The sequence below is a fragment of the Tribolium castaneum genome, chromosome 7 (genome assembly GCF_031307605.1).
Source record: "Tribolium castaneum strain GA2 chromosome 7, icTriCast1.1, whole genome shotgun sequence".
In the NCBI taxonomy this organism is placed as follows: domain Eukaryota; kingdom Metazoa; phylum Arthropoda; class Insecta; order Coleoptera; family Tenebrionidae; genus Tribolium; species Tribolium castaneum.
In genome coordinates, this window is record NC_087400.1 from 299,384 (window position 1) to 366,577 (window position 67,194).

At 36.2% G+C, this 67,194-nt stretch overlaps 10 protein-coding genes and 1 long non-coding RNA gene across 19 annotated transcripts; 5 read left to right on the top strand and 6 right to left on the bottom strand.

The window, feature by feature from the left end:
• Window positions 1-1,688: 1,688 nt before the first annotated feature.
• On the top strand, window positions 1,689-5,369 carry LOC659551 (uncharacterized protein). Its single transcript, XM_965849.5, has 9 exons — window positions 1,689-1,912; window positions 1,966-2,192; window positions 2,247-2,451; window positions 2,498-2,718; window positions 3,819-4,089; window positions 4,139-4,439; window positions 4,619-4,821; window positions 4,866-5,007; window positions 5,063-5,369. The coding sequence occupies exons 1-9, from the start codon at window positions 1,883-1,885 to the stop codon at window positions 5,323-5,325; spliced, it is 1,863 nt and encodes a 620-aa protein (XP_970942.2). The 5' UTR covers window positions 1,689-1,882; the 3' UTR covers window positions 5,326-5,369.
• LOC656993 (pyruvate kinase) lies at window positions 5,360-11,712 on the bottom strand. 3 transcript variants are annotated; one of them, XM_008202089.3, is made up of 7 exons: window positions 11,552-11,712; window positions 9,565-9,697; window positions 9,293-9,516; window positions 6,162-6,986; window positions 5,882-6,104; window positions 5,674-5,830; window positions 5,360-5,527 (listed from the first exon to the last, which is right to left on the bottom strand). In XM_008202089.3, exons 1-7 carry the CDS (start codon window positions 11,570-11,572, stop codon window positions 5,518-5,520), a joined length of 1,593 nt encoding a protein of 530 aa, XP_008200311.1. In that variant the 5' UTR covers window positions 11,573-11,712; the 3' UTR covers window positions 5,360-5,517. The 3 variants fall into 3 exon arrangements, with proteins under 3 accessions (XP_008200311.1, XP_015839693.1, XP_966698.2); XM_015984207.2 differs by lacking the exon at window positions 11,552-11,712 and adding an exon at window positions 10,143-10,247; XM_961605.4 differs by lacking the exon at window positions 11,552-11,712 and adding an exon at window positions 9,755-9,985.
• A 193-nt stretch (window positions 11,713-11,905) lies between these two features.
• On the bottom strand, window positions 11,906-15,040 carry LOC659492 (uncharacterized protein). Of its 5 annotated transcripts, none has more exons than XM_015984210.2 (2): window positions 14,865-15,040; window positions 11,906-13,207 (listed from the first exon to the last, which is right to left on the bottom strand). In XM_015984210.2, exon 2 carries the CDS (start codon window positions 13,184-13,186, stop codon window positions 12,059-12,061), a length of 1,128 nt encoding a protein of 375 aa, XP_015839696.1. In that variant the 5' UTR covers window positions 13,187-13,207; window positions 14,865-15,040; the 3' UTR covers window positions 11,906-12,058. The 5 variants fall into 5 exon arrangements, with proteins under 5 accessions (XP_015839696.1, XP_064213923.1, XP_008200310.1 ...); XM_064357853.1 differs by having other exon boundaries at window positions 11,906-13,186; window positions 14,865-15,039; XM_008202088.3 differs by lacking the exon at window positions 14,865-15,040 and adding an exon at window positions 13,349-13,692 and having other exon boundaries at window positions 11,906-13,186.
• Window positions 15,041-15,184: 144 nt separating this feature from the next.
• LOC656819 (uncharacterized protein) lies at window positions 15,185-19,152 on the top strand. Its single transcript, XM_961520.5, has 4 exons — window positions 15,185-15,903; window positions 15,949-16,233; window positions 18,473-18,749; window positions 18,798-19,152. Exons 1-4 carry the CDS (start codon window positions 15,644-15,646, stop codon window positions 18,987-18,989), a joined length of 1,014 nt encoding a protein of 337 aa, XP_966613.1. The 5' UTR covers window positions 15,185-15,643; the 3' UTR covers window positions 18,990-19,152.
• Window positions 15,473-18,532, bottom strand: CycJ (Cyclin J). The gene is made up of 5 exons (XM_008202084.3): window positions 18,394-18,532; window positions 18,236-18,343; window positions 16,960-17,131; window positions 16,462-16,900; window positions 15,473-16,315 (listed from the first exon to the last, which is right to left on the bottom strand). Exons 1-5 carry the CDS (start codon window positions 18,430-18,432, stop codon window positions 16,279-16,281), a joined length of 795 nt encoding a protein of 264 aa, XP_008200306.1. The 5' UTR covers window positions 18,433-18,532; the 3' UTR covers window positions 15,473-16,278.
• Window positions 19,153-19,238: 86 nt separating the features above from the next.
• Window positions 19,239-22,072, top strand: LOC659428 (WD and tetratricopeptide repeats protein 1). Of its 2 annotated transcripts, XM_064357852.1 has the most exons (11): window positions 19,239-19,390; window positions 19,447-19,649; window positions 19,695-19,806; window positions 19,853-20,046; window positions 20,093-20,273; window positions 20,324-20,487; window positions 20,539-20,617; window positions 20,664-20,773; window positions 20,829-21,187; window positions 21,237-21,433; window positions 21,645-22,072. In XM_064357852.1, the coding sequence occupies exons 2-11, from the start codon at window positions 19,447-19,449 to the stop codon at window positions 21,819-21,821; spliced, it is 1,776 nt and encodes a 591-aa protein (XP_064213922.1). In that variant the 5' UTR covers window positions 19,239-19,390; the 3' UTR covers window positions 21,822-22,072. The 2 variants fall into 2 exon arrangements, with proteins under 2 accessions (XP_064213922.1, XP_970829.1); XM_965736.4 differs by having other exon boundaries at window positions 20,324-20,617.
• Window positions 21,989-23,878, bottom strand: CstF64 (Cleavage stimulation factor 64 kD subunit). Of its 2 annotated transcripts, XM_015984208.2 has the most exons (8): window positions 23,624-23,878; window positions 23,495-23,573; window positions 23,026-23,449; window positions 22,793-22,976; window positions 22,607-22,736; window positions 22,529-22,558; window positions 22,385-22,473; window positions 21,989-22,335 (listed from the first exon to the last, which is right to left on the bottom strand). In XM_015984208.2, exons 1-8 carry the CDS (start codon window positions 23,673-23,675, stop codon window positions 22,085-22,087), a joined length of 1,239 nt encoding a protein of 412 aa, XP_015839694.1. In that variant the 5' UTR covers window positions 23,676-23,878; the 3' UTR covers window positions 21,989-22,084. The 2 variants fall into 2 exon arrangements, with proteins under 2 accessions (XP_015839694.1, XP_008200305.1); XM_008202083.3 differs by lacking the exon at window positions 22,529-22,558.
• An 8-nt stretch (window positions 23,879-23,886) lies between these two features.
• Window positions 23,887-27,155, top strand: APC4 (Anaphase Promoting Complex subunit 4). Its single transcript, XM_965609.5, has 5 exons — window positions 23,887-24,104; window positions 24,150-24,278; window positions 24,340-24,500; window positions 24,547-25,266; window positions 25,722-27,155. The coding sequence occupies exons 1-5, from the start codon at window positions 23,993-23,995 to the stop codon at window positions 26,796-26,798; spliced, it is 2,199 nt and encodes a 732-aa protein (XP_970702.2). The 5' UTR covers window positions 23,887-23,992; the 3' UTR covers window positions 26,799-27,155.
• LOC659212 (uncharacterized) lies at window positions 26,783-32,367 on the bottom strand. The gene is made up of 10 exons (XM_064357983.1): window positions 32,227-32,367; window positions 32,040-32,180; window positions 29,484-29,683; window positions 29,294-29,437; window positions 29,158-29,240; window positions 28,982-29,001; window positions 28,819-28,932; window positions 28,531-28,733; window positions 26,945-27,088; window positions 26,783-26,894 (listed from the first exon to the last, which is right to left on the bottom strand). The coding sequence occupies exons 1-10, from the start codon at window positions 32,231-32,233 to the stop codon at window positions 26,805-26,807; spliced, it is 1,146 nt and encodes a 381-aa protein (XP_064214053.1). The 5' UTR covers window positions 32,234-32,367; the 3' UTR covers window positions 26,783-26,804.
• Vps16A (Vacuolar protein sorting 16A) lies at window positions 32,280-39,150 on the bottom strand. The gene is made up of 10 exons (XM_008201882.3): window positions 38,969-39,150; window positions 38,725-38,914; window positions 38,402-38,678; window positions 38,233-38,354; window positions 37,754-38,185; window positions 35,922-36,047; window positions 35,741-35,868; window positions 35,083-35,674; window positions 32,520-32,971; window positions 32,280-32,470 (listed from the first exon to the last, which is right to left on the bottom strand). The coding sequence occupies exons 1-10, from the start codon at window positions 39,025-39,027 to the stop codon at window positions 32,329-32,331; spliced, it is 2,520 nt and encodes an 839-aa protein (XP_008200104.2). The 5' UTR covers window positions 39,028-39,150; the 3' UTR covers window positions 32,280-32,328.
• A 1,040-nt stretch (window positions 39,151-40,190) lies between these two features.
• Window positions 40,191-45,433, top strand: LOC103314848 (uncharacterized). The gene is made up of 3 exons (XR_010334824.1): window positions 40,191-41,137; window positions 45,251-45,321; window positions 45,368-45,433. It is a non-coding gene; the product is annotated as an uncharacterized LOC103314848 (long non-coding RNA).
• Window positions 45,434-67,194: the final 21,761 nt, after the last annotated feature.

Consider the following 67,194-nt stretch of genomic DNA (forward strand, 5'->3'; position numbering starts at 1 on the left):
TCCCGATTTCGCAAACTTTATTTTTTTTCACCCTGTTTACATCCTTCAATTTTTTTTATTTTTGCAGGAAATTAAGCCCTTCGATAGGGCCTTCGACTGTAAAAAAATCATGTTTGAACGAACACCCCTTGGGACCTTAGTGAATTTTTAAAGATTCTTTAAGATTTCCCGATTTCGCAAACTTTATTTTTTTTCACCCTCTTTATATACTTCAATTTTTTTATTTTTGCAGGAGATTAAGCCCTTCGATAGGGCCTTCGACTGTAAAAAAATCATGTTCGGACAAACACCCCTTGGGACCTTAATGAATTTTTAAAGATTCTTTAAGATTTCCAGATTTCGCAAACTTTATTTTTTTTCACCCTCTTTATATCCTTCAATTTTTTTTATTTTTGCAGAAGATTAAGCCCTTCGATAGGGCCTTCGACTGTAAAAAAATCATGTTCGGACAAACACCCCTTGGGACCTTAATGAATTTTTAAAGATTTTTTAAGATTTCCAGATTTCGCAAACTTTATTTTTTTTTCACCCTCTTTATATCCTTCAATTTTTTTTATTTTTGCAAGAAATTAAGCCCTTCGATAGGGCCTTCGACTGTAAAAAAATCATGTTTGAACGAACACCCCTTGGGACCTTAGTGAATTTTTAAAGATTCTTTAAGATTTCCCGATTTCGCAAACTTTATTTTTTTTCACCCTCTTTATATACTTCAATTTTTTTATTTTTGCAGGAGATTAAGCCCTTCGATAGGGCCTTCGACTGTAAAAAAATCATGTTCGGACAAACACCCCTTGGGACCTTAATGAATTTTTAAAGATTCTTTAAGATTTCCAGATTTCGCAAACTTTATTTTTTTTCAGCCTCTTTATACCCCTCAATTTTTTTTATTTTTGCAGAAGATTAAGCCCTTCGATAGGGCCTTCGACTGTAAAAAAATCATGTTCGGACAAATACCCCTTGGGACCTTAATGAATTTTTAAAGATTCTTTAAGATTTCCAGATTTCGCAAACTTTACTTTTTTTCACCCTCTTTATATCCTTCAATTTTTTTTATTTTTGCAGAAGATTAAGCCCTTCGATAGGGCCTTCGACTGTAAAAAAATCATGTTCGGACAAACACCCCTTGGGACCTTAATGAATTTTTAAAGATTCCTTAAGATTTCCTGATTTCGCAAACTTTATTTTTTTTTTCACCCTCTTTATATCCTTCAATTTTTTTTATTTTCGCAAGAGATTAAGCCCTTCGATAGATCCTTCCACTGTAAAAAAATCATGTTCGGACAAACACCCCTTGGGACCTTAATGAATTTTTAAATATTCCTTAAGATTTCCTGATTTCGCAAACTTTATTTTTTTTTCACCCTGTTTATATCCTTCATTTTTTTTTATTTTTGCAGGAGATTAAGCCCTTCGATAGGGCCTTCGACTGTAAAAAAATCATGTTTGGACAAACACCCCTTGGGACCTTAGTGAATTTTTAAAGATTCTTTAAGATTTCCCGATTTCGCAAACTTTATTTTTTTTCACCCTCTTTATATCCTTCAATTTTTTTTATTTTGCAAGAGATTAAGCCCTTCGACTGTTCATTTTCCAATAATCATTGTTTACCTCATCCTTATTTCCTTTTTTCCTCGCAAGAAATATTTGTCGAAATAAATTAAAAGCCAGAACCGGTATTACAGATTTCTGCTTTCGTTAATCTGTCAAAAGTCAACAACTTGTCAATTTTTTTCCATACAGAGTCCCGGCTTTAAAAACCGTAATTTCGTCTAAGTTTAACGTGGGCCGACGCATTCCACGTCCAAAAGTACTTAAATGACTTAAATAAACATGTTTTAAGTCATTAATTTAAAAAAATCCACGTAAATTTGTCCAAAACACGATGAAACATTTCAACACGATATTTTTTCTTGTAAGTATGCAAAAAAAAACCTAAATGAATTAATAATTTGATCAATATTCCAGCTTCTGGCCTTCGAAATTAACATCTATTTAACCAAGGACACAAAAAATGCTGTCGTTGATAACATTTACGATATCAAGGAGTTTAAAAAATTAATCAGGACAAAAACGAACGTTTTAGTTTGTTACACGAATTCGATCAAGCAGGCGTCCCAAGTGATCAAGGTCTTTAGGGAAGCGGCTGATGTTATCAAGGGGCAAGGCACCATGGTTGTAATGGACTGTTCAGGGTACAATTTTTCATTTTTTTGAATGTGATAAAAAAAACAATGTATTCTATTCAGGGAGGCAAAAAAAGTTTGTAAAAAGTTGAAGGTCACCCCTGATCCTTTCATTTTCAAACATTACAAAAATGGGGAATTTAACCGCGACTATGACAGAAAATTTACCGTTAGTTCAATGGTTAATTTCATGAGGGACCCCACTGGGGACTTACCTTGGGAGGAAGACGCCTCTGCTAGTGATATTGTGCACGTTCCGGACGCTGAGGTTGGTAGCATTATCACAAATCACCGATCCAGTGTTGGTGTTCCAGACTTTGGCTAAATTTATCAGACAGGAAAGCAGGCCTTTGATGGTCATGTTTTACGCCCCCTGGTGTGGTTTTTGCAAAACTTTGAAGCCGGAATATGTGGCAGCGGCTAAAGAACTGAAAGGACACTCGGTTCTGGCCGCCATTGATGTAAATAAGCCTGAAAACGCCGTCATTAGGACCTTGTACAATATTACGGGATTCCCCACACTTTTGTATTACAAGTAAGTTGGAATTATTTTCAGGCAAATGTTAGTCAAGTGTCCATGTTTTTTTTTGTTTTGTCGTTGTTCAGAGGATTGAGACGTTTGCCAGGTATTTTACTCAAGTAAAGCTTGGTCAGTAGTGAGCTTTTTACTTTTTGTGATTCTCTGGCGCTAAAGAACGTCACTTACACTTTGCTTCGCAGTTTAATTCAGCGTTTTGGCGCAAATTCACTGTTTTGTCGGGGAAGAACCGCCATTTGCACTTTTAATAATGTCACTGACGCGTTAGGTCTACCAATCGTATAAAATTAAAATGACATTTGATGCCTTTTCAGGCAATTTTTGTTCTGAATTGGAATAAATAATTAATTGAAAACACACACTTATAGCTTGTAACCTCTACTTAATCAAAAAGTAGGCGAAAAAATTAATAAATGCGAAGGCATCAACAGGTTCTAAAGTTTGGTACAACTTTTTATTTTTGTGGGTTTGGCTCACCAAATTTATACAAAATGACCGAAATCGTGTTTAAAAGCTTTTTTACTTACTTTTCCGTAGTTTGATTCAGTGTTTTTGAATAATTTCAATGTTTTAGTCGGGAAAAAACCGCCATTTTCACTTTTGGTAACGTCACTGTCGCGTCAGGTGCACCAATTGTTTAATACAAAATTGAGTTTTTTGACAATTTTTGGTTGAATCAAAGTAAAGGGGCATTTGAAAAAATTCGGACACAACCCGCGGTTTAAATATTTACATATTTGTGTAAAATTTACTGTAAAAACTGCAATTTTTGCATTAGTCAATCATCTTGGGGTACCAATCGTATAAGACTAAAATAACTTTGCGAATTTTCTCAAGAAGTTCTTGTGCTAATTTGTGATAAAACTTCAACCAATGTATTGCTATCAGTGGAACATTAACATTATTTACACAAAAAAGTGGTTTAATTAGTTAATTAGCATCGTTCGAAAAGAATCGGGTTAATTTCAGGCGTCCAGAGTGCTTTTTAGCTCAATTGTTTACGAGTCACGCTTTAGGTATGCAAAAAAGTCCGCTTTTGTTCGTTTGCTTTGTAAAAACTAATACGTCCACCACCATTCTGAGCCCAATTTCCCCAGAAACGGTGCGATGAAATTCCAATACGAAGGCGACAATAAGCGCCAAGCCATCGTCAATTTTATGAAAAACCCCTCAAAGCCGGTGAAAGTCAAGGAACAAGAATGGTCTGAAGTCGACAGCGAAGTCGTCCACTTAACCACGACCAACTTTGACCCCGTTGTTAAAGAGGAAGCGTCTTTGCTTGTAATGTTTTACGCCCCTTGGTGTGGCCATTGTAAGAAAATCAAGCCCGAATACGAAAAAGCCGCCGCTAAGCTCAAATCAGACGGGGTAAAAACACAAACTGTGGCCAACCCCACACACTAAAAATTCCTATCAGATTCCAGGTATGATGGCCGCGGTTGATGCAACGAAAGAAGTGAGTATTGCTGACCGTTTCTCGGTCAAAGGCTACCCCACGATGAAATATTTCACGTACGGGGAACACAAATTTGATATTAATTTGCGAGAAGCGACAAAAATTGTCGAGTTTATGAAAAATCCAAAAGAACCACCGCCGCCTCCACCACCGGAAAAACCATGGTCGGAGGAGGAGTCCAGTGTTGTGCATTTGAACGAAGAGAATTTTAAAAGTTTTCTTAAAAAGAAACGACACGCACTTGTTATTTTCTACGCACCTTGTAAGTCAGGTCTAGGGATATCTAAAGGTTAGGATGCGAAACGACGCACACATAGAACGTTCCGTCGCCAGTGGGCGCAGTTGTTCCAAAGATGAAAAAAACAATTTAAATTTTTACTCGTTTCGTCTCCTAAGTTCTGGTCCCCATAGTCAGGCCAAGTTAGTGGTAAAAATCCCTAGGGTGTGGCCACTGCAAGAAAGCTAAACCCGAATTCACCAAAGCAGCGGAATTTTTCAAGGACGATCCCAAGGTTGAGTTTGCAGCAGTGGACTGTACGACGTATCAGGGCGTTTGTTCGGCTCATGAAGTTAGCGGTTATCCCACCATTAAGTATTTCAGTTATTTGAATAAAGTTGTTAAAGCGTACAACTCAGGCCGGACGGTACGTTTTTTTCTAGTTAATTGGTTCGTTAAATTGTCTTTTAGGCCGATGATTTCATTGCGTTTATGTCAGATCCAGAAGGCAATGGCTCAAGTCAAAAAACAATTGTTCCACAATTGACTGATGCCAACTTTGAGGAAGAAATCTCAAGCAAGTCGGCTGTGCTTGTCATGTTTTATGCACCATGTGAGTATTGTTTTTGGGTTGGTAGCGGGGTCAGTGACCTGGGAATGTCAAATAGGGTGCAAACAGTGCAAAGAAATAAAACCAGAGTACCAGAAAGCCGCCAATGAGTTGAAACAGGACGGATTTATTGCTCAATTAGCTTCAGTTGACTGTAGTTCGAATCCTGTAGTCACTGATAAGTACGACATTGGCACATTTCCCACTTTTAAGTTGTTTTTAAACGGTAAGTTCGTGGCCGACTTTACCGGCAAAAGTACGAAAGACGATATTAAAAGTTTCGTGGTTGATGTGAAAAATCGTAAAAATAAGGAATTGTGAGATTTTTACTGCATATTTTAGAAATAAAAAACGGTTTAAATTTTTTCTGTTATTTATTCATCATCACAAAAATACTTTACCTACATACATAAGTTAACAGAATTTTTTAAAAATTCGCTAGTGAAATATCAACTACTTCTTACGTGTCGTTGACGACGACAAAGAAAATAAATAAAAATGACAATTGAACAATTAGACGTTCCTGTAAAGAAAGAAAAAAAATTGCGTGGTATAAATAAAACAAAAAAGAAAACATAAAAGCAAACAAATACTACAATTAATACCGGTATGGCTTTGGCCTTGATATTTGGACAAACACACAAGCAAGATGTGGTCTTTTATACGTACACAATGCGCATCGTGTTGGTGAATCCGGATCCTTGCTTCCACCCTGTGACGATAATCACCGGGTCACCTTGTTTTATGAAACCTCGAGCTTTGCCGAACTCGATGGACGTGTTAACACGAGCCTCGACGTCCTTCAGCCAGTCGTCCTTCCTCTCGGCTAAAAAAAAAGTTAAAAACAAAGAAAAAAAAACTGAACTGAAGACAGTACCTTCGTAATGGAGCGGCAAAATCGCCCTATACAAGTGTGCCTGTCTTGCAGTTTGCGCATTCCTTGTAACTGCAATAATGGGACACCTCGGTCTATACTTGGAGATGAGATGTGCAGAGCGTCCTGATGTTGTCACCACAACAATCGCAGCCGCCAAACACTTGGACGAAGCCTCAGCTGCTGCAATGGCCACAGTATGAGCAGCATCCATTGGAGGCACAGCCTAGAGACACAAACATTTTCAAGTCCCCCAGGTTACAAAAAAATTCCACCCCCAAACCTTGCTTGTAAGATCTTGAAACAACTGTTTCTGCCAAATCGCCGCCTCTGCCTCTTTACAAATATTCGCCATTGTGTGCACACACTCCAAGGGGTAATCCCCCTTGGCCGTCTCCCCCGACAGCATCACACAATCAGCCCCATCCAGGATGGCATTGGCAACGTCGGAGCTTTCGGCCCGAGTGGGCCGTGGCTTTTTCACCATGCTTTCCAGCATCTGGGTGGCGCAAATGACAGGTTTTCCCACTTTGTTGCACTTGGCAATCATGGCCTTTTGCGCAAGGAAGACTTTCTCCGTCGGTATTTCAATGCCTAAGTCACCTCTCGCCACCATGATGCCGTCACTAGCCTTGATTATCTCATCCAGGTGTTGCATCCCTTGCTGGTTTTCGATTTTGGAGATGATGAGGATGTTTTTGCCTTCGGGGCCGAGGATATTGCGAATCTCGCTAAGTGCACTTCCGTTTCGGATAAACGAGGCGAAAATCATGTCGACGCCTTGTTCCACGCCGAATTTCAGATCGGATTTGTCTTTTTCCGAAACGGCGGGGAGGTCGACGGGGACGCCGGGCAGGTTGACGCCTTTGCGACTGCCCAGCATTCCGCCGTTTTCGATGGTGCAGATCAAGTCGGCGCCTTTGATTTCGGTGCAAACGAGCGACATGAGGCCGTCGTCGACGTAGACGCGATTGCCGACCTTCAGCACTTTTTGGATGTTTTCGTAGTCGACGTAGACGATGCTGGCGGTGCCTTTTTCAGCGTACGCTTTGTTGGTGGTGAGGGTGATTTTTTCGCCGCGTTTCAGTTCGACTTCCGCTGAACCGCCCTGAAAAAATGTCAAGGACATGCGATTATTTTAAAAAAAAAACAAGTTGGTTTTGTTAATTGACAAGATTGTTTAATGTTTGCGAAACTAATTAATGCAAATAGCACTATTTTTGAGAGATTCAAAATTATAGTTTGGATTCAAATCAGAATAGAATATTCATGGTCACCTCAAACACCATGTTTGCTGGTGTAAATAACTTAATACGAAAGATGTACGCACATAAGATGATTTACTTGAGAAAAAAAAACACAATCTAAGAGTACCTATGTATTGTTATTTACATTCAAATTCACTTAAATATAGTTTTAAGGAAAATCTATTTATAAATCAGTCTGAAAAATGTTCGTAAATTAAACTTATCAATTTTTAATCTGATGGAAAGTTTCCGAATTAAAAAACGCATTTTTACAATAAGAGTGTCTAACAATTTTTTATTATATTGTTAGATATCAGTACAATGTGTTAATATGTCGTCATGGAATTTTCATATTTTGTTGTCACAACATTTACTGATTGCATTGTTATAAGTGATTTTGCAATGATATTTATTTTCTTTCATTTAATAAAATAAATATTGAATTCTAATAATAAACAATAAAAAAACAGTGACTAAATCTTAATCTGTGGTTTTAATTAATTAATATTTACTAGAAGAAATTGTAGAATTTTTTTCTATAAATTGGCATGCACAAGGAAAAAAAACAAGTACGTAAAAGCAGATTTCTGTATGATTATTAGTTATGATGTAATTACAGTTGAACCTCATTTATCCGAACTACGGATACATATAACTAAAACTAAAATACAACGTTCCCGTCCTCGATAGTTCCGTTTCCATTACCCTAAAGTTTTCAGAGCAATAAATTTATAAAAACTGTTGTAATTAAATAACGGTTAGCACAAGGCGAATAAAAAAAATACAGGCAGATAGAGCATCAAATTCTCAATAATCGGAGATAAAAATAGTGCAAAAATTACACCTTAAACTATATTTAAAAAAATTTCAAAGTTTTACCAATTTGTACTTTGCCCCATATTTTTCAAAACGCTGCGAATACGGTTACAGATACAAGAAAAATGTTCAGAGGAAAGTTGTAGAGAATTAAATTTCCTTTAAAAAAGTCCGCGAGACCATATCCCTATCTTCAACCATTTAGGCCCCAAAGTCATTCAAAGACGCCCAAGCGATGGATTTGCTTCATTTTGCCGGTGGTCAAGTATTGGAAAATTTATTTATTCCTAAACCGTTCAAGATAGACACATCGTGTCGCGGATTTTTTTGTAGAAAATTTAATTCTCTACAACCTTGTCTCTTTCACTTTTTTGTATCTTCAACCGTATTCGCTGCGTTTGCAAAAAGAACGGAATAATTCTAAGTGATAATTTTTTGGGCACCGTCGCCTATTTATTAAAACGCTGCGAATACGGTTGAAGATACAAAAAAGTGTAAAGCACGACGTTGTAGAGAATTAAATTTGCTACAAAAAAGTCCGCGACACCATATTTTTATCTTCAACGGTTTGGGTATAAATCCACTTCCAATACTTAACCACCGAAAAATTTAAGGAAATCTGTGGCTTGAGTGTCTTTAGGGCCTAAACCGTTGAAGATAAAGATACGGTCTCGCGGACTTTTTTAAAGGAAATTTAATTCTCTACAACTTTCTTCTGAACATTTTTTTTGTATCTTTAACCGTATTCGCAGCGTTTTAAAAAATACAGGTCGAAGCGCAAATTTTTAATTTTAAATAATTTTTTTCTCATGTTTCTCATGAAAATTTTAGTCGTCAGTTTTTCTCAGTCTGTTGAGAATGCAAAGCTCAACATTTCTGCATTTTTTTCCAAGTTATTAGTAAACTGGTTGAATTTAAATTAATTTGAAACGATTTGACGCCGAGACAGTGTAACGCTCGAAGCGCCCTCATTTTTCCACTGTCGTACTACATCTTTGGGTGCGATTTTATATCTCGTTTCGTCTCCTAAGTTATAGACCTTCGTAATCCGCACAAAAGGACCGCAAATAATTCGACTTTTAATCGTACAGATAATAATACGTCGCCGTATCTTATAACTGAAATTTTTCCCGTATTTACTGTTCATTATCAGCAACCTGCCAAATAAATTAGTCAAAACTCTAAAAAGTAAAGTCATAATCATAAAAGCGCGTTTCACAATAGAACAGTTAATCTCTTTCTTTCTAATTCGAGATATAGTGCCACAATTATCTTTAGTTATCACGCAAAAGTATTAAATTTCACTCATCTCATTAAAAAAATGATCAAATCAGCGCTGGAAATAGCTCACCCCTTCGAGCAGCCCGGTCCTGATCTCGGGCCCTTTGGTGTCGAGCGCAATGGCCAAAGGATACGACATTCCAATTTTTTTGCTATAATTCGCCACAGCCGTCCTTATATTTTTAATAGTCTCGGCGTGGTACTCGTGCGAGCCGTGCGAGAAATTCAAGCGTGCGATATTCATGCCAGTCTCCATCATTTTCTCCAACATTGCGGGGTCGCGCGAGGCCGGCCCTGCAAAAATTTTTCAAATTTTGACATTTCTCCTCGCCCATATTTTACCAATGGTGCAAATAATGCCAGAAAGGCGCACAAAGGGCGCCTTCGATTGGATGTCCAGAGCGCACATGTGGTCCAGGTGGGTGCTGGCGTCGGCCGCCTCCATCTGCAGGGGCGGAACGCTGGAAGAGGCCATCTGAAAGCACACCAAGGCGAGAATTATTTCGGGGAAAAACCGACGATTCGAATCCACCTCGCGCTCGTCATTGTCGTAAATTGTCGTGAAAACCATTTTCCGGCAAGGAAATCTTAACGCACAGCTTTCAATCAATACCACGAACGCACTTGATTTGCCCTTGCAAACGCTTCTCCCACCACCAAGGAGCAAAGCTGGCACTAGCATTTAACCAAACGCTTTATTTATAGACTTTTCGGCAAAAAACGCAGATTTCGACGACGCTCAGGTGCCCGACGATAAGCAAACGAAGCCTTACAACCGATTTTTACCACGTAAGTGCGAGAAATTACGCTTTTATTAATAGAACTGGGCGCTAGACCGAATTAGAACATGTTACGGGTGGCTAATAGAACAAAAATGCAAAAATTTTGGGTTATGTAATAGGGGAAAGCCCCGAATTTACCTTGGCCTGCGCTGCGGTGAACCCCGGCTGACAACAATCCAAAAATTGCTCTTTCAACATCTCAGCGATTTTAAATTGACACTAACTTGTCAAGTGACAGGTCACGTGACGCGGTCAAGTCTGCCGCTCCAACGCCATCTCTTGACCGAGTCAAGTCGAGAAAACAGGCCATTGACAGAACCGTGATTTATTAAAAACGAGCATCTCATATCAAAAACACACATTGACCAAAACAAATCAGAGATTTTTTTTAACCGTTCGTTTAACTGTAATAACATAAAGTTGTATTTTTTTAAAAATTTAAATAGTTACCTATGACATTTTCGAAAAGCTTATTTTTTTCTGATTTGATATGCCTATTTGTCTAAGACATAATTTTAAATATTTAAGAAAAAACAAAACATTTCGCTTTTTCTTTATAGTAGGCCATGAAAAAATTTTGGTTTTTTAATTAAAACTATGAAAATTGTATTACGCAACAGGTATTTATAATTTAATGATTTTTTAAACCCTAATTAATTCAAAAACAGCATAATAAATTTTTATTAGATCAAATTTTTGCAATTAATGAAAATTATTTGTTTTTATATTTAAAATGGCAAGCTTACGTTGTCATTCTATTTTCCAATTTTAAACATGAAATGTCGGAAGAAGAAAAATCTTATTAATTGTATGATTGCGTATCAATAAAATTTTATTTTCCAAAAAAATGTCAATCCAAACACCAAAATCAAATTCCATCTGCGGTAAAAAAATACACAACATTATCAACGTCACCTCCATTGCACTAAATCATAAAAAAGTGGCATCAAATGGTAGTGACACATCGTTTTAAATTTTTTGCACATTTTTTATGTAATTAAATCTGCTTCGCTCGTATATTTGTTCAATTGAAAATAACTTTTACATAGCTTATTTTTATAATTTCACATTTTTTACTTTAATAACCGTTCACAAAATTTCTAGATTATGCACACCTTTTATGTGAAATAATTTTTCCATGGCCAACTACTTTCAAATATTTTAAATCAAAAATATATAAAAATTTCAACTATATGACCAACTAAAATCGGAATATCTAGGAAGCCCTGATCCACTATGACAGTGCCCTCTCTTGATCAGACCTCGAATTATGAGGTTTTATCCCCTCCACCACTTTTCCGGTTTTGATCACTTCTGCCGTTGACGTTTTTGATTTTGCCCGTTTTTTGCTAGACAAACACGTTTCTGGTAATGAACTGTTCTAGCGCAATTCTCGTCTGTTTCTAAATTTGACCGATTCTACCAATGAATTTTCTGTTGATAAGGCGTAAATTTTTCAATTTTTCCAAATCCGTACGCGTCCCCGATGTTTGAATTGACAATTTCGATATTTGAGTGAAAATTTTGCCCCAAATGGGGTTACGTACCTTTTTCGGGGGGCTTGCCATCACTTGAACACTTGTTGAATGTTGAGATGCGGTAAAATTGGTCAAAATTGGAATTTGCACGGCCTACTTATTCGACCGATCTGCAAATGACAGGTAGAGGTCATGGAAGGTCACCGTGAAGACGTGGTAATGTTTTGATTGGTCGAAAGCCTCGCTTCTCGCCGGCGATTGGCGGATTCAGACCCGGGAGTGGGATTTGATTGGGCGACTGTCATTTGTTACAGTGTGATTCATTTTTTAATTATCGTGATAGTGATACAAGAATGAAGGAAGAATTTTATCAATAGGTCACACGTGTGACACGTGACCACGTTATGCCAATAAAACACAAACTATAGTAAAACTTATTTATTAATAGAAAAATGTATAAAATACATTCGAGTCGCGCTACTAAATTAATTACGAGAATTTTAAAAATGGACATTTGTTATTTACATTTTTTACACACAAAAAATCACAACAATGGGTTAGGAACACAGTTAGAGATCAGACGTCTTGTGAATCTATCGTTGTGTAATGCACTTTCCTCGTCAGGGCCTCCACCACGGGCCCAAACCTGCCCTTGACCTTGTCTTTCTTCAAATAGGCGTAGGTGGCTAGTAGGGTTAGCAAAACAATGGTTAAAACAATGAGTAAGACAGTAATGCCTTGGGAAATTTTGGCGTGTTTAGCTGCCGCCAAATTTTTCAAGTTGAGTATGTACTTGTTGCCATATTTGGCCTGGTGGCACTCCAGGTGGTCTTTATTGCGCACTTCCACCCTGGTGGTGAGCAGCCAATTGTACAAGTTCCTGATGGCTTGGTCACACCTGAAGGGGTTTCCCCGGATCTCCAGCGTGAAATGGCGGCCGGGCGTGGCCAAGCTCTCAAAATGGCTCAAATCGGCCTCACTGAACTTGCTAATGTTATTATTCTCCAAATCCAAGTAGCGCAGCTTGTTCAAGCAGCGCAAGTTGAAGTTGAGTCTGGGAATACTGTTATCGCCCAAATAAATGTCATGCAAGTCGGGTAAATCACAGAAAACGTTCTCGTCCTTGAAGAATTTGATCTCGTTTTGTTCTAAATGCAGTTTGTACAGCTTGGTCAGATTACTGTTGACGAAGATATCGTGCAAGTCGTTGGCCAAAGCGGCGTCGGTGTTGTCGGCGAAAGCGTTCGTCAAATGCAGCTCTTTCAAGTTGTAAAAGTTGGAAAAAACGCGCGGGTGGTGGAAATTGCCGTCGTCTTCGTTCGCAATCGAGATGTTGTTGTGGTTGAGGATCAGACGTTCCACACTCGGGACGTGGTGGAAGGCCTTGCCCTTGATCTCGCGAATCCCGTTATTGCTCATATCCACAACTTTCAACTCGCTCAAGTCCAGCTCCTCCCCAAAGACGTTCATTTCCAGCACCGGGACGTGGTTCCCGGTGAAGATCAGCATCTGAGTCTCCTCCGGGAGCTCCTGGAGCATGTCGGTGTTGCGGAACGCCTGATTCGTGCAATTAACTGCGAAGAAAGTCTGAGATTCGAAGTAGATTTTCCCGCAGTTGCAGCCCTTGAGCAGCTTCGAGCGGCATTGGTTCACGTTGGCGGTGGCAAGGGCGGCGAAGGCGAGCACGAAAAGGGGGCGCAACATCTAACAAAATTAACAATGACACTGTAACACACCAAATAAACCCAATTAAAATACCTTTAGCGAGGGGAAACCCACTTTGACGATCTGGTATTTCCCAAATAAGGTGGGATGGACAGGTTTTGGGTGGTGCTTCCTGGGTGTAGGTAAATGATTGGGACGTACCTTGCCGATGGGACGAAAATTGATGGGTTCTGATGGGATGTTTGTTTACAAAAGACGACTTTGTGTGCAATGTACTCCACAAAGCAACATTTTTAGGACAGGTGGGAGAGGAGTCGCTGAAGCAACAGGTGGGATAAAGGTTGCGGAAGTGTATTGTTGGTTGCATACCACCGTTTCACCATTTCTAGCCTAACGGTTTAGTTTTTCCAATTATGGGCCCAATTTTCATAGAAAATAGAGCTATTCAAGGGTGGTGATTAGGGTTAAGTTGGCGAACCTGAATTTTATTTTTAAGTGGTAGCATTGGTTATACACATTGGGTAAAACTTAATTCTACAATGTAAGTATCGCAAGATTTTGTTACAAACAGCCGCTTTAAGCTGATCTTTTTAGTGAAGAAACTACTTCACTCTGTTACTGTATAACCTCACTTTGGCAAAAATGAGTTTGCACGAGCAAACGAGAAAAGAATTTGCAGAGCTATTAGAGATGAAACGCAAATTAACTAAATACAGTACTGCACTTAATAAGGAAATAATGAAAACCGATGTTGAATGGATGAATTTGAGTGCTATAGCTAAAAAGTTGGATAAAGCAGATGAAAATCCACCCCAAAATACAGTTTTGAAGAAAAAAGAAACAGCGCTCCTTGAAGAAACTGTGTTAAATTTAAACCCTAATAAAAATCATCAAAGTGGCTATGAGGAATTTGACAGTGATAGTGAATAAAGTGTTTTGTTAGTAATTAAAACAATATGGATACTCTAGAATTTAAATACACCGGGTGGCCATAAAAGATCGCGTCAAAAAATATATTGGCAACGATTAGATTTTGGCATTTGTCACCAACTTGACGACCCGGTATATTTATTTACTAAAAAAGAACTAATCTTTGAAAAGAGAAAAAAAATTTTTCCTAAATTCAGTTCCTCTAAAATTATAGTTTTAATTTTTTTAATGACTTTTCTATAGCTTTGAAACAGCTAATAGTTATTCTTAATCACATTATACAGTACTGTAATATTCCCTGTTACTTTTTCAATGAATATTCAGTGGCCTTGACCCACTCTATAAATTTAAATAAATTCTCATACTTGAAATGTTTTTGCTATTTTATTTCAACGAATGTGTCTCTCTGAGGACAAGGCAATAAAAAATAAATAAAAGCAAATTAAGACAAATTTTATTGACCATTGTAGCATCAAACATAAAAAATCTAGATATGTATAAATAAACCTTATGTAATAAACTGTTTATTACATCCTCTTCCTTTTTGCTTCAAATGCTCTAAGAGCCTTTAGGTTACATAATTTCCTGCCTTGAGATTATTGAATGAATAAGTAAAGAAAACAAAAAAACTCCTTTATTCACATAAAGTTTCACTACAGAAAATACGCACATTATTTAAGACTTTTAGCCCCCGGCGTTGATATATCTTAGCAGTTTACGAAACTATTTGTATTCAGGGGCGCGCCTCAGGTAAGGAAACAAGTTTTAGAGTGAGGAATGTGCTCACCTGCAGCAAAACGGTTCCGTTACGCCTTCTGCAGAACCATAAACGCGTAAAACTACAAGAAACGAGCGGTTTCTTCACGGCACGTTGCCAAACGCTCTCCGAAATCTTTGCCTCAAAGAAAGAAAACCAGAAAATTTCCAGATTTTTTATGACATAGACGGAATAATTCGTAGTTTTATTATTTGTTTGAAATAAAAACAACAAAATTCGCCCTTTTCGCAAAAAAATGAAGCTATTTTTGAGAATTTTTTTACATTTTTTTCTCCACAATCCTTTACCATAAATAAGAATAAAAACTGACGCTTTTAGGGGGCATTTCTCTGTGGGGAAGCCCCGAATCTTTATTTTGTTTCTGTGTTTAGACTACTCTACAGTGCTCAGAACTTGGAATTCGCCAATTTTGAGACACCCTGTATGCAAAATTAAAAAAATGCAAAATGTCATTTTGGGATATTTGACACTTTTCTCAAATTATGTGGCACAAGACGTTTGTTTGCGCAAAATTCCAATAATTTATGGTAATAATCAAGGTTTTAACTTAAAAAATAATCACCGCCGTGTAATGGAAAACCCCGTCATTATTTTTGTTGAGTTGGCAACGCCGCCCATTTTCCTGTACAACCCAGAAATGTCACGAACGTCACAGTGCAATATGAGAACGTAGTGTTTATTAGTCATGTCATTTCAAGCATTCCATTCAAATTCAGCAATTAGTTCATCTCGTCCAAGTGCCCCCTTGTGTTCGCGGGCCAATTAATGCGCTCGCACTTAACCTCAAAATGCCCGACTCTGTGGAACTGAGCGTGGAGCGCGTCCTCGGCGGCTTGGCCCTCGAGGGCGAAGAGTCGGAAATCTGCGACTTCTCGCTCGAGGAGCAGAACGCGGCTTGCGAGAGCCAGGGGGTGCAGCCCACAGTGAGCCCCAATTTCAAGCCGGTGATTGGCGAGACGGTCACTTACGTGGTGGCCGTGGTGCTCATCAACGACCACAACGAGGTGCTGATGATGCAGGAGGCCAAGGAGTCGTGCGCGGGCAAATGGTACGCTCTGGCAGCCCCCTTGCTGGTGTCTTGACGGCTTTTTAGGTACTTGCCGGCGGGCCGCATCGAAAAGGGGGAGACCATCAGCGAGGCGGGCCAGAGAGAGGTGCTGGAGGAGACGGGGCTGCATGTGCAATGCACCACTCTGATAATGGTGGAGTGTGCAAGGGGCTCCTGGATACGGTACGTGCTCACGGGGGTGGCCACCGGGGGCAAGCTAAAGACACCGGCTGAGGCAGACAAGGAGTCACTGCAAGCCAAATGGGTCGCTAATTTGGGGGAATTAACGCTAAGGGCCACCGATATCATGGATTTGATTAACAGAGCCAGGTATTTGCCATTTTTTTATTTGGGGTTGGTAGTACACAGCATACACTAGAATGCACAGTGGGGACAACTCAGTTCTTGCTTCCTGAAAAATAGATTTCGTACAGTCAAGTAGGCCTTTAAATAAATTTGACATTTTGAAAGAAAATCTAGGTTTTTTAACTATTCGGATCGTAGAAAAAATTGTGTATTTTCCCCAATATTTTGATTTAAATAAATTCTCACACATACCCTAGCAAATTTTGTACGATTTCCTCCAAATCGTGTATTCTGTATTCGGTCAAATCCGCCAATTGTTCGGTCCATGGTGTTAGCCCGATGTCAGAACGGCCTGCTGAGACCACAGCAGCTGCTAATTTCGACGGTTGGTAGAACTGCATATAGTGCACATTTTCGATGATTGTGTTCAAATGTGCGGAAACAGCTTCCCGGAAATTATAAAATAAAGTTCGCACAGTATTGCCTTCTTTTAAATCGCCACTAGTTAGAAATTCCTGCATGAAGTAAAATACGTAATGCACAGCACTCTGAAACTTTACGTCATGTTGAAACATATGAATGTTTAAGTAATACTCCAACTTGATGTAATCAGCGATTGAGTATTTGTTGCCAACTAATAAATTTAGTTCGCTGATTCGGGGAATTTTTTGTGAATTTTCTTCCAGTTTTGCTGAAATAATTTTAGGGTTTTTTTTTTTTTTTTTTGGGGTGCAATAAGTTACGTCTTACAGGCCGTTAGAAGGCACACGTTTGCCACCAGAAGTAGTTTTTCGGGGATTATGTGGTGTTGGTCCATAAACAGGTCTAAAATATAGACGGCCACATGTAGACAGCTTTTACTCAGCAATTTTTCACTACAGATTTTGGTAATGTAGCGCACGAGAAACGGTCTATAAGTGAACTAAAACAAAAACAAAAATTATTTTTCGTATTAATAATACAAATACTTGGTAACAAAAAGCATTATTAATTAATATAATATAATAATAAAATTATAAATTGTTTTTCTCCATATCTGTGAGTTTTTTCAGAATTTTTATACAATATTTTTTATAATTAAAATTAATTAATTAATTATATTTTTTGCTGGAAAACGAAGTTTTATAATGACATCTGAAATCTTAATATTTTGATCAATACTAATATTATTAATTAATATAGCAAAAAGAACGTAATAATTCTAAGTCATAATTTTTTGGGCACCGTCGCCTATTTATTAAAACGCTGTGAATACGGTTGAAGATACAAAAAAGTGTAAGGTACGACGTTGTAGAGAATTAAATTTTCTACAAAAAAGTCCGCGACACCATATTTCTATCTCCAACGGTTTAGGTATAAATTTACTTTCCCATACTTGACCACCGACAAAATGGTGGAAATCCGTCGCTTGAGCATCTTTGAACGTTTTTAGGGCCTAAACTATTGAAGATAAAGATATGGTCCCGCTGACATTTTTAAAGGAAATTTAATTCTCTACAACTTTCTTCTGAACATTTTTCTTGTATCTTTAACCGTATTCGCAGCGTTTTGAAAAATACGGGTCGAAGCGCAAATTTTAAATCTTAAATAATTTTTTTCTCATATTTCTTATGAAAATTTTAGTCTACAGTTTTTCTCACTCTGTTGAGAATGCAAAGCTCAACATTTCTGCATTTTTTTCCAAGTTATTAGTGAATTGGTTGAATTTAAATTAATTTAAAACGATTTGGCACCGAGACGGTTAACGCTCGAGGCGCCCTCATTTTTACACTGCCGTACTACATCTTTTGGGTGCGATTCTGTATATCGTTTCGTCTCCTAACTTATAGTTCTTCGCTAAGTAGAATTATTACCACATAATTTTATTAATAAGCAAATAAAGTTACAGTCCTTTGTACCCAATTTCCACCACAATGATTTTTACGAAAGCGTAATTTTAAACTTTGTGGTAGTTTAAACATACTGGACTTAATAGCACTTAATTGTAATTTTTTTAAATGAGAGCACAATAATCTGTCTGACTTACTTGAGGTGACTTGTGGAAAAAGCTGGTTCTATTTTGCTCCCTTTCCTTAACAACGCGTTTAAAATCCTCCCTGTATTCCCTATAGCTATCGTAGACGTCTTTCCGTAACTAAAAGCAAACTTTTCACCTAAACCCACCCTCAAACACTATCACTTTACATGAAATACTGAATCTTCAGCGACTAGCGTCGTCGTCATCTTGCAATTTTTTGGCACTGTTTTTTATCGCTCTTATCAGGGCGTTCAAAGAGGCAAGAAAAGCCCGCGACCAAACCTGGCACAAAGACCAACTTCCGTGTCTTCGCCCCCATTCCAGACTCCTCCTGCGACTAGTCGTCGTAATAAAGAAAAAAGCCACGAATCGCGTCCACGTTTTAATAAGCGAGAAGACTTCGTGGCATTTACCCACTTGTGAAATCCACCCGTCGAAAAATCTGCATTCGACTTTGAAGCGCTTTATGGTGGATTTGTTCGGGGCTGACGTGGGGCCCCACAGGCCACATGGGTTGCTTTCGGTGGGTTTATTGAATTTTTAGAGTGTGGAGGTTGAAAGGGGGTTGTAGGTGGAGTATGACCCGCGCGACCGTAAAGACGGGGCTTGTTTGACGCTGCTAGTGGCGTTTAGGCCCCCTTTGGAGGAGGTCCCCATCATTGGCAAGTGTGTCTGGCATGAGGCCTCCAAGGAGCTGGGGGAGAGGCTCCTGGCCAAGGTGGCCTCCAAGAACTCCACCATTCCGATCCATGTTATTTGTTGAAGGTGCTACGAGTACTAACCGGGCAGTATTGTGGTTAAGGAACGAGTAAATTATTGTTGCGGATTAACTGTTTATTATAGTTTTGTATTTTATTATTGTTTGTGCATGTTATTGTAATAAATTATTATTTATACGACAAATCAAATAAAATCTACAAAATAAACGGTTGTCTTTTTTGTTTGAACTTTTTCGCGACTTGAATTTTGTAAAATCTGGGGATTTTCGTTTTGTGCGGTTGTGCTTCACGCTGTCCATGACCTCCATAAACAAAAACAAATGAGTGTATCTTTTGACATCTTTCAAAAAAGCAATTAAGGCCTCAATCGTCACGTAAAGCCGTAATTTTATGATGAAATTTTCGAAAAATTTGTATTTATGATGCCCGATTTGCTAAAGCAAAGGTGAGTCCTGTTGACCTTGCAGCAAACATTGATCCTGATAGCGACTCTTCAATCAGATGGAAAACAAAATAAAAGGATGGAAAAGCAACCGTAACGTGTTAAAGTTGATGCAATGCCGGGAACTGAACAGCACCGCAGCAAAAGTCCTCAAACAGCGCACCCAATTCAGCGCCAATTTCATCCAGAGGTTAGGACTCGAGGCGGAGCTTGAGGGGCACCAGGGCTGCGTCAACTGCCTGGAATGGAGCCCCAACGGACTGTAAGTGCCTTTAGCCCCTTGCAGCAACTGACCGTTCACTCGCAGGCACCTGGCGTCCGGCTCCGACGACACCAACGTCATCCTCTGGGACCCCTTCAGACACAAGCAAATAAACGTGATCCCGACCCCACACATTGGCAATATCTTTTCCGTTAAAGTAAACAACCCGATCATTTTGGCACCGAATCTGAGCGTTTTTGCAGTTTTTAGCCGACGAAAATGTCATCGCGACGGCGGCCGGGGATTGCCGAGTGGTGGTCCAGAGCGTGTCGGGGGCCCTCGACAAGAGCGCCCCCTTGCTGGACTGCGCGTGCCACATCGGCCGGGTCAAACGCCTGGCCACGGCCCCCGACCAGCCTACTCTGTTCTGGTCAGCGGGCGAAGATGGCCTAGTTGTGTAAGGCAACTGTTTTGCCCAACCAAACACCTTAACTCACTTGCAGGCAATACGACTTGCGGGAACCCCACGAGTGTCCCACGCAAAGCAAGGTCTTAGTCGACCTAAGCTTCAAATCGGAAATCAAATGCATTGCTGTGAATCCCACAAAATCGCACTATATCGCAATAGGCGCCAACGACTGCTTCGTGCGCTTGTATGACAGGAGGATGATCAAAGTATCAATGGTAAAATAGGTAAAATGTTGGGGAAAAACTTGCATTTTTTGGGTTTTCAGGCGAATTTGTCGTTTAATCCGTCGAAGAGGACGTCCCCGCAGCCCCAAAACAGCGACTGTGTGCAATACTACGCCCCCGGGCACCTGGCACGCGAAAATGCCGGCATTATGAGCATCAAACTATCAGTCACTTATATCGCGTTCAATTCCGCCGGTTCAGAAATGTTGGTAAATATCGGGGGTGAACAGATTTATTTATTTGATGTAAATAATAGCCGACACATTAACGAACTCAAAATCCCCCAAAACTTACCTAAACGGCCCCATCAACCCTACCGGAATTGTTGCCAACCGGTAATTATCCCCCCAGTCACTACTAGGAAAATGCAATTTTTTTTAGAACGTACTGTTGGCTGAACTTAACGGGGTCAGCGCCGACTTGTTTGAGAAAAACACGGACTGTGCCTGCTTTTACATGAGGCGGGCGCTACAGGCGTACCAACGCAAGTGGTATTGAGACAAATAGCCAAAAAAAAAGGCTTGTTAATTTTTTTTTTCTTGTTAGGATGGGCGATTTGTATGCGGCAGCACGTGATTATTTACACGTGATTCAGCATTGGCCGGACCATAAACAGGCTTACATTGGATTAATCAAATGCCTAATTGCCATGAAGTGGGAAGACGAAGCCAACGCTTGGTTGAAACACTTTACAAAACTTTACCCCGAATGTGAAACCTCCTCGCAGGTGAAATTCCTCGTTGAGGAGTTGCAAGCGCTCAAAAACAGCGTCAAGTTTGAGGAGACGGGAGTGAAGAAGGTGGAAGATGATGAGAAAAAGTTACGTTTGGATTCGTTCGATTTTGAGAAGATTTACATAGGGCATTGTAATACCACGACTGATATCAAGGAGGCGAATTTTTTAGGTTGTTTGTGGTGGTTGTAGAGTGTTGGTTTTTTCACGGCGGCTTTCAGGTGATTGTGATAATTATATTTGTGCAGGATCGGACGAAGGGATCATTTTTATCTGGGATAAGAAGAGTATGAATGTGGTTAGGGCTCTCTTTGGAGATAACTCGATAGTTAATTGCATTCAACCACACCCTAGTGCCTGTGTTATAGCGTCCAGCGGGATTGATACGGCCGTTAAAATATGGTCGCCTCGGCCTGAGGTAAGCACAATTGCTGGTCTCACTTTGAAATTAAGTTGGCCACTCTACATTACGGCTTTTTTTTAATTCGATAAAGGTTCCAAAAAAAAGGCTAGTATGATTTTTCGAAAACGGATAACTTAGTCACTTGATCGGAAATTTTTCTCCGAAATATAGTAACTTTTTTCTATTAATTTTATTAATGTTGGAGTTTCCGTTGTCGTTTATTTAGGACGGCAAAGTGAACAACCGAATCGTCAAATGCATCTCCACTGTAGTCGAAACAAATCAGCATCGCATGTCAATGGACCCATTCGAATCAATGTTGGCGAGCATGGGTTACCAGATCGAAGGAAGCGCTTTAGACGGATCGTCCATTCAAGAAGTACCAACGTGCCGAACTAGCTAATTTTTTAACAAAACCATTACAACCAGATTTGTAACTGAAAGTTGCAAACGAATAAATCCACCTCTTGTTTACAATTTAATCGTAAACAACCGAAGGAATCGCTCATTTATTTTGTACTTTCTAGAGGGTGCGTTTTTGTTGTTGATTTTTAAATGATATATACACAATACTGTAAATAGTGTTTATGTTAATAATTTTAAAGATTTTTTAATTATCATGTAAACTGTAAAAATTAAACTGATTTGGGGAAATGACTTAATTAATCAACGGTGTGCACTTTTGGCGATTTGTTCCTTCAAAACTAGAATACTATTACGCTGTTCAGGTGGCAGCATTGCAATCTGCTCATCTGACAATTGCAGGACTTGCATAATCAGGGCCGCCTTTTCCTGGTCTGAGGCCCCAGCTGTACCTATACTTGAAGCAACATTGGCAGCTTGGCGAACTTGGGGGGTACTGGGGGGCCCCTGCGGGGCTCTGACCGGCTGCGGAGGCATCGCGTTTTGCTGAGGGGCTAAAATCAGACTTTCAACAACCAATTCAATTACGTACTTCACACATACGCATATTTTTCTGTCTTGGGTCAGCTCGCTGTTGTTGTCTCGGATCAGATGGGAAGTTGGCCGGACCTCCACGTGGGTCCCTATTAAAGCTAAGAAAAAGTATCAGTAAATTGTATTTCTAATCAATTGTAAATGGTTATTTACCTTTCCAATTTCTGATCCTGCTTAGTGAAACTGTTTAAATTTGAGTAAAAGGGCTCAAGGTTGAATTATTTTACTTACTTTTCGACAAGTGGCGGCGGAAGGGGGTTGGGGAGTTGTCCGGGCAAAGTGCGCATGTCCTGGTCGCCCAGGCGGCTGAGGCGAGGATCAGCCCCTCGGGGGTCCAGTGATCTTAGATCAACGTCTTGACCTGCAATAACGCAAACATTATTATTATTTATAATCAATTGTGATAAAAAAAATCACCTGTGAAGACCGGATTGGAATTATTATGAATCGCGGGGGCTGGCACCGGCTGAAAGTCCTGTCTTGGGGGCTGCACAGGCGTGGGATTCGAGACATAATTACTGTTAATCGGAATGGGGCCTGGATTAGTCTTTTCCTTGGGCGTCAAAGACGAAGGAACGGGATTTTGCGGATGCAACATTGTCTAAAACCCCCCAATAAAATATAAATACGCCCCCAAACCCCCAACTCACAGCCGCCGTATGCGGGTCAATAATCCTCATAACCACCTGCGCCTGCAGCAGAGCGTACGCCAACTGGGGGTTCTGCAGCAGCATCTGCCTGGCCTCAGTGGGGTTGTTCTGAATGCAGAGCTTCATCTGCTTCATCAACTCGAACATCTGCTCGGGGGGCAACGAGGCCACGGCTTTGCTGATGGCCTCGGGGGCCTTCTCGGCCTGAATCGGCTCGCCGTAGGGGTTCTCGACCGGGGGCTGGTTCAGCAAGTTTTGCATCTCCATGCGCGATTTCTCGGTACAGGCGTTGTCGACCCGGAGGTTGCGCCCCCCGATCTCGTACCCGTTGAGGTTGCGCATGGCGCTGAGCGCCGTCTCCTGGTCGCGGTACTCGCAGAAGCCGTAGCCTTTGGGCTTGCCTGTCTCGCGGTCGAAAACCAACCTAAAATTCAGGCGTTAGGGGGCTTCAGGGGGCAGGGCAACGTACTTGAATGACAGGACCTGGCCTACTTCGCCGAAAATGTCTTTGAGCTTCTCTTCGGTGGCTTCGTAGGGGATGTTGCCCACTGGAAGCAATGGGGTTATAATTATCACTTAAAATTTAAATAATTTGTACCAAAGACCGAACGCATTGACTTGTCCATGATATTTGCTTCTAAATTATCCATGGTGATTGTTTAATTCCAACTTGGAACGAAGTAATCAAGACACCTGGGACACCAATTTCAACAAACGGTCAGCGTTACCAACCCTCTACCTTTTAAAAAAGTACAAAATTATGCATTTTAAAGCCAACAATAACAAAAATGTTGGTTTATCTATTGTGGTTACAACCCTAAAGTGAATCGTAACGCCTGACTAGGCCTGTTTGTGCACATTTGGCTAAATAAAGCAAATCGGGTCCAGACGCACAGTTGGTACCCATGACAGAATTAAACGTAACCTTACAATTTGAAAATTGTTTTTTGTTACTAATTGTTGGAAAATGAGCACAGTTCAGGCGATTAAACAGCTCGAAGAGCGCAATGTGGCCAGTGAGATTGTTCAAATGGTGTGGAGCGACCGTATGGACCTTGTCGCTCTTGCCAATATCAAAGGTAACCCCCATTTGCAGTAACCGGCATTTTTGGGTGTCTTTGTAGGAGAGGTGGCTCTTCATCGACTCACTTGGACCAAAGCGTGGAGTCTCAGTGCCCCCAAGGATGGGTTAAAGGTCACAAGTATTGCCTGGAGGCCTGACGGCAAAATCATAGCAATTGCGTACAGTTCTGGTAAAATATTGTAAAAAAAGTATTGGAAATAATTTAAATCCATTGTTTTGTGCAATTTCAGGCCAAATACTGCTTGTGAAGGTCGAGAATAAGTCGGTGTTGCACACTATTGACATCAAGGGCGAAGTTTCATGTCTCAATTGGTTGCAAGACCGGACTGTTAAAGGGAAACTGCCTTCAGTTGACGAAGACAGTAAACAGAATCAGTACATGAAACACATTGTAAAAAAACCCGAATGTTAGTGCTCGTTTAATTTCCCAGTTGTAGGACTTATCGGGTAATTTTTTGCCCGAACCGGTGCTACAACAGTTCGATTCCCCCAACAACGACGATGGTCAGAAAACCAACATTTTGCAAGAGCAAACCGACTTTAATTTGCTCCTGATTGGGACAAGTGAGGGCACCGTGCACGTGCGAGTTTTCGGTTGTTTCCCGTGCGCTTCCCTTGACTTGAAGCAAACTCTCAACTGTCTTTGCTCCATCCAGAACATGCATTTGAACGAGGACCTGAACCGCATGTTTTTCACAGTGCGAGACAACGAAAACAACGTTAAATTGATTTGTTTCGATTCGGAAATTTTCAAAACGCACACAAACGAACTGTTCGCTTTGGCCCTCAAACACATAAAATTGACCTCACTGGTGACCTATCTCTCCAACACTATTACCACCATCACCGAGTCCTGGGAGAGCATTTTGCTGGAGATGGACAACAAGTTGTCGAAATATGCGAGCAAGGTGCCAGAAGGGGGCGTCACGGCTGATTTTTTGGATTTGCTGACGTTTGGAATTTGCTCGGATGAGATGAAGACCTTTCTCATACACGATTTAACGAAGAAAGGGTTGGAGAAGTTCGGGCAGACGATTGAGATGAGTTATTCCAACATTCAGAAGTTGATGCTGAAGTATGTGATGAAGTTTGGGCAGAATGTTACCTATCACTTGGCCGAAATGAGGGGGATGGCAAGACTGGAACACCGCTATAAGGTTGGTACAAGTGTGTGGTGGCTGCCAACTCAACAAAAAAATTAAAATTTAATTTTGTGTGAACTTGGCAAGAAAAACCATCAAAAATGCACAAAAATGGAAAAATCACATTTAGTTCGATAATTTCAAAGTCTGAGAAATAGTTAAAAAACAGGCGTATTTTAGACGAAATTTTACGCAACAAGCTACATTGAGTGAAACAAACAAATATCAATCAGGTTTGCTTTGAAACGAATATAGTGTCTGATTTTTTAAACGAACAAAATACTATCTGGCAAAATAAATAAATATTTAGTTTAAAATCGAGCAAATACTACGTGAAAAAAGTCCAAAATATTCGGGGAAACCCCTGACGGCTTTAAAACGCCTTTTTCGGCTTTTCGCTCCCACGTTTAGGACGCGTTTCAATTGAAAAGAAGTTATTAGTGTAAAAAATGGTGATTGGGTGATTGTAGGTTTTGGGTTTGGACGCGGCCGCCATTACCGGCGCCATTTCCTCGAACGGCGCCTTCTTGATCAAAGGCAGCGAAATGCAGCAAATCATCAATCACTCCATCATCAATTACAAGGCCTTCTTCCGCTGGCTCTACACGGCAATAATGCACGTTCTGGATGAGCCAATACCGAACGAAATCCCCAAAATGACTCAGCAAGACCTGGCTTACATCACCGAATTTTTGCAAAACTTTGACCACATCAGTCGGAATAACAAACAAAAGGGGTTCATTATGGAGCGGTTGGGGCAATATTTAAGCGATGGCAATTTGACGATCCAACCAGACATGTCCGGGAACGAATGGACTGATTTTTTGGCCCAGAACCAATGCATCGAAAAAAATAGTTCCATTTTGAGGCACTTCAAAGAGATGTCGCTGATACAACAGTACAAGCATTTGAAGCAAAGCGTCGATGCGATTTTCGCGACACCTAGAGAGCAAATTAGTAGGCAGTTCAGTCATTTGAATGACTTCAATTGTTTCCAATTTTGCGGCGATTCGTTACGGACGTCCCAAGTCAACTTAAACAAAGAATCGATTCTTTTTTGTTACTTGCAGCCGCCTGAGACCGTTCTAGGCCTGCAGGTGTATCTAGACGATGGCAATTGTTTCATAAAGTGTGCGCGTCTGTACTTCCCCCGTGACAATTCCGAGGATAATTATCACGTGATCGATATTAAACTATATTCGAGTGCAGTATTGTCGGTTTTATTGCAAGAAAACACCGTTTCTAAAGCTACAGTTTTAAGTCAGATACCGATAGGTGGCGTTTTGGACAAGTTTGTGGATGGGGGGGAGACAGATCGTGTTTTTAGTGGTGCGGTTAACGTGGTTAGTTTGAACGGTTCGTGTTTGGTTCCGAAGCTGTTTAAGTGTGTGGAGGGGATGGTGGGGGCGGAGTTTGCAGTGTCGGGGAGTCGACGTGTCGGTATCGTATTGGCGGAAAATCGGAGGAAGGTGCGCTTGTATGAAATGGAGGGGGAGGAAGAGGAGGAGGAAGATGCGGAGATGAACAATAGTGGGGTACAAGAATGACTTTATTTACATTCTAAGGACTAAAGTTTCGTATTCGGGACAAGCGATTTCTTCGCCGCCGTATGCTATGTAGCAGACACCATGGCTGGGGTGTATCTGGAAAATAAATGATCAAGGGTTAAAATTTATAAGGGTGAGTTAAGTACTTTGCCAATTGTTTGGGAGCCTTCGTGGTAGGCGCGGCCTATGTAAAGGGGCTCCCCTTCGCTGGTGTGCCCCCCTTGGACCGCCCCTGGTGGCAAGTGGCCGGCGTGCGATTGTACCCACTCGAAGTATTGTTTACATAAAACCTGAAAATTTTAAAAAATAAATAAATTCGTTTTCCTTATTAATTAACCTTGCAAGGTGGAAGAAAAATTGTTTTCTTTTAGTTTTTGTACAGATACAAAAAATTAAATAACGAGATTATAAAACAAAATATAAAAGGGCTTTATTTTCCCATATTCAACAAAAAAAATTCATAGCTCAAAAACTAAATGTCGTAGAGCAAAACGGTTTGTTCCAATGAACTCAGCGGCTCATTTTCTGAATTATACCAACGTTTAACGAGATCTAAAGTTTTAAAATTTTTTGCTAAAAATTAAGATAGTTGTTTCTTATAGTGGAAAATTTTATTCAACCAAAAAATTTATAACTCGAAAACTAAAAGTCGTAGAGCAAAACCGTTTGTTGCAGTGAATTCTGCTGCTTAAATTGCTTAGAATACTAGCCTTTTCACAACACTAGCTTACTCGAGAAATTTAAAAAAATATATATTTTAATTTTAAAATTGGTGGATGCGCCGGGTTATTTATTAAAAAATTCATAACTCGAAAACTAAAAGTCGAGGAGCAATGCGGTTTGTTCCATTGAATTCAGCGGCTCATTTTCTGTATTATACCAACTTTTCACGAGATCTAAAATTTTCAATTTTTTTGCTAAAATTACCTTCAAAGTGGTGAAAAAAAATTTTTTTTAAACTCACTCCAGTAAATTTTTATGGACTTTTACATGTCTTAACAACCCACAAAAGTTGTTAAAAGTCCACAAAAAGTCCATATGTTCGATTTTTTGATGTTTGATTTTTTCAATTTTCGTCGCAAATTTTGTCGATTTTCGGTACCCGGAACTTTTGTCAAGCAATAGCTCCGGAACTTTTAGAGATAACCCTACGAAGTGTATTATCGTTGGAAAGCTCTTTATATTATCTATTTTTTTCAAAAAAAATTATTGTTCTCCGACTAATAGTTTTCGAGCAAATTGGAGATAAATGCAAAAATTAGTAAAATTTTAAAAAATTCATAACTAAAAAACTATTGGGAATTTGGCAATTTTCTCGATGCCAATCGATTCCCCGGATCATTTTGTATAGGTATGGAACAAAATAGTTCCACTTTCTGGAATAGTTTAGCCGTGAATGAGAATTTTTGCTAAAATTTTCTGAGTAATAATAATACACTTTCTTCCAAAAACGTGAAAAAAATATTTTTTTTACAAACCCATTCTAGCATAGTTTTATGGACTTTTCTATGCCTTTACATCCCTCTGGAGTTGTTAAAAGTCCAAAAAAAGTCCATATGTTCGAAAAAAAAATCTCAAGAATATGCATATGCATATAATGGCCGAAAAATAGAACTGTTGCCTGTGACATTTAGTCACAATATTTGTCACTTTTGCGGATAAAAATGCTTGTTTTACTTTAAAAAAAAGTTACAAGGGGATAAATATCAAATAGAAACACCCAGTATATTACTTGGAAATTTTCAACGAGGTGTTCCTGTCCGTTGTGAGAGACATAGGCGGCGTTTTTGCCGGGAATCACTTTGGCAGGGATCAAGTCACCTTCATGGTAGGCTCTACCAACGTAAATGGGATGCCCATCCCCATCCATGCCCCCTTGGAGGGCCGTCGGTGGCACTGACCCATAGGCGATGGAACTGTCAACCCAACGAAACGCTGGAAGTGAATTTCATAGTAAGTGTTATATTTATTGCTCCGTCTTGGTAATAAAGTCCGGTAAACCCCCCAAACTGGTCCTTACCTTGATTATGAAAACTGGTATTTTGAGATTGAGGGTAAAAATTTTGATTCGGGGGATATTGAGGGTAATTAAAGGGTGCGGAAAGGGAAAATTCCGGTCTAAAACCATAGCCTCCTACAACCCATTTTCCGAAAACAAGGAAAATCAGAAAAACGGTACTCACCTTCCATTGTGTTAAACTGTTACCAGTTCGCAGAACGCTAATAAATCTCATTATCTTATCATTAATAAATATCACGAGATTTGTTAGAGCTAAAAGAACAACAAACTCTTGAAGTCTAGAAGGTTTTTATTTACTTATAAAACAAATAATACGAGGTGCAAACACACAATTAAGGCCGCAGTATCAAAATCTCGTACTCCGTAAATCTCAACTCTTTCCCATCAAACGGAATCAAACAACATTTGTAACTGGGGTGCACCTAAAAACCCAAATATTTATTTTTGCTCCAAGTAAACAAAAATAGACACCTACTTTACCGACAGTATGCGAGCCCTCATGTTCCACTCTGCCAATATACAGGGGTTCCCCATCGACGGTTCTCCCACCTTCAACTGCCCCTTCGGGGATTTTGTCTTCGGTGGTTTTCACCCAATCGAAACGTTGCTCGCATAAAACCTATCAAAAAATTAATTTAAATTGACAATGTCGCCAACTTAAATACTTGAAAACGGTCCACGGTGTATTCCTTGCCGTTGTAAGCCACATAAGCCTTTCTTCGGCCCGGAATCACTTTTGCCGGAATCCAGTCGTTTTTGAAGTAGGCTCTGCCCACGTAAATTTGGTGGCCGTCGATGTCTTCACCGCCCCACAAAGCTGTCGAGGGGACTCCCCCGTTTGTGAAAGTGTCCACCCAATAGTAGGCTAGGGAAATTTTATTATATGAATTCCGTCGTTTCAGATGTTTATCAAATTTCTGCCTCCAAGGCTGACTTGATTCTATTTTAGAGCAATAAATTATAAAAATTGTAATTAAATAACGGTTAGCACAAGGCGAATAAAAAAATACACGCAGATAGAGCATCAAATTCTCAATAATCGGAGATAAAAATAGTGTAAAAATCATGACTTAAACTATATTTAAAAAAATTTCAAAGTTTTACCAATTTGCACTCTGCCCCATATTTTTCAAAACGCTGCGAATACAGTTACAGATACAAGAAAAATGTTCAGAGGAAAGTTGTAGAGAATTAAATTTCCTTTAATAAAGTCCCCGAGACCATATCCTTATCTTCAACCATTTAGGCCCCAAAGACATTCAAAGACGCTCAAGTGTCGGATTTCCTTCATTTTGCCGGTGGTCAAATATTTATTCAACAAAAAAATTCATTACTCGAAAACTAAAAGTCGTAGAGCAATGCGGTTTGTTCGGTTGAATTCTACGGCTCATTTTACATAATATATAAATTTTTCACAAGAATTACAAATTTAAAAATTTTTGCCTAAATTTAGGGTAGCCATTTGTCAAATAAAGAAAGAAAATAAAAAAAATAAAAAAAAGTTAACACCCCCCCCTTAAAATCGGTCAATTTTTAAAGTGTCTCTAAATCAAATAAAACCGATTCTATCTTATAGATTTTGATGTGCTCTTTCCGATCTAAAAAAGCGTTTTTTCCTAACTCTTTTAGTTTGGCCGTAATCGGCGTTTGAAAATTGAAAAATTTTTTGCGAGATATAGCCTTGAGTCCTATGCCATTTTGTAGAGTTTTTTATTCCGGTTGTCCTCCATTTTTCCGTTTCTCGATAACTCTAATAGTTTCGCCGTAATTGGCGGTTGAAAATTGAAAAAAAGTGAAAATGGAAACCTTTTTTGCGTTTTTCTCGGAAACTGTAAGACTTAGAGCAACAAACAAAAAAATATCTGATAGCGCTTAATTTTAGCTATTTTTTCGACCAAACCCGGAGCCGCTCCGGGCAACGGTTCCGGCTACAGAGGCGATCAAAGTTTTTCACTAAAAAAATTCATAAAAAAAAAACTAAAAGTCGTAGAGCAATGCGGTTTGTTCGGTTGAATTCTACGGCTCATTTTACATAATATATCAATTTTTCACAAGAATTAAAAATTTAAAAATTTTTGCCTAAATTTAGGGTTGCCATTTGTCATAGTGACAAATTTTATTCATTAAAAAAATTCATAACTCGAAAACTAAAAGTCGTAGAGCAATGCGGTTTGTTCCATTGAATTCAGCGGCTCATTTTCTGTATTATACCAACTTTTCACGAGATTTAAAATTTTCAATTTTTTGCTAAAATTTCACCTTCAAAGAGGTGAAAAAAATTTTTTTTAAACTCACTCCAGTAAATTTTTATGGACTTCTACATGTCTTAACAACCCACAAATGTTGTTAAAAGTCCACAAAAAGTCCATATGTTCGATTTTTTGATGTTTGATTTTTCAATTTTCCTCGCAAATTTTGTCGATTTTGGGTACCCGGAACATTTCTCGAGCAATAGCTCCGGAACTATTAGAGATAACCCCATAAAGTGTATTATCGTTGGAAAGCTCTTTAAATTAAAAAAATTATTGTTCTCCGACTAATAGTTTTCGAGCAAATTGCTGATAAATGCAAAAATTGGGAAAATTTTAAAAAATTCATAACTAAAAAACTATTGGGAATTTGGCAATTTTCTCGATGCCAATCGATTCCCCGGATCATTTTGCATAGGCATGAATCAAAATAGTTCCACTTTTTAGAATAGTTTAGACGTAAATTAGAAAACAAAAAAAAAAATATTAAAAAGTTAACAGAATTAAATTTTTGAATATTTATTTTTTTACCTTTTAATAAAAATAAAGGTGACCATATGTTACATCACTGACCCTTCTTGCCATTAAAAAAATCAAGTTACCCTTGTATTTTCAAAACAAATGACGATAGAAAATTAAACACTGTCTGTGGAACCGTCCTGAAAATATTTACTCGTAACTGTATCCAGACTTTTTAGGGACACTATATATTTTCTTATTTATGTTGTCTTGAATTCGAGAATAATCCCAAAAAAATAAATTTGCACCCGCTGTTCACGTGGGTTTGGCAAACTATGAATCAAAATAGGCGTTCTCAAGTGGTAATTTACTACAATTTATCAAAGTACATATGTGTACAATAATTTGCGCAACATTTTTGGTTGATTTTAATCTTATCTTGGGTGACTAACAGTAAAACAAATGCATTAAACAACGTGCAAATTTGTTGATTTTTGCGACTTGTCCACTTACCTTTTCTGACACCGTCATTTAACGGATGTATGGGTCGAAAAGCACAATGGGGGGAGGATTCAGGAGGTAATGTAATGGGAAATGGTCTTCGGTAAGGATGCGTACGGAGGCGTTCTTCATTTTTTGCCGATTTAGGCAACTCTAGAAAAATCGTTGCCAAAAACACAAAATTGTAGGAAAAACTTACCAGCCATTGTGAACGTAAACTCTGAACAAGGTTGATTTATCTAATCAAAAAAATGAGACTCAAGTTGTCGATTTATTATTTATCTAAGTGTTTATATCACAATTATTTCCTATTATCTAACTGCATAATGAACGAATTCACTTTCTCCGATAAACTCGAGTTGGAGGGACACTTGGTTTGGACATAAAGCAGGCTCTGGATGTCCTTCTGCTCGAACGCTATCTTGGCCGCGTCCTCCAAACACCTGTAGGGAAATTTATTTATCACCAACCTAAGCCAACTCGCACTCTTACTCCGCCTTGATGTAGTATTTCACTTTCAAATCGTCGCCAACTCTCGGCAAATACTTCAAAGCTTCGTGTCGGTTATTTTTCTCGAGACAAATATCAACGAACGGCGCGTAACCAATGGGCGATTTTTTCGCCTTTGAGAATTTTTCCAACTCGGTCCAGTCCTCCAGATGGGCCAAACTTTGAATTCTCAACCACCAGAACCTCTTATCGGGGATTTTGTAATCGTTGCGGAACTTTTCCGCCAATTTCACTTCGTTACTCTTAAGGAGCAACAAACACGTTTCGTGAACAGACTTTCCGGTGTATTTTTGGTGGCCGCTTTTTTCATCAAGTTGCCGCTGGAAGCGCGATAATTTCAAATAATCGTCACAGAGGGAGGCGTTTAGGTCCTTTCGCCCTTTTCGATACGCTTCGGCGGCCGAAGTTAGCAAAGAGTCGCGCATGTGCGACTTCTGGAATGAAAAAATTCAAAAAACTACGGACTATAACTTAGGAGACGAAACGAGATACAAAATCGCACCCGAAGATGTAGTACGGCAGTGTAACAATGAGGGCGCTTCGAGCGTTATACCGTCTCGGGTCAAATCGTTTTAAATTAATTTAAATTCAACCAGTTCACTAATTACGTGGAAAAAATGCAGAAATGTTGAGCTTTGCATTCTCAACAGACTGACAAAAACTGACGACTAAAATTTTCATGAGAAAAAAATTATTAAAATTTAAAATTTGCGCTTCGTCTCGTTTTTTTCAAAACGCTGCGAATACGGTTAAAGATACAAGAAAAATGTTTAGAAGAAAGTTGTAGAGAATTAAATTTCCTTTAAAAAAGTCAGCGAGACCGTATCTTTATCTTCAACGGTTTAGGCCCTAAAGGCGCTCAAGTGACAGATTTGCTTCAATTTGCCGGTGGTCAAGTATTGGAAAGTGAATTTATACCCAAACTGTTGAAGATGGAAATATGGTGTCGCGGACTTTTTTACAGCAAATTTAATTCTCTACAAGTTTGTTCCTTACACTTTTTTTGTATCTTCAACCGTATTTTTTTTTCACCTCTTTGAAGGTAAGTGTATTTTAAGCAAAAAAATTCAAAATTTTAAATCTCGTGAAAAGTTGGTATAATATAGAAAATGTGCCGCTGAATTCACTGGAACAAACTGTTTTGCTCTACGACTTATAGTTTTTGAGTTATGATTTTTTTTAACTGTTAACTGTTTTTAATTTCTTTTTATTTTGTCAATTACGGCTAAACTATTCTAAAAAGTGGAACTGTTTTGATTCATACCTATGCAAAATGATCCGGGGAATCGATTGGAATCAAGAAAAGCGCCAAATTCCCAATAGTTTTTTAGTTATGAATTTTTGAATATATGATCTAATTTTTGCTTTTATTTGCATTTTCTCGAAAACTATAAGTCGGACAACAATAATCTTTTTTGCAAATGATAGATCATTAAAAGGGCTTTCCAACGATAATACACTTCATGGGGTTATCTCTGATAGTTCCGGAGCTATTGCTCGAGAAATGTTCCGGGTACCCAAAATCGACAAAAACTGCGACGGAAATTGAAAAAATCAAACATCAAAAAATCGAACATATGGACTTTTTGTGGACTTTTAACAACTTTTGTGGGTTGTTAAGACATGTAGAAGTCCATAAAAATTTACTGGAGTGAGTTTAAAAAAAAATTTTTTTCACCTTTTTGAAGGTAAGTGGAATTTTAGCAAAAAATTGAAAATTTTAAATCTCGTGAAAAGTTGGTATAATACAGAAAATGAGCCGCTGAATTCAATGGAACAAACCGCATTGCTCTACGACTTTTAGTTTTCGAGTTATGAATTTTTTTGTTGAATAAAATTTTCCACTATAACAAATACCTATCTTAATTTTTTGCAAAAAATTTTAAAACTTTAGATCTCGTTAAATGTTGGTATGATATAGAAAATGAGCCGCTGAATTCAATGGAACAAACCGCATTGCCCTACGACTTTTAGTTTTCGAGTTATGAATTTTTTTGTTGAATAAATATTTGACCACCGACACAATGAAGGAAATCCGACAGTTGAGCGTCTTTGAATGACTTTGGGGCCTAAATGGTTGAAGATAGGAATATGGTCTCGCGGACTTTTTTAAAGGAAATTTAATTCTCTACAACTTTCCTTTGAACATTTTTCTTGTATCTGTAACTGTATTCGCAGCGTTTTGAAAAATATGGGGCACAGTGCAAATTGGTAAAACTTTGAAATTTTTTTTTACAGTTTAAGATATAATTTTTGCACTATTTTTATCTCCGATTATTGAGAATTTGATGCTCTATCTGCCTGTGTTTTTTTATTCGCCTTGTGCTAACCGTTATTTAATTACAACAATTTTTATAAATTTATTGTTCTGAAAACAGACGGTAATGGAACAAGTGCGCCTCTGGCGACATTAACGGAACTATCAAGGACGGGGACATTTTATTTGTACGTCGTTTCATATCCTTAGTTTTAGATATCCGTAGTCAAAACCAAAGCCATCTTTTTTATTTTTTATAAACAAAAATTGATATTTTCGTTACGTTACCTTGTCGTCGAGACTTTCCATGATGAAAGTCTGCGCTTGCGCACTAAAATCATCCTCCTGTATATAAATCTCGTTCAAAGCTTGCGTGTTGTGTTCTTTGCAATATTTGATATAAAGCGACTGTGCTACGGGGAAGCTCCGAATGGTCATTTTAAAATCGCCAAGTGCCATTTTTTCGCGCAACTTCAGTATAACCATGTAGACCAAGTCAGTGTCGCCACTCTCGATCGCCTTGACCAAAGCTGGCGTGTTTTCGGTCAATTCTAGTAACAATTTCACTTGTTCGCTCGCTTTGGACTCATAATCTAGTAGCTTGATGGCGAGTTTTTTGCGCCCGAATTGTGAAGCAGTGCTGGCAATTTCACTGTACGAAATTCCCGGTGTGTTCCCCAACTTTTCGGCTATTTCCCGGGCCACTGTTTCCTCCTCGAGGTGTGATTGGCCCACTTTGTACTTGGCCCAATGGACCAGAATGTGACTGGTGCCCTCTTCCTCCGGCATTTTCAAATACTTGGCGATTTGGAGCGCGAGAAAATACTCCTTGCGTGTGATCAGGCGGTCGAGGAGGACTTTCTGGCCCAAAAATTGCAATCTAACTTATTAAGAAAAACTATAATTGCAACGGTAAAAACACACAAGTGGGGCAATGAAAGGATACTGTGTGAATGTGAGCGGGATGCCAATTTTGGGGTCTCTGACAGCATTCAAAACACGCAGGAGGCGGATTATGTTCACATATTTGTCGGAATTCATGTATGCAATGAAGCATTTGCCGAATTGTGCGGCCTGGAATTTAGTAGGCGTTATTTTTTTTTAACGAAATTTGATCAAAATCAAACCCTGATCAACATTTTTTGGACTTCTGGATCAAATTCGTAGCCCACAGCGTTGATACATTGATCCACAGCTTTTGCCAAGTCCTGTTTCACCAGACAAATGTATTCGTTTGCGCGGTGGCTCCGTTTCTGCAATAATAAGCCAAAAAAATTTAATCTAAACTTTAATTAAATAAATACAAAAAAACGACATTTTTTTGGTCCATTTAAAATAACATTTTAACTGAATTTTGGCTGAAAAAAGTGATAAACCACTTAGATCCTTGAAAAAGGCAAAAAATTTCGAAAAAAAATTGGAAAAAAATGCAGTCACCAAATTTTGATTTGATATTTTTTCACTTTTTTGACACAAAATAATTAACAATTGGCTGAAAAATGTCCTAAAACGCTCTAAAAAATGCCAAAATAAATTCATTTTCGTACTTAGATCCGGATTAGAAAACGAAAGACAGTCACTTTTTTAAATTTAATTCTTAGATCCGTGGAAAAGGCAAAAAATTTCGAAAAAAAAATGGAAAAAAATGCAGTCACCAAATTTTGATTTAATGTTTTTTCGCTTTTTTGACACAAAATAATTAATAATTGTCTGAAAAATGTCCTAAAACGCTCTAAAAAATGCCAAAATAAATTCATTTTCGTACTTAGATCCGGATTAGAAAACGAAAGACAGTCACTTTTTTAAATTTAATTCTTAGATCCTTGGAAAAGGCAAAAAATTTCGAAAAAAAAAATGGAAAAAAATGCAGTCACCAAATTTTGATTTAATGTTTTTTCGCTTTTTTGACACAAAATAATTAATAATTGTCTGAAAAATGTCCTAAAACGCTCTAAAAAATGCCAAAATAAATTCATTTTCGTAGTTAGATCCGGCTTAGAAAACGAAAGACAGTCACTTTTTTAAATTTAATTCTTAGATCCTTGGAAAAGGCAAAAAATTTCGAAAAAAAATGGAAAAAAATGCAGTCACCAAATTTTGATTTAATGTTTTTTCGCTTTTTTGACACAAAATAATTAATAATTGTCTGAAAAATGTCCTAAAACGCTCTAAAAAATGCCAAAATAAATTCATTTTCGTACTTAGATCCGGATTAGAAAACGAAAGACAGTCACTTTTTTAAATTTAATTCTTAGATCCGTGGAAAAGGCAAAAAATTTCGAAAAAAAAAATGGAAAAAAATGCAGTCACCAAATTTTCATTTGATGTTTTTTCGTTTTTTTGACACAAAATAATTAATAATTGTCTGAAAAATGTCCTAAAACACTCTAAAAAATGCCAAAATAAATTCATTTTCGTAGTTAGATCCGGCTTAGAAAACGAAAAACAGTCACTTTTTTAAATTTAATTCTTAGAGCCTTGGAAAAGGCAAAAAATTTCGAAAAAAAAATGGAAAAAAATGCAGTCACCAAATTTTGATTTGATGTTTTTTCGCTTTTTTGACACAAAATAATTAACAATTGGCTGAAAAATGTTCTAAAACGCTCTAAAAAATGCCAAAATAAATTTATTTTCGTACTTAGATCCCGCTTAGAAAACGAAAGACGGTCACTTTTTTAAATTTAATTCTTAGATCCTTGGAAAAGGCAAAAATTTTCGAAAAAAAATGGAAAAAAATGCAGTCACCAAATTTTGATTTGATGTTTTTTCGCTTTTTTGACACAAAATAATTAACAATTGGCTGAAAAATGTTCTAAAACGCTCTAAAAAATGCCAAAATAAATTCATTTTCGGTCCAATTTTGTGATAAATATCAAAAAGCAAACGAGAAATACAAAAAAATCCATTCAATGTTTTGCCCTTTTGCCGATTTTCTGAACAGGTTTAGCAAACTAATGACCTGATAGTGTTTCGACGCTTCTAGTAGAAAACTCCCCAGATCGGTGCTGTTAATCCTGAAAATTTTCTGCACAACATCGGGCACTTTTTGCAATAATTCGTGTTGTGTGTTTGATATAATTCTCACGCCGTCAATTTCGGGACTCAAATGGACCGAACTATCATAAGTGTACATCATTTTCTGCCCATGTTTACCAACAATTAAAAGCGAATTGTCCCTCTCCCAATACGCAACAACCGATTCGTTCCCACACCAGACCAGTTGTTTGGGTTTGTGGATTATGTTGGTATCAATTTCGCAGTATTTAGTGCGCAAATTTGACGACCCCAACCACAAGTAACCCGAATCGGTAAAAAGGGCCACGTGACGCGCGTTAAACGAAACTGCCATTTCCAAAATCGATGAATATTTGTTGGAAATATCAGGTTCCAGCTGGAATTTTTACTGTTATTGTTTTGTTAAATTGGTGGTAAGGTCACCATGAGACTGGTGTGGTGCTCATCTTGTTTCAAACGGAAGAGTTCCTTCTCGCGAGCGATCAGGACCTCGGTGTGGGGGTCTTCAGAGATGACGACCCAACTTGTGGGGTGCAGATTTGATTCTAAATTTTTTATTGAGTTTTATTAAGTTGGCAACACTGCTACGTACTTATTAGCTCCGACAGTTGTCTAGTTTTGGGCTCTTGTATGTTGTTAATGAGGAAGATTTTAAAATTTGACGTCATGACAGCAATTCCGGTCCGGTTTTGCGGACTTGTAAAAATTTTCGCGTCAACGATTTTCACATCTTGGATTTTTTGGCTGATTACAAACGTGTGTAAATACTTCCCAAACATGTCGTGTAAAACTACGACACCATCCTCTTGAATACAAATCAATTTCTCGTCGTTTGACCAGCCCATGCACACGATGGGCCGTTTGGTCCACTACGAGTAGTTAAATTTACTATTAGTTTGGTAAAACAATTCGTACTTTAAACGAAGTGATTTGCCTGCCCGATCCCGAGAAAATGGAAATGATGGGTTGGCCACTTCCTTGCACTTTGATGAATTTCTGTTCGTCGCGGCGGATCGCGATGGGGCCCCCGTAAGGGGCCGACGACGCAATGAAATTCTCTAAATTGATGTCTTGGTGCCAGCCCATTGTGTAGATTTCGAATTTTCTGCAAAAACATTGGCCCTTTGACAGTTCTCCTAACCTCAAAACTCTAACTTACCGAAAATATAAATCTCGGCCCAGGAGGAACCAGTCGGCGGTTAGCATTGCCGCCGACATTTCGCGAGATTTTCGAGCTCAATTAGCAATTTCAAGTTGAATTCTTTGTTTAATTTATGAAAATCACAAAAAATAATGAACCACTGCCACCGAACGAACGCTGACTCTGCGTTCGATTGTGCTTCAGTCCGAAAATCCCCGGAACATTTAGCGAGCAATAACTCCGGAACTATTAGAGATAACCCCATAACGTGTATTATCGTAGGAAAGCTCTTTAAATTATCTATCTTTTTCAAAAAATATCATTGTTCTCCGACTAATAGTTTTCGAGAAAATTGCAAATAAAAGCAAAACTTGGTAAAATTTAAAAAAATTCATAACTATAAAACTATTGGGAATTTGGCAATTTTCTCGATGCCAATCGATTCCCCGGATCATTTTGCATAGGGATGGATCAAAATAGTTCCACTTTTTCGAATAGTTTAGCCGTAATTGAGCAAATAAAAAAATTAACAAACTTCCCCCCCCCCCCAATTTTAAAAGTGTCTCAAAATCAAATAAAACCTATTCTATCTTATAGATTTTGATGTGCTCTTTACGATGAAAAATGGAGTTTTCTCCTAGCTCTTTTAGTTTGGCCGTAATCGGCAGTCAAAAGTTGAAAAAAAGTGAAAATGAAAAAACCTTTTTTTGCGTTTGTCTCGGAAACTGTAAGACTTAGAGCATCGAACAAAAATCCGTCTGATAGCGCTTGTTTTTATCTATTTTTTCGTCTAAACCCGGAGCCGCTGCGGGCAACGGTTCCGGCTACAGAGGCGATCAAAGTTTTTCATTAAAAAAATTCATAAAAAAAAACCTAAAAGTCGTAGAGCAATGCGGTTTGTTCGATTGAATTCTACGGCTCATTTTACATGATATATCAATTTTTCACAAGAATTAAAAATTTAAAAATTTTTGCCTAAATTTAGGGTAGCCATTTGTCATAGTGACAAATTTTATTTATTAAAAAAATTTATAACTCGAAAACTAAAAGTCGTAGAGCAATGCGGTTTGTTCCATTGAATTCAGCGGCTCATTTTCTGTATTATACCAACTTTTCACGAGATTTAAAATTTTCAATTTTTTTGCTCAAATTTTGATGAAAAAAAAATTTTTTTTTAAACTCACTCCAGCAAATTTTTATGGACTTCTATATGTCTTAACAACCCACTAAAGTTGTTAAAAGTTCACAAAAAGTCCAAGCTTTAAACTTGTCCAAAATTGTTAAAAAGGTGACAAATATGTTTATTTACAAATTGACAAATTAATTTTCACACAACTGGTAAGTTTTATCTAAATATACAATAACCGACCCTCGTATATAATTTTAAACCACCCTCGTATACAATGGTTTAGTGTTGGCGCGCTTGATTTCCACTAAATACGTCACAAAAGTTACCAAATTATTGATTTTCTCAAACCATAAATACGGGGGCAGTTTTAAAAATGATTGAAATCTTAACTTTGAGGTGAACAAGTGGCTTGCGGGACAATTTTTCAAGTGTCAACACTCAGTGCGTCCACGTGTTAGAGGGCTGTTTGCAAAAAAAAATTAATTTTCGATTTTTAAATTGGATTAAATTTATTGGCGGGCACAATAATTTTTGGGGCGCCCTCATATAAAGTGTTTCAACGTTGGCACACTTTGTTTCCACTGAAACGTCACAAATGTCACCCGATTATTGATTTTCCAATACGGGGGCGTTCTAAAAGTTATTAAAATTCTGGCTTTGGGGTGAATTAGTGGTTTGCAGGACATTTTTTGTATTCTCAACACCTTTGTTACACGCAGTGTGTCCACGCTGTTTGAAAAAAATCTAATTTTCTATTTTTAAAGTGGCTTAAATTTAGTGGCGGGCGCTGAAATTTTTGAGGCTCCCTGTAAACGGTGCAAATTTGTCCAAACACGTGTACTTTTTTTGACAAGTACGTCAACTGTTGCGTGAGAGCGGCAGTTTTCGGGCGGCGGCCGGAGCGGTCGGACGTGTGTCTGTGCGTGCGTCTTGTTCGTTAAATTATTAAATAAATTATTAAACCGCGACCGCGACACGAATTAATTAAAGTGATTCTGTGCTGTGCTGTGTTGTGCTGCGAAATTTTAAGGATATTTTGTACAAGGGACGATTTAACCGCAAGTACACTTTTATTAAATTGGGACGCGAATTAAACTTTAATTTTGAAACGAGATAATCTAGCGGCCGGTTTAATTCATTTGTTAAATTTTAATTTTGAACGTAAATCAAACTTATTCAAGTATTCGGAATAATTTAATTGCAATCAAATTTCAAATGAAAACGAGACAAATTAACATTGAACGTGAATGCAATCTAACGGCAGGTTTTATTTATATTTCAAATTTTTGTTTAGAATTTAAATAATTTATTCAAGTACTCGAAATAATTTGATTGCAATTAAGGGCCGGTTTACAGCAAGCGATTTAAATTTAATTCAGAATTATTTTAATTCGTTTCGTTTCACGTTTTACGATTCAGTTGATTGCGTAATTAAAGGCCGGTTTACAGCAAACGATTTAAATTTTAATTCCGAATTAAAGAATAATTTGTTTTCATTTTCAATTTAATTCGAAGCGCGAATCAGTTTAATTTTAAATTTAAATAAATTCAAATGAAAACGAACATTTATTTTGAAAACGAGACAAATTAACCTTGGACTTGAATGCGTTTTAACGGCCGCTTTAATTAATTTATTTTTTTTAATTTTGAATTTAAATCAAATTAATGCAAGTACTCGAAATAATTTGATTGCAATTAAGGGCAGGTTTACAGCAAGCGATTTAAATTTTATTCAGAATTATTTTAATTCGTTTCGTTTCACATTTTACGATTCAGTTGATTGCGTAATTAATGGCCGGTTTACAGCAAACGATTTAAATTTTAATTCCGAATTAAAGAATAATTTGTTTTCATTTTCAATTTAATTCGAAGCGCGAATCAGTTTAATTTTAAATTTAAATAAATTCAAATGAAAACGAAATTAATTTCGAAACGAATCAAATTAACCTTGGACTTGAATGCGTTTTAACGTCCGGTTTAATATTTTTTTTTTTATTTTGAATTTAAATTAAATTTATGCAAGTACTTGAAATAATTTGATTGCAATCAAGGGCCGGTTTACAGCAAGCGATTTAAATTTAATTCGGAATTATTTTAATTCGTTTCGTTTCACGTTTTACGATTCAGTTGATTGCCTAACTAAAAACCGGTTTACAGCAACGATTTAAATTTTAAATTCGAATTTAAGAATAATTTGTTTTCATTTTCAATTTAATTCGAAGCGCGAATCCGTTTAATTTTAAATTTAAACAAAATCAAATAAAAACGAAATTAATTTCGAAACGAATCAAATTAACTTTGGACTTGAATGCGTTTTAACGGCCGGTTTAATTATTTTTTTATTTTGAATTTAAATTAAATTAATGCAAGTACTTGAAATAATTTAATTGCAATTAAGGGCCGGTTTACAGCAAACGATTTAAATTTTAATTCCGAATTAAAGAATAATTTGTTTTCATTTTCAATTTAATTCGAAGCGCGAATCCGTTTAATTTTAAATTTAAACAAAATCAAATGAAAACGAAATTAATTTCGAAACGAATCAAATTAACCTTGGACTTGAATGCGTTTTAACGGCCGGTTTAATTATTTTTTTTTATTTTGAATTTGAATTAAATTAATGCAAGTACTTGAAATAATTTAATTGCAATTACAGGCCGGTTTACAGCAAGCGATTTAAATTTTAAATCCGCATTAAAGAATAATTTGTTTTCATTTTCAATTCAATTCGAAGCGTGAATCCGTTTAATTTTAAATTTAAACAAAATCAAATGAAAACGAATTCTTTTACTTCAGAATGAGAATTTGTTCTTTCGGTCCACCATTACGACGTAAATGACTAATCTGTTGCCATGACAACTTATATAATATATAAAAGCTAATAAAGTAATTAATCTTTTTGGCTTGGCTGCTGCTGTTTCTGTAGCATCATTGGCTTGATAATAATTTTATCAATTTCCACTCTCATTTTGAGACGTTCTGTATCAATAAATTATTTTAAAGAGACTCTTTGATGCTATTTAAACATTAGTATCATCTTAATAGAGGTGTGCTTAACGATTTAAATTTATTTACTGCAATTACTTTGTCTTTTATTTTTAAATTTAACATTCATATCGTCCTACAGTTTGGTATAAATACGTATTGATAAGCACATCTCTAATAAAAAAGGGAAGTATGTACAGAATTCGTGTTCTGATGTAACTTTTTTTCACCACTACCGAAAGTAGCCAACAAAATTTATATTTTTTACACGTCTTTTTTTTTCTTACTTTAATTTACTTTATTCTTCACTCTATCTTTTCTTCTTCTTCACACTGTCGTCTCTTTTTTCTTTCTTTTTCTTCTCCGTCATATAATTGCTTCAAATGGGAATAGATGTAACCGCTGATGCTGACTGACTACTGCAGTCATTCAATTTGTTTCCAATTCATTGAAGAAAAAGCTATGAATGCAATTTTACTCATGAGATATTTTCCCCACTCCAAGTAATTTTTTGCTTGCGTCACCATCGCCTACTGGGCCAACCGGGGATTTTGAATTAATTCACATTGTCACATCGAAAACAAATGCTCTCGTAGCATGGTGCTGAACCATTGGGAAAAGGAAACTATCTGATGATTATAATAAAAGACGTAAGTGAACGTCGCTCCAACTCATGGCATGTTGGGGGAAAAGTGGAGGAAATAAAAAAAAAATTGGATTCGATGGAATTGACTGATCTAATTATGATTTCTTAAAAGTGGGCGAGTATGATTCTCTTGAATAAGTGGGCACTGATTATTTTCCTATGACTAAATTTTACCAAAATTGATCAAAAAAAAAAAAAATATAGCAAACCCCTAGATTTGTTAATGTATCACTGGTGTACTAAGCTCGTAGTAAAATCGAATAAAGACTCGATCTCATTAATTTGAGTGTGTTAGTCGTGCTGATGCTCCTCGATAGACACATACCTATAAACGGTATTAGCTGTCGTGCAAATATACATATCATAGATATGTAGAGGAGAAGCTGCGAGCAAAAATTGTACACTAAATACAGGCATTTTCTAGGATGGCTTTGCATTCATTAAAAAAATTCACAAAAAATGTAAAAAAAATAAAAAAAAAATAAAAAAAAAATAAAAAAAATAAAAAATAAAAAAAATAAAAAAAAATAAAAAATGGTCGCAAAAGGAAATTAATCATTGCCTGTCTATTTAGGAGAATTGTTCAGGTCGCCCAAGAATCATAATTAGATCAGTGAATTTCATCGCGTCCGCCTCTGCTTTTCTCCCATTTGCCATGAGTTAGAGTGGCGTTCCCGTCTTTTATTATAATCATCACACTGTTTCCTTTTCCTGGTGGTGTCTGCACTGTGCCACGAGACCATTTCTTTTCGATGCTTCATTGTGGGTCAATTTAAAATCACCAACTGGCCCATTTAGCCGATTATGGCACCAGCAAAAATTATTTGGACTGAGAATAGAATATTTTATGGGTAATGCGCGTTTATAATTTTTTCTCTTTGTTTTTTTTAACGGTGTCACATAATCACAGTCAGCAATTGCTTTCTCATTTATTTCCACTTTAAGCGATTTTTTGTCAATATTTTTTGTTAATTTAATGAATTTGGTGGCTGATTTCGGTAGCGGATTTTATTTAATGTAAAGCTCGAGTCTTGTTATAAGTACATACTTTCCTTTATCAGGTAGGTAAATTTAAATTGATTCTAACTTTTTTTTTTATAATATAATAAAGGTCGGTTTACATTAACCCAATTGCAGTCAAACTGCTGATCACGTGATCAAATTGATTGGCGAATTAATTTTTAATTCAGTCTTTTTTAAACCGGGTTTTGGTATATTATTTTTTTATTAACCGAGGTTTTGGGTTTGGTTTATTTGTTTTTCCATTTTTGGTGTGTGCATAATTTTAACCTTCATAGGGGAATTTTTAGACGCTTTATCTAATTTTTTTTATCTACATTGACAAATAGTGTCAATCCCTCCAAGAGCAGCTTTTACAATTCTTTACAAATTTCGGTTAAGTCTGTTAATCGTGGTATCGTGTAATATGAATAATTGTTACAATTTTTTTTTATAAATAAATAAATTTATCCGACGATTGTAAATGCAGTTCTTATTATTTTTATTTATATTAATCATAAATGATTTCTTTGTTTCTTAGAAATTTTTATCACATGTTTTGCTGCCACCTTCAAGGGTTGCCCAACACGAATGCAAAGATTGCATTAAACAGTGAGTAAATCTAAAGTTGCTGACGTAAAATTAATAATCGTCTTAGGTCGTCAAATGTGCTAACCATTGCAATTTCCACTTGGAGTTATGAATTTTGAGAGCTCAAAAGCTGGTGTCTGTGTTGTAAGTTTTAAACTTACTTTTTATTCATTTACTATATATTTATTTATTAGGGATTGCCTTACGGACTAGTTGCAGCCGGCCTGCGGGATTCGGAGGATTTCAAAGGCGTTCTTCGTCTGGTCCTTCAGAAATTATTTTTTAACTGACAATAATTATCATTAAACGTTGTTATATTTGTGTGATTGATTATGTTTTTTTAATAAACGCTAAAGAAATGTGTCTTTTATTGGGGGGCAAATGTAAGTTCAATAAATTATAGGCATTTTTGAGCTAAAAAAAATAAATAGAAGAAAAAGGTAAGTGGAAAAATAATGTACAATTAAAGTGTTTAAAAAAATCGCGCTAAATCAAATTATTTTAAATCATATTTAAAAGGTTTGTGAATACGTGATGTCAATCATTACGAACTTAAAAATCATACTAAACCGGTAACTAAATTAAAAAAATGGCGCGGACACTTGTTTAAAAAGTAATGCCAACCTAATAAAATCGTAACTTAATTAAAAAAATGGCGCGCGACATGTGCACTTAATTGGCAAATAAATAAAAAAAAAATGGCGCGGACACGTGTTTAAAAAGTAATGCCAACCTAAAAAATCGTAACCTAATTAAAAAAAATGGCGCGCGACATGTGCACTTGATCGGTAAATAAATAAAAAAAAAACGGCGCGGACACGTGTTTAAAAAGTAATGCCAACCTAAAAAATCGTCACCTAATTAAAAAAAATGGCGCGCGACATGTGCACTTAATTGGCAAATAAATAAAAAAAAATGGCGCGGACACGTGTTTAAAAAGTAATGCCAACCTAAAAAATCGTAACCTAATTAAAAAAAATGGCGCGCGACATGTGCACTTAATTGGCAAATAAATAAAAAAAAATGGCGCGGACACGTGTTTAAAAAGTAATGCCAACCTAAAAAATCGTAACCTAATTAAAAAAAATGGCGCGCGACATGTGCACTTAATTGGCAAATAAATAAAAAAAAAATGGCGCGGACACTTGTTTAAAAAGTAATGCCAACCTAAAAAAATCGTAACTTAATTAAAAAAATGGCGCGCGACATGTGCACTTAATTGGCAAATAAATAAAAAAAAAATGGCGCGGACACGTGTTTAAAAAGTAATGCCAACCTAAAAAATCGTAACCTAATTAAAAAAAATGGCGCGCGACATGTGCACTTGATCGGTAAATAAATAAAAAAAAAACGGCGCGGACACGTGTTTAAAAAGTAATGCCCACCTAAAAAATCGTCACCTAATTAAAAAAAATGGCGCGCGACATGTGCACTTAATTGGCAAATAAATAAAAAAAAAATGGCGCGGACACGTGTTTAAAAAGTAATGCCAACCTAAAAAATCGTAACCTAATTAAAAAAAATGGCGCGCGACATGTGCACTTGATCGGTAAATAAATAAAAAAAAAAACGGCGCAGACACGTGTTTAAAAAGTAATGCCAACCTAAAAAATCGTCACCTAATTAAAAAAAATGGCGCGCGACATGTGCACTTAATTGGCAAATAAATAAAAAAAAATGGCGCGGACACGTGTTTAAAAAGTAATGCCAACCTAAAAAATCGTAACCTAATTAAAAAAAATGGCGCGCGACATGTGCACTTGATCGGTAAATAAATAAAAAAAAAACGGCGCGGACACGTGTTTAAAAAGTAATGCCAACCTAAAAAATCGTCACCTAATTAAAAAAAATGGCGCGCGACATGTGCACTTAATTGGCAAATAAATAAAAAAAAATGGCGCGGACACGTGTTTAAAAAGTAATGCCAACCTAAAAAATCGTAACCTAATTAAAAAAAATGGCGCGCGACATGTGCACTTGATCGGTAAATAAATAAAAAAAAAACGGCGCGGACACGTGTTTAAAAAGTAATGCCAACCTAAAAAATCGTCACCTAATTAAAAAAAATGGCGCGCGACATGTGCACTTAATTGGCAAATAAATAAAAAAAAATGGCGCGGACACGTGTTTAAAAAGTAATGCCAACCTAAAAAATCGTAACCTAATTAAAAAAAATGGCGCGCGACATGTGCACTTGATCGGTAAATAAATAAAAAAAAAACGGCGCGGACACGTGTTTAAAAAGTAATGCCAACCTAAAAAATCGTCACCTAATTAAAAAAAATGGCGCGCGACATGTGCACTTAATTGGCAAATAAATAAAAAAAAATGGCGCGGACACGTGTTTAAAAAGTAATGCCAACCTAAAAAATCGTAACCTAATTAAAAAAAATGGCGCGCGACATGTGCACTTAATTGGCAAATAAATAAAAAAAAAATGGCGCGGACACGTGTTTAAAAAGTAATGCCAACCTAAAAAATCGTCACCTAATTAAAAAAAATGGCGCGCGACATGTGCACTTAATTGGCAAATAAATAAAAAAAAATGGCGCGGACACGTGTTTAAAAAGTAATGCCAACCTAAAAAATCGTAACCTAATTAAAAAAAATGGCGCGCGACATGTGCACTTAATTGGCAAATAAATAAAAAAAAAATGGCGCGGACACTTGTTTAAAAAGTAATGCCAACCTAAAAAAATCGTAACTTAATTAAAAAAATGGCGCGCGACATGTGCACTTAATTGGCAAATAAATAAAAAAAAAATGGCGCGGACACGTGTTTAAAAAGTAATGCCCACCTAAAAAATCGTCACCTAATTAAAAAAAATGGCGCGCGACATGTGCACTTAATTGGCAAATAAATAAAAAAAAAATGGCGCGGACACGTGTTTAAAAAGTAATGCCAACCTAAAAAATCGTAACCTAATTAAAAAAAATGGCGCGCGACATGTGCACTTGATCGGTAAATAAATAAAAAAAAAACGGCGCGGACACGTGTTTAAAAAGTAATGCCCACCTAAAAAATCGTCACCTAATTAAAAAAAATGGCGCGCGACATGTGCACTTAATTGGCAAATAAATAAAAAAAAAATGGCGCGGACACGTGTTTAAAAAGTAATGCCAACCTAAAAAATCGTAACCTAATTAAAAAAAATGGCGCGCGACATGTGCACTTGATCGGTAAATAAATAAAAAAAAAAACGGCGCGGACACGTGTTTAAAAAGTAATGCCAACCTAAAAAATCGTCACCTAATTAAAAAAAATGGCGCGCGACATGTGCACTTAATTGGCAAATAAATAAAAAAAAATGGCGCGGACACGTGTTTAAAAAGTAATGCCAACCTAAAAAATCGTAACCTAATTAAAAAAAATGGCGCGCGACATGTGCACTTAATTGGCAAATAAATAAAAAAAAATGGCGCGGACACGTGTTTAAAAAGTAATGCCAACCTAAAAAATCGTAACCTAATTAAAAAAAATGGCGCGCGACATGTGCACTTAATTGGCAAATAAATAAAAAAAAATGGCGCGGACACGTGTTTAAAAAGTAATGCCAACCTAAAAAATCGTCACCTAATTAAAAAAAATGGCGCGCGACATGTGCACTTAATTGGCAAATAAATAAAAAAAAATGGCGCGGACACGTGTTTAAAAAGTAATGCCAACCTAAAAAATCGTCACCTAATTAAAAAAAATGGCGCGCGACATGTGCACTTAATTGGCAAATAAATAAAAAAAAATGGCGCGGACACGTGTTTAAAAAGTAATGCCAACCTAAAAAATCGTCACCTAATTAAAAAAAATGGCGCGCGACATGTGCACTTAATTGGCAAATAAATAAAAAAAAATGGCGCGGACACGTGTTTAAAAAGTAATGCCAACCTAAAAAATCGTCACCTAATTAAAAAAAATGGCGCGCGACATGTGCACTTAATTGGCAAATAAATAAAAAAAAATGGCGCGGACACGTGTTTAAAAAGTAATGCCAACCTAAAAAATCGTAACCTAATTAAAAAAAATGGCGCGCGACATGTGCACTTAATTGGCAAATAAATAAAAAAAAATGGCGCGGACACGTGTTTAAAAAGTAATGCCAACCTAAAAAATCGTAACCTAATTAAAAAAAATGGCGCGCGACATGTGCACTTAATTGGCAAATAAATAAAAAAAAAATGGCGCGGACACGTGTTTAAAAAGTAATGCCAACCTAAAAAATCGTAACCTAATTAAAAAAAATGGCGCGCGACATGTGCACTTGATCGGTAAATAAATAAAAAAAAAACGGCGCGGACACGTGTTTAAAAAGTAATGCCAACCTAAAAAATCGTCACCTAATTAAAAAAAATGGCGCGCGACATGTGCACTTAATTGGCAAATAAATAAAAAAAAATGGCGCGGACACGTGTTTAAAAAGTAATGCCAACCTAAAAAATCGTAACCTAATTAAAAAAAATGGCGCGCGACATGTGCACTTAATTGGCAAATAAATAAAAAAAAAATGGCGCGGACACGTGTTTAAAAAGTAATGCCAACCTAAAAAATCGTAACCTAATTAAAAAAAATGGCGCGCGACATGTGCACTTAATTGGCAAATAAATAAAAAAAAATGGCGCGGACACGTGTTTAAAAAGTAATGCCAACCTAAAAAATCGTCACCTAATTAAAAAAAATGGCGCGCGACATGTGCACTTAATTGGCAAATAAATAAAAAAAAAATGGCGCGGACACGTGTTTAAAAAGTAATGCCAACCTAAAAAATCGTAACCTAATTAAAAAAAATGGCGCGCGACATGTGCACTTAATTGGCAAATAAATAAAAAAAAATGGCGCGGACACGTGTTTAAAAAGTAATGCCAACCTAAAAAATCGTAACCTAATTAAAAAAAATGGCGCGCGACATGTGCACTTAATTGGCAAATAAATAAAAAAAAATGGCGCGGACACATGTTTAAAAAGTAATGCCAACCTAAAAAATCGTAACCTAATTAAAAAAAATGGCGCGCGACATGTGCACTTGATCGGTAAATAAATAAAAAAAAAAACGGCGCAGACACGTGTTTAAAAAGTAATGCCAACCTAAAAAATCGTCACCTAATTAAAAAAAATGGCGCGCGACATGTGCACTTAATTGGCAAATAAATAAAAAAAAAATGGCGCGGACACGTGTTTAAAAAGTAATGCCAACCTAAAAAATCGTAACCTAATTAAAAAAAATGGCGCGCGACATGTGCACTTAATTGGCAAATAAATAAAAAAAAATGGCGCGGACACGTGTTTAAAAAGTAATGCCAACCTAAAAAAATCGTAACTTAATTAAAAAAATGGCGCGCGACATGTGCACTTAATTGGCAAATAAATAAAAAAAAAATGGCGCGGACACGTGTTTAAAAAGTAATGCCAACCTAAAAAATCGTAACCTAATTAAAAAAAATGGCGCGCGACATGTGCACTTGATCGGTAAATAAATAAAAAAAAAAACGGCGCAGACACGTGTTTAAAAAGTAATGCCAACCTAAAAAATCGTCACCTAATTAAAAAAAATGGCGCGCGACATGTGCACTTAATTGGCAAATAAATAAAAAAAAATGGCGCGGACACGTGTTTAAAAAGTAATGCCAACCTAAAAAATCGTAACCTAATTAAAAAAAATGGCGCGCGACATGTGCACTTAATTGGCAAATAAATAAAAAAAAATGGCGCGGACACGTGTTTAAAAAGTAATGCCAACCTAAAAAATCGTCACCTAATTAAAAAAAATGGCGCGCGACATGTGCACTTAATTGGCAAATAAATAAAAAAAAATGGCGCGGACACGTGTTTAAAAAGTAATGCCAACCTAAAAAATCGTCGCCAACACGTGTTTAAAAAGTAATGCCAACCTAAAAAAATCGTCACCTAATTAAAAAAAATGGCGCGCGACATGTGCACTTAATTGGCAAATAAATAAAAAAAAAATGGCGCGGACACTTGTTTAAAAAGTAATGCCAACCTAAAAAATCGTCACCTAATTAAAAAAAATGGCGCGCGACATGTGCACTTGATCGGTAAATAAATAAAAAAAAAATGGCGCGGACACGTGTTTAAAAAGTAATGCCAACCTAAAAAATCGTCACCTAATTAAAAAAAATGGCGCGCGACATGTGCACTTAATTGGCAAATAAATAAAAAAAAAATGGCGCGGACACGTGTTTAAAAAGTAATGCCAACCTAAAAAATCGTCACCTAATTAAAAAAAATGGCGCGCGACATGTGCATTTAATTGGCAAATAAATAAAAAAAAAATGGCGCGGACACGTGTTTAAAAAGTAATGCCAACCTAAAAAATCGTCACCTAATTAAAAAAAATGGCGCGCGACATGTGCACTTAATTGGCAAATAAATAAAAAAAAATGGCGCGGACACGTGTTTAAAAAGTAATGCCAACCTAAAAAATCGTCACCTAATTAAAAAAAATGGCGCGCGACATGTGCACTTAATTGGCAAATAAATAAAAAAAAATGGCGCGGACACGTGTTTAAAAAGTAATGCCAACCTAAAAAATCGTCACCTAATTAAAAAAAATGGCGCGCGACATGTGCACTTAATTGGCAAATAAATAAAAAAAAATGGCGCGGACGTGTTTAAAAAGTAATGCCAACCTAAAAAATCGTAACCTAATTAAAAAAAATGGCGCGCGACATGTGCACTTGATCGGTAAATAAATAAAAAAAAATGGCGCGGACACGTGTTTAAAAAGTAATGCCAACCTAAAAAAATCGTAACTTAATTAAAAAAATGGCGCTCGACATGTGCACTTAATTGGCAAATAAATAAAAAAAAATGGCGCGGACACTTGTTTAAAAAGTAATGCCAACCTAAAAAAATCGTCACCTAATTAAAAAAAATGGCGCGCGACATGTGCACTTAATTGGCAAATAAATAAAAAAAATGGCGCGGACACGTGTTTAAAAAGTAATGCCAACCTAAAAAATCGTCACCTAATTAAAAAAAATGGCGCGCGACATGTGCACTTAATTGGCAAATAAATAAAAAAAAATGGCGCGGACACGTGTTTAAAAAGTAATGCCAACCTAAAAAATCGTCACCTAATTAAAAAAAATGGCGCGCGACATGTGCACTTAATTGGCAAATAAAAAAAAAAAAATGGCGCGGACACTTGTTTAAAAAGTAATGCCAACCTAAAAAAATCGTCACCTAATTAAAAAAAATGGCGCGCGACATGTGCACTTGATCGGTAAATAAATAAAAAAAAAATGGCGCGGACACGTGTTTAAAAAGTAATGCCAACCTAAAAAATCGTAACCTAATTAAAAAAAATGGCGCGCGACATGTCCACTTAATTAGCATATAAATAAAAAAAAATGGCGCGGATGTGTTTAAAAAGTAATGCCAACCTAAAAAATCGTAACCTAATTAAAAAAATGGCGCGGACGCGTACACTTGATCGATAAATAAATAAAAAAATGGTGTGGACACGTGTTTAAAAAACAATTTCTAACCTAAAAATCACGCTAATCCGGTAACTAAATTAAAAAAATGGCGCGGACACGTGTTTAAAAAGCAATGTCAACCTAAAAAAATCGTAACCTAATTAAAAAAAATGGCGTGGACGCGTGCACTTGATCGATAAATAAATAAAAAAAAATGGCGCGGACGTGTTTAAAAAGTAATGCCAACCTAAAAAATCGTAACCTAATTAAAAAAAATGGCGCGCGACATGTGCACTTAATTGGCAAATAAATAAAAAAAAAATGGCGCGGACACGTGTTTACAAAGTAATGCCAACCTAAAAAATCGTAACCTAATTAAAAAAAATGGCGCGCGACATGTGCACTTAATTGGCAAATAAATAAAAAAAAATGGCGCGGACACGTGTTTAAAAAGTAATGCCAACCTAAAAAATCGTCACCTAATTAAAAAAAATGGCGCGCGACATGTGCACTTAATTGGCAAATAAATAAAAAAAAAATGGCGCGGACACGTGTTTAAAAAGTAATGCCAACCTAAAAAATCGTAACCTAATTAAAAAAAATGGCGCGCGACATGTGCACTTAATTGGCAAATAAATAAAAAAAAATGGCGCGGACACGTGTTTAAAAAGTAATGCCAACCTAAAAAATCGTAACCTAATTAAAAAAAATGGCGCGCGACATGTGCACTTAATTGGCAAATAAATAAAAAAAAAATGGCGCGGACACGTGTTTAAAAAGTAATGCCAACCTAAAAAATCGTAACCTAATTAAAAAAAATGGCGCGCGACATGTGCACTTAATTGGCAAATAAATAAAAAAAAAATGGCGCGGACACGTGTTTAAAAAGTAATGCCAACCTAAAAAATCGTAACCTAATTAAAAAAAATGGCGCGCGACATGTGCACTTAATTGGCAAATAAATAAAAAAAAAATGTCGCGGACACGTGTTTAAAAAGTAATGCCAACCTAAAAAATCGTAACCTAATTAAAAAAAATGGCGCGCGACATGTGCACTTAATTGGCAAATAAATAAAAAAAAATGGCGCGGACACGTGTTTAAAAAGTAATGCCAACCTAAAAAATCGTAACCTAATTAAAAAAAATGGCGCGCGACATGTGCACTTGATCGGTAAATAAATAAAAAAAAACGGCGCGGACACGTGTTTAAAAAGTAATGCCAACCTAAAAAATCGTCACCTAATTAAAAAAAATGGCGCGCGACATGTGCACTTAATTGGCAAATAAATAAAAAAAAAAATGGCGCGGACACGTGTTTAAAAAGTAATGCCAACCTAAAAAATCGTCACCTAATTAAAAAAAATGGCGCGCGACATGTGCACTTAATTGGCAAATAAATAAAAAAAAAATGGCGCGGACACGTGTTTAAAAAGTAATGCCAACCTAAAAAATCGTCACCTAATTAAAAAAAATGGCGCGCGACATGTGCACTTAATTGGCAAATAAATAAAAAAAAAATGGCGCGGACACGTGTTTAAAAAGTAATGCCAACCTAAAAAATCGTAACCTAATTAAAAAAATGGCGCGCGACACGTGCACTTGATCGGTAAATAAATAAAAAAAAAATGGCGCGGACACGTGTTTAAAAAGTAATGCCAACCTAAAAAATCGTCACCTAATTAAAAAAAATGGCGCGCGACATGTGCACTTAATTGGCAAATAAATAAAAAAAAAATGGCGCGGACACGTGTTTAAAAAGTAATGCCAACCTAAAAAATCGTCACCTAATTAAAAAAAATGGCGCGCGACATGTGCACTTAATTGGCAAATAAATAAAAAAAAAATGGCGCGGACACTTGTTTAAAAAGTAATGCCAACCTAAAAAAATCGTCACCTAATTAAAAAAAATGGCGCGCGACATGTGCACTTAATTGGCAAATAAATAAAAAAAAATGGCGCGGACACGTGTTTAAAAAGTAATGCCAACCTAAAAAATCGTCACCTAATTAAAAAAAATGGCGCGCGACATGTGCACTTAATTGGCAAATAAATAAAAAAAAATGGCGCGGACACGTGTTTAAAAAGTAATGCCAACCTAAAAAATCGTCACCTAATTAAAAAAAATGGCGCGCGACATGTGCACTTAATTGGCAAATAAATAAAAAAAAATGGCGCGGACACGTGTTTAAAAAGTAATGCCAACCTAAAAAATCGTCACCTAATTAAAAAAAATGGCGCGCGACATGTGCACTTAATTGGCAAATAAATAAAAAAAAATGGCGCGGACACGTGTTTAAAAAGTAATGCCAACCTAAAAAATCGTCACCTAATTAAAAAAAATGGCGCGCGACATGTGCACTTAATTGGCAAATAAATAAAAAAAAATGGCGCGGACACGTGTTTAAAAAGTAATGCCAACCTAAAAAAATCGTCACCTAATTAAAAAAAATGGCGCGCGACATGTGCACTTAATTGGCAAATAAATAAAAAAAAAATGGCGCGGACACTTGTTTAAAAAGTAATGCCAACCTAAAAAATCGTCACCTAATTAAAAAAAATGGCGCGCGACATGTGCACTTGATCGGTAAATAAATAAAAAAAAAATGGCGCGGACACGTGTTTAAAAAGTAATGCCAACCTAAAAAATCGTCACCTAATTAAAAAAAATGGCGCGCGACATGTGCACTTAATTGGCAAATAAATAAAAAAAAAATGGCGCGGACACGTGTTTAAAAAGTAATGCCAACCTAAAAAATCGTCACCTAATTAAAAAAAATGGCGCGCGACATGTGCATTTAATTGGCAAATAAATAAAAAAAAAATGGCGCGGACACGTGTTTAAAAAGTAATGCCAACCTAAAAAATCGTCACCTAATTAAAAAAAATGGCGCGCGACATGTGCACTTAATTGGCAAATAAATAAAAAAAAATGGCGCGGACACGTGTTTAAAAAGTAATGCCAACCTAAAAAATCGTCACCTAATTAAAAAAAATGGCGCGCGACATGTGCACTTAATTGGCAAATAAATAAAAAAAAATGGCGCGGACACGTGTTTAAAAAGTAATGCCAACCTAAAAAAATCGTAACTTAATTAAAAAAATGGCGCTCGACATGTGCACTTAATTGGCAAATAAATAAAAAAAAATGGCGCGGACACTTGTTTAAAAAGTAATGCCAACCTAAAAAAATCGTCACCTAATTAAAAAAAATGGCGCGCGACATGTGCACTTAATTGGCAAATAAATAAAAAAAATGGCGCGGACACGTGTTTAAAAAGTAATGCCAACCTAAAAAATCGTCACCTAATTAAAAAAATGGCGCGCGACATGTGCACTTAATTGGCAAATAAATAAAAAAAAATGGCGCGGACACGTGTTTAAAAAGTAATGCCAACCTAAAAAATCGTCACCTAATTAAAAAAAATGGCGCGCGACATGTGCACTTAATTGGCAAATAAAAAAAAAAAAATGGCGCGGACACTTGTTTAAAAAGTAATGCCAACCTAAAAAAATCGTCACCTAATTAAAAAAAATGGCGCGCGACATGTGCACTTGATCGGTAAATAAATAAAAAAAAAATGGCGCGGACACGTGTTTAAAAAGTAATGCCAACCTAAAAAATCGTAACCTAATTAAAAAAAATGGCGCGCGACATGTCCACTTAATTAGCATATAAATAAAAAAAAATGGCGCGGATGTGTTTAAAAAGTAATGCCAACCTAAAAAATCGTAACCTAATTAAAAAAATGGCGCGGACGCGTACACTTGATCGATAAATAAATAAAAAAATGGTGTGGACACGTGTTTAAAAAACAATTTCTAACCTAAAAATCACGCTAATCCGGTAACTAAATTAAAAAAATGGCGCGGACACGTGTTTAAAAAGCAATGTCAACCTAAAAAAATCGTAACCTAATTAAAAAAAATGGCGTGGACGCGTGCACTTGATCGATAAATAAATAAAAAAAAATGGCGCGGACGTGTTTAAAAAGTAATGCCAACCTAAAAAATCGTAACCTAATTAAAAAAATGGCGCGGACGCGTACACTTGATCGATAAATAAATAAATAAATGGTGTGGACACGTATTTAAAAAACAATTTCTAACCTAAAAATCACGCTAATCCCGCAAATAAATAAAAAAATGGCGCGAACACGTGTTTAGAAAGTAATTGTCAACCTAAAAAATCGCACTAAATCGGTAACAAAATTTTAAATGGCGCGGACACGTACTAAGCCAAAAATCGCATTAAATCGGTTTTCCCGTTTTAAACTAGATTTAAAAATGGCGGCAAACACGTGTACCAACCTTAAAATCGCGCTAAATCGGTAACTAGAATCAAGTCGCTACGACTAACCGTTCTGAAAATATCGGCAAAAATTTTGCCTTGTCAAAATTTATCTAAATCAAATTTTTTTTAATTATTTTCCAACTTTTCGGGGATATTGCCTTCGAATTGAAAAATGTAAAAAATCACGCTGCTAGCTGAAAACTGTGCTCAAAAAAGATAAAAATAAACGCAGGCGCGAAAATTTGAATTTGAAATTATTTCTTTAAATATCTCGGAAACTAAGCGTTGGGCACAATTTTGTCATATGAGAGAAAAGATGCATCCTGATGCAATCTAAGCGACGGTCTAGTTGAAATTGTAATTTTTGATAGTTATTTTGCTATCTTTCTAAGGAGCCACAAAAGACCTACACATTTTTGTGTTTTTGTAATGTCCAGTTCAGGCGGTGAAGTTTGAGGGGTCACTCGATTGGGTTTGCATTAGTTTGAAAATCCCACCCTTAATTGTTTTTTCAATTTTTGTAATTATTTTTTCTAGTTTGGGGGACTGTTTGCAGTGGAGAATAAGTTGGTTTTGTTTTTAAAATTTTTAATCAACTAGGAACTGAGATATGGGCTTTATTTTTTGAAGGGTTGTTTTTTTTTAAAGTGGCTAAATGTGATTTAAATCTCTTTATTTTGCTTTATTTTGTCTGTTGTTACTGTAATTCTACGACCTTGTTAAAAGTCGTCAAAAACGTAAAAAAAACGGAATTTCCGCCCCACCAAAAACTAAGGGTAAGTTTATTTTTGTGTTTGTATGATGGCTGTGAGGGTCTTATTGCACAATCGTAAAAAGTGGGACTTAAAAAAAAAAAAAAAAAAAAGGAGAAAGGGGGTGAATTACATACAGTCTATTCAATATTTATGGATTTCCATATGTCCTAACAACCCACAAAAGTTGTTTTTAGTCCACTAAAAGTCCATATGTTCGATTTTTAGAAGTTTGATTTTTCAATTTTCGTCGCAGTTTTTGTCGATTTTGGGTACCCGGAACTTTTGTCAAGCAATAGCTCCGGAACTATCAGAGATAACCCCATGAAGTGTATTATCGTTGGAAAGCTCTTTAAATTATCTATCTTTTTCAAAAAAAATTATTGTTCTCCGACTAGTAGTTTTCGAGCAAATTGGAGACAAATGCAAAAATTGGTAAAATTTTAAAAAATTCATAACTAAAAAACTATTGGGAATTTGGCAATTTTCTCGATGCCAATCGATTCCCCGGATCATTTTGCATAGGAATGGATCAAAATAGTTCCACTTTTTCGAATAGTTTAGCCAAAAATGAGAAAATAAAAAAAATTAAAAAAAAGTTAACACCCCCCCCTTAAAATCGGTCAATTTTTAAAGTGTCTCTAAATCAAATAAAACCGATTCTATCTTATAGATTTTGATGTGCTCTTTCCAATCTAAAAAAGCATTTTCTCCTAGCTCTTTTAGTTTGGCCGTAATCGGCGTTTGAAAATTGAAAATTTTTTTGCGAGATATCGCCTTGAGTCCTATGCCATTTTGTAGAGTTTTTTATTCCGGTTGTCCTCCATTTTTCCGTTTCTCGATAACTCTAATAGTTTCGCCGTAATTGGCGGTTGAAAATTGAAAAAAAGTGAAAATGGAAACCTTTTTTTGCGTTTTTCTCGGAAACTGTAAGACTTAGAGCAACGAACAAAAAAACATCTGATAGCGCTTAATTTTATCTATTTTTTCGACCAAACCCGGAGCCGCTCCGGGCAACGGTTCCGGCTACAGAGGCGATTAAAGTTTTTCACTAAAAAAATTCATAAAAAAAAAACTAAAAGTCGTAGAGCAATGCGGTTTGTTCGGTTGAATTCTACGGCTCATTTTACATAATATATCAATTTTTCACAACAATTAAAAATTTAAAAATTTTTGCCTAAATTTAGGGTAGCCATTTGTCATAGTGAAAAATTTTATTCATTAAAAAAATTCATAACTCGAAAACTAAAAGTCGTAGAGCAATGCGGTTTGTTCCATTGAATTCAGCGGCTCATTTTCTGTATTATACCAACTTTTCACGAGATTTAAAATTTTCAATTTTTTTGCTAAAATTTCCAGAGTAATAATACACTTAACTTCAAAGAGGTGAAAAAAAATTTTTTTTTTAAACTCACTCCAGTAAATTTTTATGGACTTCTACATGTCTTAACAACCCACAAAAGTTGTTTTTAGTCCACAAAAAGTCCATATGTTCGATTTTTAGAAGTTTGATTTTTCAATTTTCGTCGCAGTTTTTGTCGATTTTGGGTACCCGGAACTTTTGTCAAGCAATAGCTCCGGAACTATCAGAGATAACCCCATGAAGTGTATTATCGTTGGAAAGCTCTTTAAATTATCTATCTTTTTCAAAAAAAATTATTGTTCTCCGACTAGTAGTTTTCGAGCAAATTGGAGACAAATGCAAAAATTGGTAAAATTTTAAAAAATTCATAACTAAAAAACTATTGGGAATTTGGCAATTTTCTCGATGCCAATCGATTCCCCGGATCATTTTGCATAGGAATGGATCAAAATAGTTCCACTTTTTCGAATAGTTTAGCCAAAAATGAGAAAATAAAAAAAATTAAAAAAAAGTTAACACCCCCCCCTTAAAATCGGTCAATTTTTAAAGTGTCTCTAAATCAAATAAAACCGATTCTATCTTATAGATTTTGATGTGCTCTTTCCAATCTAAAAAAGCATTTTCTCCTAGCTCTTTTAGTTTGGCCGTAATCGGCGTTTGAAAATTGAAAATTTTTTTGCGAGATATCGCCTTGAGTCCTATGCCATTTTGTAGAGTTTTTTATTCCGGTTGTCCTCCATTTTTCCGTTTCTCGATAACTCTAATAGTTTCGCCGTAATTGGCGGTTGAAAATTGAAAAAAAGTGAAAATGGAAACCTTTTTTTGCGTTTTTCTCGGAAACTGTAAGACTTAGAGCAACGAACAAAAAAACATCTGATAGCGCTTAATTTTATCTATTTTTTCGACCAAACCCGGAGCCGCTCCGGGCAACGGTTCCGGCTACAGAGGCGATTAAAGTTTTTCACTAAAAAAATTCATAAAAAAAAAACTAAAAGTCGTAGAGCAATGCGGTTTGTTCGGTTGAATTCTACGGCTCATTTTACATAATATATCAATTTTTCACAACAATTAAAAATTTAAAAATTTTTGCCTAAATTTAGGGTAGCCATTTGTCATAGTGAAAAATTTTATTCATTAAAAAAATTCATAACTCGAAAACTAAAAGTCGTAGAGCAATGCGGTTTGTTCCATTGAATTCAGCGGCTCATTTTCTGTATTATACCAACTTTTCACGAGATTTAAAATTTTCAATTTTTTTGCTAAAATTTCCAGAGTAATAATACACTTAACTTCAAAGAGGTGAAAAAAAATTTTTTTTTTAAACTCACTCCAGTAAATTTTTATGGACTTCTACATGTCTTAACAACCCACAAAAGTTGTTTTTAGTCCACAAAAAGTCCATATGTTCGATTTTTAGAAGTTTGATTTTTCAATTTTCGTCGCAGTTTTTGTCGATTTTGGGTACCCGGAACTTTTGTCAAGCAATAGCTCCGGAACTATCAGAGATAACCCCATGAAGTGTATTATCGTTGGAAAGCTCTTTAAATTATCTATCTTTTTCAAAAAAAATTATTGTTCTCCGACTAGTAGTTTTCGAGCAAATTGGAGACAAATGCAAAAATTGGTAAAATTTTAAAAAATTCATAACTAAAAAACTATTGGGAATTTGGCAATTTTCTCGATGCCAATCGATTCCCCGGATCATTTTGCATAGGAATGGATCAAAATAGTTCCACTTTTTCGAATAGTTTAGCCAAAAATGAGAAAATAAAAAAAATTAAAAAAAAGTTAACACCCCCCCCTTAAAATCGGTCAATTTTTAAAGTGTCTCTAAATCAAATAAAACCGATTCTATCTTATAGATTTTGATGTGCTCTTTCCAATCTAAAAAAGCATTTTCTCCTAGCTCTTTTAGTTTGGCCGTAATCGGCGTTTGAAAATTGAAAATTTTTTTGCGAGATATCGCCTTGAGTCCTATGCCATTTTGTAGAGTTTTTTATTCCGGTTGTCCTCCATTTTTCCGTTTCTCGATAACTCTAATAGTTTCGCCGTAATTGGCGGTTGAAAATTGAAAAAAAGTGAAAATGGAAACCTTTTTTTGCGTTTTTCTCGGAAACTGTAAGACTTAGAGCAACGAACAAAAAAACATCTGATAGCGCTTAATTTTATCTATTTTTTCGACCAAACCCGGAGCCGCTCCGGGCAACGGTTCCGGCTACAGAGGCGATTAAAGTTTTTCACTAAAAAAATTCATAAAAAAAAAACTAAAAGTCGTAGAGCAATGCGGTTTGTTCGGTTGAATTCTACGGCTCATTTTACATAATATATCAATTTTTCACAACAATTAAAAATTTAAAAATTTTTGCCTAAATTTAGGGTAGCCATTTGTCATAGTGAAAAATTTTATTCATTAAAAAAATTCATAACTCGAAAACTAAAAGTCGTAGAGCAATGCGGTTTGTTCCATTGAATTCAGCGGCTCATTTTCTGTATTATACCAACTTTTCACGAGATTTAAAATTTTCAATTTTTTTGCTAAAATTTCCAGAGTAATAATACACTTAACTTCAAAGAGGTGAAAAAAAATTTTTTTTTTAAACTCACTCCAGTAAATTTTTATGGACTTCTACATGTCTTAACAACCCACAAAAGTTGTTTTTAGTCCACAAAAAGTCCATATGTTCGATTTTTAGAAGTTTGATTTTTCAATTTTCGTCGCAGTTTTTGTCGATTTTGGGTACCCGGAACTTTTGTCAAGCAATAGCTCCGGAACTATCAGAGATAACCCCATGAAGTGTATTATCGTTGGAAAGCTCTTTAAATTATCTATCTTTTTCAAAAAAAATTATTGTTCTCCGACTAGTAGTTTTCGAGCAAATTGGAGACAAATGCAAAAATTGGTAAAATTTTAAAAAATTCATAACTAAAAAACTATTGGGAATTTGGCAATTTTCTCGATGCCAATCGATTCCCCGGATCATTTTGCATAGGAATGGATCAAAATAGTTCCACTTTTTCGAATAGTTTAGCCAAAAATGAGAAAATAAAAAAAATTAAAAAAAAGTTAACACCCCCCCCTTAAAATCGGTCAATTTTTAAAGTGTCTCTAAATCAAATAAAACCGATTCTATCTTATAGATTTTGATGTGCTCTTTCCAATCTAAAAAAGCATTTTCTCCTAGCTCTTTTAGTTTGGCCGTAATCGGCGTTTGAAAATTGAAAATTTTTTTGCGAGATATCGCCTTGAGTCCTATGCCATTTTGTAGAGTTTTTTATTCCGGTTGTCCTCCATTTTTCCGTTTCTCGATAACTCTAATAGTTTCGCCGTAATTGGCGGTTGAAAATTGAAAAAAAGTGAAAATGGAAACCTTTTTTTGCGTTTTTCTCGGAAACTGTAAGACTTAGAGCAACGAACAAAAAAACATCTGATAGCGCTTAATTTTATCTATTTTTTCGACCAAACCCGGAGCCGCTCCGGGCAACGGTTCCGGCTACAGAGGCGATTAAAGTTTTTCACTAAAAAAATTCATAAAAAAAAAACTAAAAGTCGTAGAGCAATGCGGTTTGTTCGGTTGAATTCTACGGCTCATTTTACATAATATATCAATTTTTCACAACAATTAAAAATTTAAAAATTTTTGCCTAAATTTAGGGTAGCCATTTGTCATAGTGAAAAATTTTATTCATTAAAAAAATTCATAACTCGAAAACTAAAAGTCGTAGAGCAATGCGGTTTGTTCCATTGAATTCAGCGGCTCATTTTCTGTATTATACCAACTTTTCACGAGATTTAAAATTTTCAATTTTTTTGCTAAAATTTCCAGAGTAATAATACACTTAACTTCAAAGAGGTGAAAAAAAATTTTTTTTTTAAACTCACTCCAGTAAATTTTTATGGACTTCTACATGTCTTAACAACCCACAAAAGTTGTTTTTAGTCCACAAAAAGTCCATATGTTCGATTTTTAGAAGTTTGATTTTTCAATTTTCGTCGCAGTTTTTGTCGATTTTGGGTACCCGGAACTTTTGTCAAGCAATAGCTCCGGAACTATCAGAGATAACCCCATGAAGTGTATTATCGTTGGAAAGCTCTTTAAATTATCTATCTTTTTCAAAAAAAATTATTGTTCTCCGACTAGTAGTTTTCGAGCAAATTGGAGACAAATGCAAAAATTGGTAAAATTTTAAAAAATTCATAACTAAAAAACTATTGGGAATTTGGCAATTTTCTCGATGCCAATCGATTCCCCGGATCATTTTGCATAGGAATGGATCAAAATAGTTCCACTTTTTCGAATAGTTTAGCCAAAAATGAGAAAATAAAAAAAATTAAAAAAAAGTTAACACCCCCCCCTTAAAATCGGTCAATTTTTAAAGTGTCTCTAAATCAAATAAAACCGATTCTATCTTATAGATTTTGATGTGCTCTTTCCAATCTAAAAAAGCATTTTCTCCTAGCTCTTTTAGTTTGGCCGTAATCGGCGTTTGAAAATTGAAAATTTTTTTGCGAGATATCGCCTTGAGTCCTATGCCATTTTGTAGAGTTTTTTATTCCGGTTGTCCTCCATTTTTCCGTTTCTCGATAACTCTAATAGTTTCGCCGTAATTGGCGGTTGAAAATTGAAAAAAAGTGAAAATGGAAACCTTTTTTTGCGTTTTTCTCGGAAACTGTAAGACTTAGAGCAACGAACAAAAAAACATCTGATAGCGCTTAATTTTATCTATTTTTTCGACCAAACCCGGAGCCGCTCCGGGCAACGGTTCCGGCTACAGAGGCGATTAAAGTTTTTCACTAAAAAAATTCATAAAAAAAAAACTAAAAGTCGTAGAGCAATGCGGTTTGTTCGGTTGAATTCTACGGCTCATTTTACATAATATATCAATTTTTCACAACAATTAAAAATTTAAAAATTTTTGCCTAAATTTAGGGTAGCCATTTGTCATAGTGAAAAATTTTATTCATTAAAAAAATTCATAACTCGAAAACTAAAAGTCGTAGAGCAATGCGGTTTGTTCCATTGAATTCAGCGGCTCATTTTCTGTATTATACCAACTTTTCACGAGATTTAAAATTTTCAATTTTTTTGCTAAAATTTCCAGAGTAATAATACACTTAACTTCAAAGAGGTGAAAAAAAATTTTTTTTTTAAACTCACTCCAGTAAATTTTTATGGACTTCTACATGTCTTAAAAACCCACAAAAGTTGTTTTTAGTCCACAAAAAGTCCATATGTTCGATTTTTAGAAGTTTGATTTTTCAATTTTCGTCGCAGTTTTTGTCGATTTTGGGTACCCGGAACTTTTGTCAAGCAATAGCTCCGGAACTATCAGAGATAACCCCATGAAGTGTATTATCGTTGGAAAGCTCTTTAAATTATCTATCTTTTTCAAAAAAAATTATTGTTCTCCGACTAGTAGTTTTCGAGCAAATTGGAGACAAATGCAAAAATTGGTAAAATTTTAAAAAATTCATAACTAAAAAACTATTGGGAATTTGGCAATTTTCTCGATGCCAATCGATTCCCCGGATCATTTTGCATAGGAATGGATCAAAATAGTTCCACTTTTTCGAATAGTTTAGCCAAAAATGAGAAAATAAAAAAAATTAAAAAAAAGTTAACACCCCCCCCTTAAAATCGGTCAATTTTTAAAGTGTCTCTAAATCAAATAAAACCGATTCTATCTTATAGATTTTGATGTGCTCTTTCCAATCTAAAAAAGCATTTTCTCCTAGCTCTTTTAGTTTGGCCGTAATCGGCGTTTGAAAATTGAAAATTTTTTTGCGAGATATCGCCTTGAGTCCTATGCCATTTTGTAGAGTTTTTTATTCCGGTTGTCCTCCATTTTTCCGTTTCTCGATAACTCTAATAGTTTCGCCGTAATTGGCGGTTGAAAATTGAAAAAAAGTGAAAATGGAAACCTTTTTTTGCGTTTTTCTCGGAAACTGTAAGACTTAGAGCAACGAACAAAAAAACATCTGATAGCGCTTAATTTTATCTATTTTTTCGACCAAACCCGGAGCCGCTCCGGGCAACGGTTCCGGCTACAGAGGCGATTAAAGTTTTTCACTAAAAAAATTCATAAAAAAAAAACTAAAAGTCGTAGAGCAATGCGGTTTGTTCGGTTGAATTCTACGGCTCATTTTACATAATATATCAATTTTTCACAACAATTAAAAATTTAAAAATTTTTGCCTAAATTTAGGGTAGCCATTTGTCATAGTGAAAAATTTTATTCATTAAAAAAATTCATAACTCGAAAACTAAAAGTCGTAGAGCAATGCGGTTTGTTCCATTGAATTCAGCGGCTCATTTTCTGTATTATACCAACTTTTCACGAGATTTAAAATTTTCAATTTTTTTGCTAAAATTTCCAGAGTAATAATACACTTAACTTCAAAGAGGTGAAAAAAAATTTTTTTTTTAAACTCACTCCAGTAAATTTTTATGGACTTCTACATGTCTTAACAACCCACAAAAGTTGTTTTTAGTCCACAAAAAGTCCATATGTTCGATTTTTAGAAGTTTGATTTTTCAATTTTCGTCGCAGTTTTTGTCGATTTTGGGTACCCGGAACTTTTGTCAAGCAATAGCTCCGGAACTATCAGAGATAACCCCATGAAGTGTATTATCGTTGGAAAGCTCTTTAAATTATCTATCTTTTTCAAAAAAAATTATTGTTCTCCGACTAGTAGTTTTCGAGCAAATTGGAGACAAATGCAAAAATTGGTAAAATTTTAAAAAATTCATAACTAAAAAACTATTGGGAATTTGGCAATTTTCTCGATGCCAATCGATTCCCCGGATCATTTTGCATAGGAATGGATCAAAATAGTTCCACTTTTTCGAATAGTTTAGCCAAAAATGAGAAAATAAAAAAAATTAAAAAAAAGTTAACACCCCCCCCTTAAAATCGGTCAATTTTTAAAGTGTCTCTAAATCAAATAAAACCGATTCTATCTTATAGATTTTGATGTGCTCTTTCCAATCTAAAAAAGCATTTTCTCCTAGCTCTTTTAGTTTGGCCGTAATCGGCGTTTGAAAATTGAAAATTTTTTTGCGAGATATCGCCTTGAGTCCTATGCCATTTTGTAGAGTTTTTTATTCCGGTTGTCCTCCATTTTTCCGTTTCTCGATAACTCTAATAGTTTCGCCGTAATTGGCGGTTGAAAATTGAAAAAAAGTGAAAATGGAAACCTTTTTTTGCGTTTTTCTCGGAAACTGTAAGACTTAGAGCAACGAACAAAAAAACATCTGATAGCGCTTAATTTTATCTATTTTTTCGACCAAACCCGGAGCCGCTCCGGGCAACGGTTCCGGCTACAGAGGCGATTAAAGTTTTTCACTAAAAAAATTCATAAAAAAAAAACTAAAAGTCGTAGAGCAATGCGGTTTGTTCGGTTGAATTCTACGGCTCATTTTACATAATATATCAATTTTTCACAACAATTAAAAATTTAAAAATTTTTGCCTAAATTTAGGGTAGCCATTTGTCATAGTGAAAAATTTTATTCATTAAAAAAATTCATAACTCGAAAACTAAAAGTCGTAGAGCAATGCGGTTTGTTCCATTGAATTCAGCGGCTCATTTTCTGTATTATACCAACTTTTCACGAGATTTAAAATTTTCAATTTTTTTGCTAAAATTTCCAGAGTAATAATACACTTAACTTCAAAGAGGTGAAAAAAAATTTTTTTTTTAAACTCACTCCAGTAAATTTTTATGGACTTCTACATGTCTTAACAACCCACAAAAGTTGTTTTTAGTCCACAAAAAGTCCATATGTTCGATTTTTAGAAGTTTGATTTTTCAATTTTCGTCGCAGTTTTTGTCGATTTTGGGTACCCGGAACTTTTGTCAAGCAATAGCTCCGGAACTATCAGAGATAACCCCATGAAGTGTATTATCGTTGGAAAGCTCTTTAAATTATCTATCTTTTTCAAAAAAAATTATTGTTCTCCGACTAGTAGTTTTCGAGCAAATTGGAGACAAATGCAAAAATTGGTAAAATTTTAAAAAATTCATAACTAAAAAACTATTGGGAATTTGGCAATTTT

Coding starts and splice junctions, on each gene's coding strand:
- LOC659551 (XM_965849.5), top strand. CDS start 1,883: ATGAAACATTTCAACACGATATTTTTTCTT. Junction 2,719..3,818: donor CCCACACTTTTGTATTACAA/GTAAGTTGGAAT, acceptor CAATTTCCCCAG/AAACGGTGCGATGAAATTCC. Junction 4,090..4,138: donor CTAAGCTCAAATCAGACGGG/GTAAAAACACAA, acceptor AATTCCTATCAG/ATTCCAGGTATGATGGCCGC.
- LOC656993 (XM_961605.4), bottom strand. CDS start 9,904: ATGCTAGTGCCAGCTTTGCTCCTTGGTGGTGGGAGAAGCGTTTGCAAG. Junction 9,698..9,754: donor ACGACAATGACGAGCGCGAG/GTGGATTCGAAT, acceptor GTGTGCTTTCAG/ATGGCCTCTTCCAGCGTTCC. Junction 9,517..9,564: donor TGGCATTATTTGCACCATTG/GTAAAATATGGG, acceptor AAATTTTTGCAG/GGCCGGCCTCGCGCGACCCC.
- LOC659492 (XM_015984210.2), bottom strand. CDS start 13,186: ATGTTGCGCCCCCTTTTCGTGCTCGCCTTCGCCGCCCTTGCCACCGCC.
- LOC656819 (XM_961520.5), top strand. CDS start 15,644: ATGCCCGACTCTGTGGAACTGAGCGTGGAGCGCGTCCTCGGCGGCTTG. Junction 16,234..18,472: donor GATTTGATTAACAGAGCCAG/GTATTTGCCATT, acceptor CGCTCTTATCAG/GGCGTTCAAAGAGGCAAGAA. Junction 18,750..18,797: donor GGCCACATGGGTTGCTTTCG/GTGGGTTTATTG, acceptor AGGGGGTTGTAG/GTGGAGTATGACCCGCGCGA.
- CycJ (XM_008202084.3), bottom strand. CDS start 18,432: ATGACGACGACGCTAGTCGCTGAAGATTCAGTATTTCAT. Junction 18,344..18,393: donor CTGAAGATTCAGTATTTCAT/GTAAAGTGATAG, acceptor GTTTGCTTTTAG/TTACGGAAAGACGTCTACGA. Junction 16,901..16,959: donor CGTGTGCCTTCTAACGGCCT/GTAAGACGTAAC, acceptor AAATTATTTCAG/CAAAACTGGAAGAAAATTCA.
- LOC659428 (XM_965736.4), top strand. CDS start 19,447: ATGGAAAACAAAATAAAAGGATGGAAAAGCAACCGTAACGTGTTAAAG. Junction 21,188..21,236: donor CAAGGAGGCGAATTTTTTAG/GTTGTTTGTGGT, acceptor GGCGGCTTTCAG/GTGATTGTGATAATTATATT. Junction 21,434..21,644: donor TATGGTCGCCTCGGCCTGAG/GTAAGCACAATT, acceptor TCGTTTATTTAG/GACGGCAAAGTGAACAACCG.
- CstF64 (XM_015984208.2), bottom strand. CDS start 23,675: ATGGATAATTTAGAAGCAAATATCATGGACAAGTCAATGCGTTCGGTC. Junction 23,450..23,494: donor GGCCAGGTCCTGTCATTCAA/GTACGTTGCCCT, acceptor CCTGAATTTTAG/GTTGGTTTTCGACCGCGAGA. Junction 22,977..23,025: donor TTGACCCGCATACGGCGGCT/GTGAGTTGGGGG, acceptor GGGGGGTTTTAG/ACAATGTTGCATCCGCAAAA.
- APC4 (XM_965609.5), top strand. CDS start 23,993: ATGAGCACAGTTCAGGCGATTAAACAGCTCGAAGAGCGCAATGTGGCC. Junction 24,501..24,546: donor ATCAGTACATGAAACACATT/GTAAAAAAACCC, acceptor TCCCAGTTGTAG/GACTTATCGGGTAATTTTTT. Junction 25,267..25,721: donor GACTGGAACACCGCTATAAG/GTTGGTACAAGT, acceptor GGGTGATTGTAG/GTTTTGGGTTTGGACGCGGC.
- LOC659212 (XM_064357983.1), bottom strand. Junction 29,438..29,483: donor ACACCGTGGACCGTTTTCAA/GTATTTAAGTTG, acceptor ATTTTTTGATAG/GTTTTATGCGAGCAACGTTT. Junction 29,002..29,157: donor TACGAGATTTTGATACTGCG/GCCTTAATTGTG, acceptor TGCGAACTGGTA/ACAGTTTAACACAATGGAAG.
- Vps16A (XM_008201882.3), bottom strand. CDS start 39,027: ATGTCGGCGGCAATGCTAACCGCCGACTGGTTCCTCCTGGGCCGAGAT. Junction 38,915..38,968: donor GGCCGAGATTTATATTTTCG/GTAAGTTAGAGT, acceptor ATGTTTTTGCAG/AAAATTCGAAATCTACACAA. Junction 32,972..35,082: donor TGGAAAGTCTCGACGACAAG/GTAACGTAACGA, acceptor TTTTCATTCCAG/AAGTCGCACATGCGCGACTC.